At 42.1% G+C, this 72,089-nt stretch overlaps 1 protein-coding gene across 1 annotated transcript; it reads right to left on the bottom strand.

The window, feature by feature from the left end:
* Window positions 1–22,453: 22,453 nt before the first annotated feature.
* Window positions 22,454–50,594, bottom strand: Rad21 (RAD21 cohesin complex component). The gene is made up of 14 exons (XM_013351278.2): window positions 50,397–50,594; window positions 40,797–40,971; window positions 36,922–37,051; window positions 35,270–35,369; window positions 33,151–33,257; window positions 32,152–32,358; window positions 31,594–31,719; window positions 31,142–31,264; window positions 29,506–29,729; window positions 28,141–28,315; window positions 27,477–27,625; window positions 26,556–26,705; window positions 24,799–24,882; window positions 22,454–24,094 (listed from the first exon to the last, which is right to left on the bottom strand). The coding sequence occupies exons 2-14, from the start codon at window positions 40,938–40,940 to the stop codon at window positions 23,903–23,905; spliced, it is 1,911 nt and encodes a 636-aa protein (XP_013206732.1). The 5' UTR covers window positions 40,941–40,971; window positions 50,397–50,594; the 3' UTR covers window positions 22,454–23,902.
* Window positions 50,595–72,089: the final 21,495 nt, after the last annotated feature.

Below are 72,089 nucleotides of genomic sequence, written 5' to 3'. Positions count from 1 at the left end.
ATCTGTGAAACTTTTTTCCCCCTGTACATAAATCACCTGTGCGGTCATGCATCTGGGCTGGGCTGGTGCTCGTTTTATTAAGAAGCAAATGGCTTTCATATTGTTGCTAGCCAAGGTAATGTCCAACCGTGAGTAAGCCCTAGGCAGAAAACAAAAATAATAAGCAAAGGAAAAGAATGACTTTAAAGATGATGTTCAGGAATACAGATGGGTAGGCAACAGAGCTTTGAGCATCAGGCACACTTACACCAAAACAGGCTTGAAAAAGAAGCTGATTTCTCTATGCTTGGGTCCAATTTTTTTTTTTTTTTTTTGCGAGACAGGTTTTCTCTGTAGCTTTGGAGCCTGTCCCGGAGCTAGCTCTTGTAGACCAGGCTGGCCTCGAACTCACAGAGATCTGCCTGCCTCTGCCTCCTGAGTGCTGGGATTAAAGGTATGTGCCACCACCTCCCAACTACTTTCTAATTCTTCAGGGCATCTTTCTGACCACAGGTATGATGGGACGGGGGATAGAGAGGAGGAGCTGGAGGAATTCATAAAATACCTTTGTAGGCTTGTGTATTTATGTGGTATTGGAATATAGTTTTATAAAGAAGAAGAAAGTTAGCTGGACAGTGGTCACACACGCCTTTAATCCCAACACTCAGAAGGCAGAGTCATATCTCTGAGTTTGAGGCCAGCCTGCTTTACAGGGCGAGGTCCAGGACAGCCAGGGGTACAAAGAGAAACCCTGTCTCGAAAACTCAAAATAAATTAAAAAAAAAAACACGAAATGAATAAGAAGAAACAGAGCAAAAGGTAGCTAACTCATTATTTCTTATAATTCCAAATAAATCTAGAATTATTCATTTCAATATAAATTTAAGTAAAATATTACACTGATGTAATATTTTTCTTCATAACTGTTTTTCACACTCCATTAGTTTTTTCTTTCCCATGACAAACCTCTACTGCCTGTTCTCATTTCCACACTGAGGTTGAGTATTTCTTTTTTTACTAAATTATCTTTAATAAATAAGGTATCATTCCTGTGTTCAGTTTCTTCATCTGCAAAATGAGAATGACAGCACACACACACACACAGAGAGAGAGAGAGAGAGAGAGAGAGAGAGAGAGAGAGAGAGAGAGAGAGATATTTGTCATCATTCTCAGGACTAAATATAAATGCACACAAAGATAATTTGTCTAGAGCTGGATAGGTAACCAATTCTAGTTAAATGTTCTTTATATAAAACCCTATCAGAACCAAATAATGAGAGTACACACATAGTCACAGAAGGCTGTGTAAGAAGAGGGTTCATTTTGATAACAGATGTTTCTGAGCAGCAGAGCCAGTGTTCCCCTCCTTCCAAGTTGGGCTTCCTAACTGTGTGGTTTGAGCAGTCTCACAGACCCTTATGCTTGGTTTGGTGTGTTGCTATTACTACCTTGACATTTGATTAAGTTTTCCACAGAGGGCCTTATGTAAAAATGTGTGTGTATCCATATATGTGTACACACACATACACACACACACACACACACAACATTATACTCGTGTCTGTATATACACATCTATTTTTGCACTGGCATGTAAAGGCCTACACACCTTTATAAACAGAGGTTTCTCTGTCCTGCTCTGTCCAACCGCTGCTTCTAAATAGTCACGCAGAGGCTTAATATTAGGCTTAATATTAATTACAAACTGTTTGGCCTACAGTTCAGGCTTATTGCTATCTAGCTCTTACATTTAAGTTAACCCATTTCTTTTAATCTATGTATTGCCACGTGGCCCTGGTGTTATCTGTCTGCTGGCATCTTGTTTCTTTTGCTGCTGGTGACTCTTCTCTCTCTCTCTCTCTCTCTCTCTCTCTCTCTCTCTCTCTCTCTCTCTCTTTCTCTCTCTCTCTTCACTTTGGCTTTCCCACTTAGTGATATTCTGCCTTGCTATAGGCCAAGGTAGCTTTTATTATCAACCAATGAGAGCAACATATATTCACAGTGTACGGAAGGGTAATCCCACAGTAGCTCTGAACCAAACCATCCAAGTCAGTCCCTTCCCAGAGTGAGTAAGACTAACCCTGCCATTGTTCCTATCCCATGGTGGAGACTGGAGTGTTGAACACCAGCTTTACCATTTACCAGGGTAGGGGCATGGGGATTAGGAAAGTTGGTAAAGAGCACAAAGACGCAAGTGAAAATAATAAAACAGAAACCTCGGATAGTATTGGGAGTTCCTGTGAATACAGAAAACTCTCCTGTGTTTAATTGTCCATACACTCTTTTTTTTTTTTTTTTCGAGACAGGGTTTCTCTGTGGTTTTGGAGCCTGTCCTGGAACTAGCTCTTGTAGACCAGGCTGGTCTCGAACTCACAGAGATCCTCCTGCCTCTGCCTCCCGAGTGCTGGGATTAAAGGCGTGCGCCACCACCGCCCGGCTGTCCGTACACTCTTATACCCCCAATACAGCAGGGAGAAGAAGACAGAAGACTGCTGTTAACATGATACAAAAGACAGCTAGAACAGTTACCTGCTTCAGTACTTGAGTCGTCAAATCATTAATTCCTGAGAAAAGCATTCTGTTGTTTAGGCAGTGAACACACCCTAGACCAAGCGTTCTGAAGGCAGCCACTCCCTAGGTCAAACCTCTTAATTCAAAAGAAGGAGCAGGTGTATGCTTGAATTCTCTGATTTCTGATCAAGGTAGAATAGATCTACCAGTCTGAGCCATCTTAAGGTCCCAAACACCAAGTAACCACACCCTAGGTGAGGGTGTGTAGCCCCTATTTTCAACAACTTTGAACAAGCTAAAATTCTCTGACTTTCAGGCGAGGTAGAAATAGGCTCCCATTTCTGGGCCTCCATGTTGGAGTCCCTCGTTCCTCTGCTCACCAGCTGTTCTCCCCGAACTCTCAAGACACTCCCCAGACCCACCAAGAGAACATTTACCCTTAGGTGGGTGTCTCAATGACTTTGTGAGTTCAAGGCTATGGTGGCTCCAAGTTCGTGGCTTTAGTTCCTTTTGCTTAGCCATTGTTCACTAGGTAGAAAGGTTTTATGGACAAGATCAGGGCTCTTTGCAGCCACAGGAAAAACAATAATCTGTGGGTCTTGAAGAAACACAGGATACACAAGCAGAAAAAAAACACAGAAAAATCACTAAACCATTGCTTTGGTTGTATTTCCAAACTGCCCAAACCACTACGAAGGCTCAAGTGTCAGGAGAGGCATTCCTGGGGTTTTACAGACAGCATGGGGAAGGCATTTCTCTGTGGGATGGCCGAGGATGCAGACAGGAAAATGATCCAAAAAAGAAATATTGTCCTTGGAGCCACGAAGTGTGAGGCCTGTTTGTCCAGGTGCAGTGCTTATGAGCGAATGGGTGCAGTCGGCCGCGGTGCCAAGACAGCCAGGTGTGCCCCAGGTCACGGGCTTAGCCTCTGGGAAGCTGGGCCACTCATGAAGCTGAGAGGACCCAGGGAAGCACTCTATGGCGTGCTTGGAATGACAATGGATGTAAATCAAAACCAAAGGAACCCACAGCCCAGGAATTCCAGCCAGGCTTAGCAATGATGAAAATAAAAAGAAAACTTACCTGGGGTTCAGACTGGGGCTAGGGTTGTGACAGCTTATAAATCTGGAAAATGCTGTCGAACGCGTAAAACTAGGAAGCTGCCATGCTGCTAAATAAAGATTATTTTAAGACACTAATTATTAACCCTCCTGGTTCTTCTCTGCAGAAATCTTTTTAAAAAAAATATTTATTATTTATTATGAATACAATATTCTGTTTGTACGTCTGCTGGCCAGAAGAGGGCACCAGACCTCATTACAGATGGTTGTGAGCCATCATGTGGTTGCTGGGAATTGAACTCATGACCTTTACGAAGAGCAGGCAATGCTCTTAAGTACTGAGCCATCTCTCCAGCCCAGACATCTTTTCTTTACTTATACCAAGGTTTGTGTCCTCCAGGAGAGGAAATATGTATACATACATACGTACACAACATTATACTGCATGCCATTATATTGGCACAAAAATGGGTCCTGCCACTCCTGGTTATGTATACATAGGTGTACCATTTAAGATCTCGGCACCTCAGCACATTCCTGTATAAATGGATTGGATAGTAACTGTTTTTGTAGATGCGTTCTTCAAATCCTTTTCAGCAATCTGGAGTGAGAAAGACAATTTAGTAACATTATGCAATAAAACTATGCCCATATACCGGAGTGTCACTGAAACGAAGATTTTTATGAATTAGCATTTCTGATGACAGAATTGGATACACTCATACATTTCATTTTTTTTCCCTCTGATCACTTTTAAATAAGAAATAGTGGTTATGAACAACCAAAGTGATTGCTTAGCTGAATGTTGCAAAAACATTGGAAAATTGTAATAGTGTTCAGTGACTACAGATTCCTATGTTTCTTTCCTCTAGGGTAGTTAAAGTGACATTTACTACAGTTTTTGCTTTGGAATTCTGTGACATGGACATGGAATGTTCATGTAATCTTCACAATACAATAAACTGAAAACATTAGACTTCTTACTGGCACTGCTCAGTTGGTATGAGCAGCAAGTGGCTAAACCATCACTAGGAGCCCATATGAATCCAGATCATATCTAGTTTATGACAAATCAATAATCCAAGTTTTTTTGTTTTTTGTTTTGTTTTGAGAAAGGGTCTCCTTAAATAGCCCTGGCTATCCTGGAAATCACTAAATAGACAAGGGTCAATTTAAACTCACAGAGAGCCACCTACCTCTGCCTTAAGAGTGCTGGAATTAAGAGCTCGCCAGCCAGTGGTGGTGGCTCACACCTTTAATCCCACTATGTGGGAAACAGAGGCAGGAGGATCTCTGTGAGTTCAAGGCCAGCCTGGTCTACAAAGTGAGTCCCAGGACAGCCAGGACTGTTATATAGAGTAAACCCTGTCTCAAAGAACAAAACAGCAACAACAAAAGGTGTTTCCATCACGGCTGGTTTGTTTTTTAAGGGCTCTTTTTAAAATTACGATTATTTTTATAATCATGATTTTATATTAATTCTCTGGTAATTTCATGTCCTGAGTTCCATTCCCACTCATTTCCCAGTCCCCCCATATCCGCTCTTCACCCTTGCAGTGACCCCCCACAAAAGAAAATTTTAAAAATTAATTAAAAGAAAACCACTTTGCTCCTCTATCTTTCCGGCCTCTCCATCATCTGTTTATTCATCTTTGTGGCCTTGGGAACTGTGGGGTGTCAAGCAGTAGACCCTCTTATCCAAACAGCTTTTCTTGCAATTGTTCGCTGTAATGAGTTGTTGGTCTGGCTCAAGGCCTCTGGCTTTTGGTACACCATTAATACTGGACCTTTACCAAAACTCCTCTTGGGTATCCTGGTATGCCCTGAGATGGAGATTCTGCAGTTCTGGTCTCACAGGACCTATCCCTTTATGCTCTCCAGCAGGACATAGATGGGGTAGAGGTTAGGGTAGGCCAACTTAAAGCACTGGAAATGGGCCTGGGTGGTAGCTGACTTGGTCAGTCCGGGCCTCTGCTAGGAGTGCCCCTTCAGGTGCTGGGATTAAGTGTTCACCAGCCGGTGGTGGTGGCTCACACCTTTAATCCCACTATGTGGGAAACAGAGGCAGCAGGATCTCTGTGAGTTCGAGGCCAGCCTGGTCTACAAAGTGAGTCCCAGGACAGCCAGGACTGTTACATAGAGTAAACCCTGTCTCAAAGAACAAAACAGCAACAACAAAAGGTTAAAGTCATCGCCACTGGTTGGTTTTTTTTAAGGGCCAGCAGCTCTCTTACACCTGTGGTGAGGGGCCAGGCCAGATTTCCCAAGGCCAATGCTAAATGATTCCCATCTCCCTCAGGAGGGTAGAGACTGTCTTGCTCTTTCACTCCCGCTAAGGACAGCAACCCCCTCCTTCCTGTGCCCAACACTCTGGGCTCACTCTGTTCTCACACCCTGCAGACTCGATGGAAGTTCATCTCTTTCAAACTTGTTTCACTTTAGAGCAGGCACCATAGTTTTGATGACTTCCAGTTTCCCCCACTAGCACAGGGCCCGAGGTGTAGAAACAACCAATTTTGTTGAATGAGTAAAAGAGCCCTCTGTGACCGTCTGGGAAGGATGAGTCAGAGCTACGCATTAGTGTAGTTTCTGAGTCCTTCTACGACTGCAGGCCTTTGCTCAGAAGATGACTTGCTTTGTTTCAACAGCAAAGAGAAATGGTGCGGTGCACCATACGGTTCATGAACTGGGCAACAGGCTGGAGATTGAAACACACAAAGACTCATGGACAGACAGAGACACGGGTCATCCTTGAAGCCAGAATGCCCAAGAATGCCCCCTTTATTGTGTCCAGGGGCAGCTTATCTAGGGATAGCCACACCCCAGCCAAACCCACCAGAAACTACTCTCCTGCCATCAGGAACTCCTAAAGGTCTCGTGCTCAGAGCAGCTGTAGGCACTCAGATCAGGCAAAAACAAGTTGTTTACAAGAAATTCAGGATCTGAGGGTTCACAAAACCCTCAAAAAGGAGACAAAATCTAAACATCTCTGAGATGCAGTCTCAAATTCTGCGATGCATTTCTCGAGTTTGGCATCTGTCCTATAAAATGCAATGTGTAAGGGTGATGTAATGACAGGCACGTGTAGTCCCAGCATCTGAGAAGTAGAGCAGGGTTACCAGGAGTTCACGGGTATCCTCTGCTACCCAAGTTCAAGCCCAGCCTGGACTGTAGGAGACGACGTCGCAAGCAAACAAAAATGATAGCCACCAAACAGCTTCTTACAACTTCTAATCTAATCATAAACGCAAAACATTAAAAGTCTTTAGAAGGCAGTCGGGCGGTTGTGGCGCAAGCCTTTAATCCCAGCACTTAGGAGGCAGAGGCAGGTGGATCGCTATGAGTTCCAGGCCAGCCTGGTCTATGGAGCAAGTTCCAGGACAGGTTCCAAAGCAACAGAGAATCCCTGTCTCGAAAAACAAAAAACAAAACAAAAAAACCCAAACAATATCAGTGGAAGGCAGAAAAATCAATCATAGCCAGACTCCATAGGGAAACATTGAAGATATTTTTGTGTGTACATTTGCAATATTCTAATTATGTATATAAAAATATTACACACAGCTTTTTTATTTTTATTGAGCTATGTGTTTTTCTCCTCTTTTCTCTCTTCTCCCCCCTCCCCTTTTACCTTCTCCCAGGACCCCCATGCTCCCAATGTACTCAGGAGATCCTGTCCTTTTCTTCTTCCTATGTATTACACACAGTTTTACAGTCAAAAGTTCACTTAAAATATACAGTAGGGTCCTGAGAATTTCTGCTCAGTTAATGGTTGATGGGGGAGCAGGAGAGAAACTATTTCCCCAGTGGTGTAGCCAAGACAAGGTGCCCATGCTCTAACCCATTCTCCTGTAACAATCCCAGTGAAGCTAACTGGGTTTTTCTCACACACATGCGCTCACACACAGACACACACACATGTGTACGTGTGCGAGAGAGAAGAGAGAGAGAGAGAGAGAGAGAGAGAGAGAGAGAGAGAGAGAGAGAACTAGAAGGAGGGCTAAGGAAGCAAGGGAGGAGAAGGGGGTAAATATGGTCAAAATACATATGCACGTTTGTAGAAACCTCATAATGAAAACAAAAACTGTTGATACAATATTCAGTAAGCTGGGGAAGCCATTCAGTGATAGACCACTTGACTGGCATACATTGGCTTTTATTTGCAGCACAGGGGGAAAAGCCACAAAAATCTGTTAAGTAGCTCAAGATAAAACTGCTCTTATTGAGGTTGGAGAGACAGGTAGCAATCATTGGCTGCTTTTCCAGTTCAATTCCTAGCACCTACATTGTAGCTCACAAGCATCTGTAACTCTAGTCCCAGGGGAATTGATGCCCTCTCCTGACCTATGCAGGCATTGCATGAATGACATGCACAGCCTGCAGGCTAACTCCAACCATACACATAAACTAAGAAAATAAAGGGGGGTGGTGTGTGTGCTCTTGCCCTTAAAGAGCCCTCAAAATCATTACCTTTATCTCTCCCAGGAATCTGCTACCAGGAAGTATTCATGAAAGCCATCTGCCTTTTTCCAGGCTAATCATGCCCTTAACTAATTCAGAAGCACAGTTCCTGCTGGGTGCATAAGGTTCTGAGCCACACTCCAGGTGCTCCATGGTGCTTATGGGGCTGAAGGAATCCGCTGTCTCCACAGCCAGTTCCTGTGTGTTCAGAGTTTGTGCAAACACTGTTCCAGGACATGAAGTTCATTGGCAGACACAACTCCCAAAAGACAGCCTTTCGGTCCGGAGTTCAGGTGATACCACTGGACACACGTAGTCCACAGCATCCGCCCACTGCAGGAAGGACTAGTAGGTCTGCTGCAAAATCTGCAGCTCAACATACCTTCCTTTCCTCAGCAAAGGAGATCCTGATGCCCACATCCCAACCAGACCTGTGGTGATGGCTCTGTATTTGCTCTCTTCATCCATTTTTACAACAGAGTTACAGGGCCTGCAGTACAGTGACCCCGACATTAAAGAGAATCACACAGCGAGCCGGCAGAGGAAAGGTCCTGAAGAAGACTACTTGACCTGCCCCCCGTGGTTACACGAGCTGTTGTGAGGGCAGTCAGGGGGTAGAGGAGCCAGATGTTTCTAGTGGGGCATGCCTGGGAAGGGTCTCATTATCACAGCATCGTGGGCCACCTTGGTCTTCTGGGAATTAGAGCCTAGCCCACCACCAGACACGCTGGTGAAATGTAACCTAGGAGATGGAGTGCGTCGTTTAATGGGTAGACTTTAGTGTGGTAGTTTGAAGAGGTGTGGCCCCATAGACTGATGTGTTTCAATGGTTGGCCCATAGGGAGGGGCGCTATTAGGAGGTGTGGCCTTGTTGAAGTGGGTATTCTCTGATTGGAGGAAGGGTGTCACTGTAGAAGCAGGCTTTGAGGTCTCGTATGTTCAAGCTACTCCCAGGGTGGGTTACAGTCTCCTGCTGCCTGCAGATCCAGATGCAGAACTCTCAACTCCTTCTCCAGCACCATGTCTGCCTGCATGCTGCAGTGTTTCCGCCATGATGCTAATAGACTAAACCTCTGAGACTGTAAGCCAGCCCCAATTAAATGCTTTCCTTTATAAGACTTGTCATGTCATGGTATCTCTCCACAGCAATGGCGTCACTAAGACACTAAGCTTCTCCCTTTCCTTCTCTCCCAGGTAGATAGCCCACCACTCCCTTGTCTTTCAGGGCTTTAGAACTGCTTCTAGAAACTTGGACAGGAAAGACCTAACTTCCTGTCACTCATTGTCCCCCACGAGATGGCAAAGGTCACTTTAACTTGCAAACACCTCAGTTGCGTCGAACTGAATCCTAAAAACCTCTTGGAAGAGAGCAGACTTTGAATACTCCTCTGCTCCGTGCTCGCTCTCTGAGTTTCCCCATCAGGGCCGTCACGACTTGCTGGTTCTCAGTAGACATCAAGCCTTGGCTTCCATTCTGCTTCTCATCCAGGCTCCTGCACACCATGGATGCACCGTGAGCTGCTGGTTTTCAAAAGGATTTATCTGGTGCATGACAATCACAGGCTGTTTGATGCAGGGTGAAATGTTTCTGCACCCCACTGTCTTTTCCAATTGCAGGGTGAGACACTGAGAACTCAGGAGTCGGCTAGTGACCCAGATTTCTTCCAAGATGCTGAAGCCCACTCCAAGTCCTTCGGATCCTCCCTTTCAGCCAAAAGTCTTGCACAGACAGTTTTTCCTAAGGTTGTGGAAACAGAATTTCTTAAGTATTCAATTTGCTGCTGGAAACAGGTGTATTCTCTCTCTGCTGAGACACCATCCCCTCCCTGCCAGTCTCGCATTTCTCCTGGAGAAAGACCTCTGCTTCCCTTGGTCGGCTGTGCTACCCTAGCACAGCTGGGTATTTGAAACTCTATCTTAACACAGACAAAATAGGTTATGGACCAATCTACCAATCCTCCATCACCCCTGGGAGTCTTTACATCTAGAACATCCCTTATCCCGTGGAGGTGATCAGCAAAACTCTCTCTACTTGAAACTTTCCAAGAGTTGATTTTTACACTAAGGAGCTATTCGGAGTTTCAAAGTTTCCTTGGGTGACCTGGATCCTGTTGAGATGTCAAAAAGTGAAAAGGGGAATTTTGTGTGTGTGTGTGTGTGTATTTTTAAAATATGGTCTGCATTCTATAATCGACGGTGACTGTAAAGTCAGTGGAATGTTCACTGTTTATAGGCTTGGGAAGGAAAGCATTCTCCTGGAGCAGATGTGCTCTCTATAGCTTGCTTCTGGGCACACAAGCAAGCAAGGCGTTGTCTCGTGAGTCTGTCAGTGATTTGGAGGTGTCATGCAAAATACTGAATTGCAGTTCAATTGAAGTAGGACAGAGAAAGGAATGTTGCTTCATCTTGCCTTGCTTTGTTTTGATACATAAAATCTAATTACATTTCTACATTAGCTACAACAATTGGAAAGTATTTTCTTTTCCTTAAAAATTAACTTAGTTTGCTCTTTGACCATTTTCTACACGTGGATGATATATTCTGACTACTCTCTATCCTCTCTACGTTGCTTCCATCTCAATGATCTACCATCCCTCCACTTACCTCCCCCGCTTCCAGTCCCTTCCTCAGAGCCTTGAGTTTCAGTTCTGTTTTGTGGCCCATTTAGTTTAACCAGGTCCATCTGTATCTCAGTTGGGCTGGAACTACCCAGTGGAGACTGGGGGCTCAACAATGGGTTCACAAATGATTCCCTTCTCTCCCCGAATCTATCAGTAGCAAAGAGTTTAGTGGGGAGAGACAAAGTCCCTGGGGTCCCTCCTCCATTCATGCCTGACAGTTGAAGGGCCTCTTCGTGCACAGGCCCAGTGTGGTCCTCCATAGCACTCACTGCAGTTGAGGTTACCTGCACAGGATCTACATACACCAGGGCTCCTCACTTTCCATTATGACTGGGGTGCGGCTCGTAAGGGCCCATCTCTCCCCTTGGAGAAAATAGGAATTAATGGCTACTGGGGGAGAAGGTATCATTTTCTTCAGTGATGCAGCCATTGGTAAATCCCTCATGCTTCAGTAAATAACCCTTTCCTCACGTCCATGTAAGGAAACTGATCATCTCCAGGAGCCACACAACGAGCAAAAGACATGAAAGTAAGACAGGAGGAGGGGTTTGGCCGAGAAGGGGTTCAGCAGAAGTAGGAGAGGGATGAGAGAGGGTAGAGGGGGATTGAAATGACAAAAATGTATTCTGTAAGTATGAAATTGTCAAAGAATAGTGAAGAAGCAAATGCATAAAACACTGGACTAGATGTGCATAAACTTCATTGAGAATCTTTGCGTCTGTGGTTAAAGGCATTTTGGGAAGGTGGAGTCCAGTTTTGTTAAGATTTTCCTCTGTGACTTTTAATTCTCTCTTTTGTCTTCACTCCTTGCTTTCTGATGCTTATCATATTTCATAAGTTCTGGTTCTTGTGTGCTAGATAAAAGCTGAGGACATTGGTTGACCTTTATTCCTCAGTGTGATGAGCTTCTACATGCTTGTTGAGCTGAATTCCATGTGGTTTTGGATTCCGAATTTTTTATTATGCATATGAATAATATGTGATATAGGACTTCATTGTAATATTTTCATCCTTGTATATAATGTAGTTTGATCATTTTCATCCTCTAAAATAATCTTGTCCCTTTCTGTTCCCATTGATCCCTTCTTCTTTCCAACTGCCTACTCTTCCACTTTCATGTCTGTGTCTCTGTGTGTATGTTATTTATTTATTTATTTATTATTATTATTATATATATTTTTTTTTTGGTTTTTCGAGACAGGGTTTCACTGTGGCTTTGGAGCCTGTCCTGGAACTAGCTTTGTAGACCAGGCTGGTCTCGAACTCACAGAGATCCGCCTGCCTCTGCCTCCTGAGTGCTGGGATTAAAGGCGTGCGCCACCGTCGCCCGGCGTGTATGTTATTTAGAAATATTGGTAGAGAATTACTTACAGGAGCATGGCTAACTTAACCAATGACTACAACACTAATGAAAATGCCCCCTTCAGCAACCATTAACAATTTATTGATCCTCAGGGAAGGGTAGGGCCTTCTAAGGCCCCTCCATTGCTGCTATAAACTGACATAGACCCTCAGGCAGGGTTAGGACTTTGTGAGGCCTTTCCCTCTCAATTTCATACATTTTAATGGTTTATATTTCCATTTCTACCAATTTCAATTTATTCATGTCCTCCCTTTTGACTTATTTGTTGAGTCACGGTTTATTTAAATTCAGTTATTGAGAGCTGAAGTTTTCAAGTTGATTTCTGGCTTAGTGCCATTGTGACCACAGATCATGTGGTTGATTCGCTTCTAATCCTTACATTATTTTTGAAGCTTGCATTGTGGTCCAGGATGTGAGAACTTTTGATAATTGTTCTGTACATGTTTACAGAGAATGTGTATTCTGCTTCTGTTTTGGATAGAGTTCTATGAATGTCATATAGGTCATGTTGATTGACAGTCTTGTTTAAGTTGGTCATATCCTTAGTGATTTTCTGTCTACTTCTTCATCACAGATTTTATGAAAGAGATGAGGAAAATACCCAACTCTAATTATGGATTTGCCAGTTTTGCTCTGTGATCCAAGTGCACGTCATGAATAATGAAATTCTAGTATTAGGTGTTTAAACATTTTGGATCCCATATTGTCATAATAAATTGGCACATTTGTGATTATGTGAGATAATATCCCTGGTAATAGAAAACCTCTGTGAGATATTAATATAGTCACTCCAGTTTTCTTGAGATTATTGTTTGCATGGTCTACCTCTTTTTTTCCTTTATGGTCAGTCATTTGCATTCTTATAGTAAACGTGACTCTTCTGGCTTTCAACACTTGCTGTGTTTCTGATGAAAATAAAACGATTGTTTTCATCTTGGCTCTCTTTTGTATAACGAATCTTTGGTTTTTGGTTCTTTCTTAACTGGTGGTTTTAAGCCATTAATTGAACTGTAGAATTCATCTTGTTTATTGTATTGGGGCCTTTTTGTTTTTCTTTATAGTTTTTAGCACATTTAAGAAAGCTTTTTCCCTTGCTTTCATAAAATTTTCTGTACCTCTTTTTGTTCAGGGACTCTGTTTAATTTATAAAGCTGCCCATATTTTCCCAAGAGCTCACTGACTGTCCAACTTCTGTCAGTTGTTTTTTTCCTATGATTCATTTGGGAAAGTTCTAGTGGCACATCTTCAGGCTCCCTTTTCCTTTAACTGTAGTGGCTCATAGTCTACTAATATTATGGGGTAATTTTTTTTATTTCAATCATTATATTTTTCACTTCCAAGAGTTTGATTTTGATCTTTAAAGATTTTAGTGTCACTTTCCCTGTTCGATCATTGACTTCTTCAACATATGGAAAGTAGTCACCATGGATCCTTTACTCTGTCACCTTCTCTGCTGTCAGTACCATTTTGACTCACTTTGTCTTCATTTTCCTTCTTTCAGGAAAAGTGTGGAAGCTTTGGATTTGCTTCTCTGAACTGTACTATGTTGGATGTTGAATAGTTTCATTTTTCTGTGTTCTCCCAATTGCCTGCCTGCTTGCCGTCCTTTCCTCCATACCTCCCTCCTTTCCTCCTTTCCTTCTCTTCCCCTCTCCCCTCTCTCTGCTACCTGAGTCTTGGAATTATAGGCCTACAGCACTGCCACCAACGGCTTGAGCTTTTATCACATGATATATCTATGTTCCTTGGGAAACCTTGGCTCCTTGCAAGTCTTTCACTTGTTATTAGGTGCAGAACAAATTGAGTCATTTTCTTGTTCCCACCTTCTGAGGTCATTATTAGAGTTGACACTCTGAGTGATGGAACACAAACTCTTCCTATCTCTGTGTAGTCTTCTGGGGCTGAGCCCCAGCTTCCTCTGTGTGGTTCTTTCCCAGACTCTTACCAGCTCACATGTATGTACCAATTAACATTCAGATGGTATTAATGTAGACCATTATGAATGTAGAAAGGTAGACCAGCTGCCTTTCAAATGCTGAAGGTATTTCTTCGCAGTGTCCTCTTCTTAAAGGTGACAATGAATTTTAGTCACTGTGACTTTGTGGAAGTCCCAGTTCCACCTAACCCAATCAGTGGGACAGTCGGGAGTTACTAAGGTTTCCCTAGGCATCACTGAAACCTGGAGACATTCTCCAGTTGGCAAGCTGAGCTTGGATCACGATTGCTTCTGCAGGGACTCTTGCCTCGGCAGCTTAGGGATCAGCATTTGGAAAACATTTTATCATGCATTTCTTCTTCTCTTAGTTTTATGTAGAAGGGGAAATTGATGCTATGCCCTGCCTGGACTTTGCTTTTTTGTTTATTTGTTTTTCAAGACAGGCTTTCTCTGTGTAGCCTTGGCTGTCCTAGAACTCTGTCTTGGTTAGGGTTTTATTGCTGTGAAGAGACCCCATGACCATGGCAACACTTATAAAGGAAGACATTTCATTGGGTCTGGCTTACAGTTTCAAGGGTTTAGTCCATTGTCATCATGGCGAGAGGCATGGCAGCATGCAGGCAGACATGGTGCCGGAGAAGATGAGAGTTCTACAGCTCGTGCTGCAGGCAGTAAAAGGAGCCGGCCACACTAGGTCAAAGTTGAGCATTTAGGACCTCAAAGCCTGCCTCCCCATGGCCACACCTACTCCAACAAGGTCACATCTCCTAATAGTGCTACTCCTTAGAAGTTCAAGCAGTAGGGGGTAGGCATTTCTGTTCAAACTACCACACACTCATTCTGTAGACCAGGATGGCCTCAAACTCACTGAGATCCACCTGCCTCTTCCTCCCGAGCGCTGGGATTAAAGATGTGTGCCACCACTGACCAGTTTAGGGATTTTTAAATTTCTATTTAGACTGTCTGTGAGTAACCTGTAATACATTTAAATTGCATTTTCATCGGTTTGACTTTCCTCTATGTTTTTCTCCTGTTTCTACATCGGGACCATTTCTGTTCCGTGGCTAAGTATAGTCTGTATGTTATGGAGATTGGCATTCTCCTTTCCTTTCTCTTATTCATGTCTTCACTGTACTTAGAATTGTTCCTAATCCCAGAGCCGCTGGGGGGAAAACAGGAGGAATGGCCAGCACGGAGTTCTCAGCAGCTTGTTGAACGAAGTCATAGATTTGAAATTAAAGAATTTTTCAGAAAACAGAAACACCTTTTATCTTTAGACAAGACCCATTTTATTTACAACTGTTTTGACTAATGATTAGCGCATTTTAAACTTCCCAAATGGAGAGCTGTGAAGAGTCATATCATTTGGACCTTTGTTGATGGATTATTTGGGGGCGAGGTGGGAGATGAACCAGATGAATTCATTTCTATCCACCTTTAGAACAGCGTGGAATTTAAAATGGGACTTTGAAGGGATCTCCACCCTCAAAGACAAAAGGATGGTATTGTTGTTAACTCATTGATTGCCATTGGTTGTTAATGCCTTGCCATTATAAAGAGAAACAATACACCAAAGAGTTCCAGTGGCCACACGCACCAGAAGAAAGCGCACAGAGTGTCAGCGAGAGCGCCAGCAGCCTCGCTGACCAGAAGAAAGCCATAGGTCTCATCCCACCTTCCAGGCACTGTAAGGAGGCAAGTGGCTAATTTCTGTTTGGTATTCATGATTATGGCCGAGACTGATCTGGTGCCAGGTCTTGTTATTTAAACACATCAAGAAGGGGCATTATTCTTCATGACAAATGTGTTTAAAACGTTCTGTTAATTGTATTTCACCAGAATTCATTTTCTCTGTCCCCTACCTTTAACCTTGCACACATCTCAACATTGTTTTGACGACCAGTCGTCTCCATGGCTGGAGAGCTAAAATAGACGAGGGCTGGAGTCACCTTAAGGAGAGAATTGGTAGCTTTAAAGCAGGACCTAGGTTTTCACATCTCGCTCCGCCCCAGCACAAAGATTGAGGGTGTAACCTGACTCTCAGACATCCCGACCTCTGCACATATTTCCGGCCCAGTGAACTGCAGGCAACTAGCATTTTGACATGATGGCTTCCGTCAGGAGCAGTGCTCAGTAGATTTGGGGGCAGACACTTCTCTGCAAGGCTCTGCTAGCTCTCCTTTCCTGATGAGACCACGCCAAGATGACTTTCCACACGAAGGAAACTGTTTCAAATCTGACATTCCAGCTTGGGGCTACACCTTGATTTAATCAGCACCATCCATCCCGTGTTGGAATCCAATACCTTCAGGACACAAGAGCTGTATCATCTCATTGGCCTCTGCCTCTGCCTCCCAACCTCCCTCTGGGGCAGGTGATGAAGCCAGAAGGCAGCTAGGCTCCAGCATCTTGCCCTTGTTAACTCCTGCAGAGACCAGCTATCAGTTTTCACTCCTGACAAAGCAGAATGACAGGAAATCGAGTCCAAAGCAAAGGTCACTTGGAGTTGAAGTCTCTGATCTTGTCATTCTTTGACACCAATACTCTCTGACCCAGAACTCTTTTTCTAAGATAAACCCAATGAGAAAACGTTTCCGTTTGTTAGCTGAGAAAATTTTACTGTGCACTCTGCTATTTTCTGGTTTAACTGTAGAAAGAAAACCCAACATTTTACAGTTTCCATGCCTTCTTAGTAATCGCTTAATTCTGAAAGTGACAGTGGGCAGCCCGCATTCTTGTTCCTTGTTGACATATAAGAATATCGGATGGCCAGTGAGAGCTCAGTAGGGAGAGGTGTACAGCAATGGTTACCTTTCATTCTCAACTTGACATGGCCTAGAACTGTCTGGGAAGAAAGACTTACTGAGAAATTGACTATATTGGATTAGCCTGGGGGCGTGCTCTGGGGACTGCCTTAATTAAGTTAATTGGTGTGGGAAGACCCAGTCCACTGTGGGTGGCACAGTCCCGAGTTGTATAAAAGTCCAGCTGAGCAGCAAGCACACATGCATTTATTTCTCTCTGCTCTTGGCTGTGGATGTCAATGTGACTAGCTGTTTGAAGTTCCTATCTTGACTTTCCCCTGGTGACTGACTGAAATCTGGAATTGTAAGCGAAATAAACCATTCTTCTCCTAGGTTTTACACACACACACACACACACACACACACACACACACGCACGCACGCACTCACGCGCGAGTAAACAGTTATTTAGAAGGGAGTTAGTACCAAACTCAGTTAGTACAAACTCAGTTTAGTGTAATAATTGTCTCTTTCCTTTGGACCTATGACCTCCCTAGGCATAGGCTTTTGACAAGGTTCACAGTATCCACATGGTATTTCTCTTCGGTGGAGCAGGTCCCAAATCCACTTAGAGGATGGCTGGTTACCCTCATAACCACTGCGCTGTCATTATGTCAATGACCTCTTTGCTTGGGAGACATTGACGAGGAAGACGTTGAAGGTGATGTTAGAACGTAAGACAAGCAGCTAAAAAGAGATTCGGTTTACATGACTCCAGGACCAGGATGCTAAAGCATAATTTCTCTAGGTCACGCTTTACAAGATGATCCTCAGAGCAAACTTCAGGCAGGGCGGTTTCTGTGTGTGAGGATAAGCCTGTGTTATCTTAAAGGAGTTCTGATGGAATACCAAAATTTGGAAGCAACGGGGCTGTGCTTTAATCAAGAAGCGAGTCTCTCCACATCCCATTTTTCATCTTAATGTGCAGTGCGGTAGCTTTGCTCATCACATTTTCCCTTCGTTTCCAGGATCATCTTAAGTGTGTTTTCCCAAGGAGCAACCACTGACAACCCCCAGAGCCCCTCTGCTGAGCTCCTATTCCTGCGAGCATTTCAGGTGGTACTGTTCTCGGTCCTCTGTCATCTTTCTCAGGCTTTCATTTGCCTTCTCAGCTGCCAAGAGCCTCCCATTCATCTGTGGGCTTTCTCTGGTGCCGGGCCGTTCTGAGAGGTAATTTTTCTTCCTGTCACTTTCCTTATCCCAATGGCCCGCTCGTCTTCTGCAGCCCTTTCCCCTTCTTCCTCTCTTCCCCCTCATGACAGCCTTGCTGAAGAGAAGTTTTGAAAGTGTTCAGGGGTTGACAGCAGAAGACGGTGATCGGACTAGAATGCAAAGCTGAGTTGATTTAGTAGTGATGGCAGGGTTTCCAATCAATCACTGCTCTTGGCTGCCAATAGAAGAAACTCAGGTTCCCTTAATGGAATGGGATCTACGGAAAGGCTCACTGGAAAATGATTGTAGGGTGGCTTAGAGTTTCTGCTGCCGTGGTGAAACACCACGACCAAAAGCTCCTTGGGAAGGAAAGGGTTTTTTTGGCTTACACTTAAATGTTACAGCTTGTCAGTGAAGGCAGACAGGGCAGGAACCTGGAGGCAGGAGCCAATGCAGAGGGCAGGGAAGAGTGCTGCTTACAGGCTTGCTCAGTCTGCTTTCTTACAAGACCTAGGACCACCAGCCTAGGGACGGCACCACTCACAATGGGCTTCCCGCATCAAGCACTAATTAAGAGGATTCCATAAGGGGGTATTTTCTCGGCTGAGATTTCCTCTGAGATGACTCTAATTTGTCGATGTGAAAACCAGCTAGCCCCTGGGGTAAAACAGAATGGAAGAAACTGATGGAGGACGGCCATAGCTAGCACCAGAATTCAGTGCTGCTAGGGCTTGGGATATTGATTACTTCTCTTGTCGCTGCAACAAAACACCGGAATAAAGCAGCTCAAGAAGGGTTTACTTGGTTCACAGTTTGAAATGGTCCAGTCCGTCAGAGTGGGCAGGCCAAGGAAGCAGGAGGGGAAGGCAGCCGGTCATACTGCATCCACAGCCAGGGAGCATAAAGCGATGGATGCTGGTGCTCTTTATACTTTCTCACTTTCTCTCCCTTCCTCCCTGTCTCTCTCTCTTGTTTGTTTTTCGAGACAGGGTTTCTCTGTGTAGCCCTAGCTGCCCTGGAACTAGCTCCTGTAGACCAGGCTGGCCTCGAACTCACAGAGATCTGCCTGCCTCTGCCTCCTGAGTGCTGGGATTAAAGGCGTGCGCCACCACTGCCCAGCACTTTTTCATTCTTATTCAGTCTAAAACACCAGCATTTGGAACATTTCCTTCTGCTATTACGATAGAGCATCCCACTTGAATGGACCTAACCTAAAAACACTTTCTCATGTATGTGCCCAGAGGCTTTTTTCTTTTCTTTTTTTTTTTTTTTTGCTTTTTGAAAAAAAGTCTATTTTGTTGTTGTTGTTTTGTTTTCGAGACAGGGTTTCTCTGTGGTTTTGGAGCCTGTCCTGGACCTAGCTGGTCTCGAACTCAGAGATCCGCCTGCCTCTGCCTCCCAAGTGCTGGGATTAAAGGCGTGCCCACCACCGCCTGGCCTAGAGGCTTTTCTTCTAGGTGATTGTGTACCCTGCCAAGTTGGTAATCAGTATTAATCATACGCAAGGAAATGACTAAGGTAATGCCATTCTGTCCTAAATTTGTGCCTGCCCGGTCACTTCTCAAGTCTCCCACCCCACTCCCACTCCTAACAGCTGCATTCTCCTTAGCAATGCTTCTGGGACTGTCTATGACCTTGATGGTCCTAACATATTACGTGGTGTCTGGATAAATTCCAGATTTGCATCTTCCAGAAGACAGCCTCTCTGCCCCTTGCTCTACAGACTACTGTCAGGGAAGACAACTGGTTTTGCACCGTTCACTGGTCCTGACTGAATATCAAGCAGATCTGAGTCACATGGTGAGGTAAAAAGGGCAAAGATGTGGCACCGCACCTCACAGCCGTGCTGTAACTGTGTCCTGGAGAATAGTGTCTCCACAGGAAAGAATGACAGGGGGACAACAGTGACACGTGGGTATCATGGAATGTAAACTGTCTTCTTGCAACACCATGCAGGGAGCCGTCTCTTCCTGTGGTGGTATATTCAGTTATGATGGAAAGGCTATGTTGGGAATTATAGTACAGAAACTTGCCAATCAGTTTTTGTTGAAAACTGCCTCATTATTTTAAAAATGTCTATAGTAACCCCTTCCCTGAATCCTCACTATAAAAGTGGCTTCCTGTTGTACTGACTATGGACTTTAAGATTATTATTTTCAGGTCTGGAGAGATGGATCAGAGGTTAAGAACACTGAGTTCTCTCTTCCAGAGGACCCACGTTCAATTCCCAGCACCAACATGGCAGCTCACAACAGTCTGTATCCAGTTCCAGGGGATTCAAGACCAATGCACATAAAAAAAAAAAAAAAAAAAAAAGAGTTGCCTTCTAACCTCCCTATTCATGCTGTGGCATGCCCTAAATAAACACACATGTATGCACATACACACAAGAATGTATACACACATAATTGAAACTGTGGGCTACTGTGTGCTCAAGGCCAAGTTCCACAGTAACACCCACCGCTTCATGTACTCATGACAGCAGGAAAGGACAGCAAAAATAAAAGAGGGGGGGGGAGGGGGCAGAAATAATGTTTCAATTCACAATAGCAAGGATTAGCAATCAATCTAATGGTCCACCAACGGAGGAAGGGACAGAGAAACACTGTCCTAAGGGGACGAAATGCTCCCATCTGTGACAGCACAGATGCCCCTGGAAGAGACTACGTGACATACAGCAGGCATGAGTCAACTGTAGGGTATTGTGTGGAACCAAGTGGATCTCACGGAAGCAGCAGTGGGGCTGTCCCTACTAAAGCCCCTGGGGGCCACCACGTCCAGGGACTGTTTCATAAACTAAACGAGCATGGACTCCAGCTTTTAGAGAAGACCAATTTTAATAAATTATTCACACAGGACTTTACCACCATTTACTTTGGACATCGTAAACTGAAAGAACAAGAGAAAGATGAGCAGCACGTAACTATTACTTCCTAGTGTGTGGTAGTAGTTACACCTATGGGCGTCAAAACCCAAGTATGTCTTGCTCTAGAAATTTATTGAAGAAAAAGACTTGGAGAGACAATGTTCACCCAGGGCCCAATCAGTGATTGACAAGAGATAGGCTTAAAACCTAGGTCAAGTCTGATATTTCTATCAAGAGCTTTAATATAACCCCCCCCCCCCAAACAAAATAAACTCATTTCAAGAGCCACATTTCGAGAAGACACCACCAGCCGATCCCTTTATGTAATTTCTACAGTGTGGATAGTCAACTTGCCTTTGCTGGAATGCTAGTATTTTACCACAGATATCTACTAAAGGACCAACCCTGACAATTCTGAGAGCTTGGAATACCTCACATACATTTTGCATTACTAGTCAAACTGGTAGGAAGACTTTGATCTTAAAAATAAATGCTTTAAGTATAGCCAATTATTTATGTCACTTGTTTTCTGGGGGCTTAACGAGCACTCAGCCAGAAAGTCTGACCGAGGGTGACACAGGGCGTGCATCCGCACAATTTCCCTTGAGGAATACCCTCAGCTGAAATCTAAAAGGTAAGTAGCTACATTACTGCTCACACAAGCAACTCACACTGCAGACAATAGACTTGGAGGGATTCCTAGTCGATACCTTTAGTCTCTCCTAACTCCTAACACCCCACCATTATCAGCATCCTGAAAATAGTGCATTTCAAAAATGAGTCCCTTGTTTTAAACATTTTTGCAAAAGCTATAATTTATTGAATACCTAGTTTTAGAAACTTCACTATTCTTTATATCATATAATTTTGAAGATTTCAAGACAAAATTTCGTAATTGAGAAAACCAAGACCCAAGACCACTCATGCTAAAAGGCACAGTGAGGTTTCAAATCCTGGTATATTTTACCTGCAAGTATCAAGTCTTTCTAGCAGACACATTCTTAAATTCAGTTACGGTGGCATGATAGCAGAGATTGCTCTCACTTACACAGTAAGAACACCTTTCTGCGGCATTCAGTGTCCCCCACGATGGTGGCAGCAGACCCACAAGCTTTACAGCTCCTCCATTCATTCAGTTATTACTCAGGAAGAAGCAGGAGGCACAAGGACACTCTGCAGAGCCCAGGCCAGTCTGCTTTAACGTTCACCGGATGTGTGACTGCAGTGAGCAGCCATGTCAAGTACACCACACAGTCTGAATCTTACCAGCTGCTCCGTCTGTTACCTGGGCAGCTCCAGCTGTGCTGTCTTTCCCCTTCTCCACACCTGGACGCCCACCTTCTAAGAGGCCCGCCTGACTCCTCCTGGACGCCCACCTTCTAAGACGCCCGCCTGACTCCTCCTGGACACCCACCTGACTCCTCACTCTAACACTGCAGCCTGCCCACACCCTGGACCTGCGACTCAGGCGCCCGTTGGAACGACAGCTCTAAGAAGGCAGAGGAATTTGCTGTGTATATGGACTCCAAGTACCTTGCCTAGGTTTAGAACTACCTTAAGACAGTGCAGTCTTCCAACACAAGTTGTCGCTTGTAACGAACAGATTATTCTAGATAAGTCAAATTAAATATTTGGCCATTTTGCTTTTTCAGCTGACATTTCTCCTGGGACAGACCACCAACTGAGCATATTCCAAATGTACGGCTCGAAACACAACTTTTATTAGAAAAGTCATACATAACATAGCGTCAACTATTTTCAAGAACAATATTAAACCCAGTAAGCAACAAAAACCAGACTAACAAAATGTGTAACAAGAAACTAATGACCTTTCTATGATCAAGCATTCAATTATCTACAGTGTCTTTTTACAAAGGGGATATCCATGGTTTACAGGCACGTCGTATTGAAAATAAAACTGCAAGAGCAATTTTATACAATTACCATTCTCAAGAAACTGAATCATTAAAATAGTAATTACGAGTTCACAAATTTAAAATATTTCACATAATTTAAAATTACTGGGTATACATGGAAATCTTAACTTTTAAAACTGATTTCCCCCCCTTAAAAGTGCCAACACTTAAGCTAGAACTTTCAACATAATTTTGCCCTACAAGTGAAGACATATTTTGATATTCATATAGTCACATAATTTCTGGTGCTATCTGGTCTGTTAATAATAAAGCCTTAATCTGGATGTTTTTTCTCCATTTAAATTATAGGAAACTGATACAGGATTACAGTTGCAAAGCTAATAAAGTGAGTTCCAAATACAGGAGTGTGCAGCATTGGAAAGAGATCAGCACTAACATTTATAATAAATATCAGAGAAGCCATTAGTTTTTACAGCACTGTTTGCTTAAAGCAAAGTCAATCTGGTATAGTTTCTCATCTGTCTGCCCTTCAGCAGGCAGGGGGAATTTCTATTTTCATGATCTCATTACTCCAGCAAACATACCCAAGCATCTTTAAAAAAGTGACCGGCAGCCCCTGGAGTTCCAGCACTGTAGAAGTCTCTCATCATTCTGAGCTGCGCTAATGTCGGAGTTCCTAAGACTCACACGGAATGGTTTCAGAACACAACAGTCCAAGAGGATCAGTCCTAACACAATTCACAAACTCTTGCTCATTATGGGATTACTTTAAAGCATGATCAAGAAGACAGTAACGTGTTCACGTGCTAGCACAATGGTTAACCAGACTGCTGGTTTCACTGATGGGAAGACATTTTCCCTTCCTGTCAAGGGACTCAAACCACTAGCTCTTAAAAGTGTCAGGTATTTCCTAGGCAGGTTTTCCTTTCAACACAGTAATGAAAAACTGACATAAAAATGGAGACTTTTGACTGTTACTCCATATTCTTATATGCACCAATATTGCACACATCTGTTCTGAACTGTTAAAAATCTTCTGGGTTCTTGTGGTACTGTTTTCTCCAGGAATACAAACCCAAGTCAAATAAGCAGTTTCCCTTAATAGATGGCAGCAAATTAGAAACACTGGGGGGGGGGGGGGGGAAAAAAAAAAAAAGGGGAAAGTTTTTTAAAAAAAATCTAAAAACTTTCTTAAAGGGTTTTGGTGCCCTACACATGGGGCAATTTGTATGTACTAGTGAGTGAACACTAGCTCAAATGCTTCTAGCGCCTCAGATAATATGGAACCTTGGTCCGGGTGTTGCAATGATGTCACTGTATGGCTCTTCCTGTGTGAGCTCGATGGCTTGCTGCTTTTTAAGAACTAAAAAGCTGTAGAACTTTGCTGCAGCCTGCTTCCTATTTGTGTTTCGACACAGCTCAAGCAAACTGATCGACTCAGCTCCTGTTTTGGCAAGAGCACGCTGAAATAAAACAAAGCAAAACAGATGAATTCAAGTAACATAACACACAATAAAGAAATAACTGGATAACACTAATTTTGTACAATCAGTTGGGGCTGAGACTGGACATTCGCATTGAGTTATGTGATTCTCATGTTATTCAATAAGGTAAAGGACTATAAAATATTACAGCACATCTAAAGGCAAAATAAAGTTCATGAAATAAGCAAAGTTGCTTCAATATAGACATGAGACAGTAAAAATAAGTTCTTAGTGGATTAAAGCAAGAACAACAGCAAACTCAAATCAATTCCACTTCAGCCCCCAAACCCCAAGTATTCATTCCTTCAATCTACTGTAGGAAACCTTGCACAACTTGCCAGGAATTTCATTTCGCTCAAACCTCATCTGTGTCTGGACTGCTAAGACAGAGGGTGACTGACACCTGGCACTCTATGACGCAGCACAGTAACTTGTTCAATGAACGTAAAACACAAATGCACACAGGAGTGGTCTCGATCACAGTGCCACGGATCTGCTTTTCAGGATAACCGTGGCTAAGCACCTAGATGCTTGCTAGGTTTACTCCTGGCTCTACAGGTCACCTATGTAGTTAAAAAACTTCAAAACAACGCAGCCCTGGAAACACTTCCACAAAGGTGTGACTTGAGATTCCAGTAGGACTTCTTTCTGGGCAACGACTCCCTGCAGACTATGCTGCATACCTGAAGACCATGAAGCATCTGCTGAGTCCTTTTGTTCCACCTCCTTTCCTCTTGGTCCTGATCACCCCCCGAGGCATCTTCATCCTGAATAAATGACCACCACAAGTTGAAAACTTGAAAACCTGCGCTCGGCTGACATGAGAGCAGCACCTCTCTCTATCTGGAAAGCTTTTGATTAATACAGTCTGAAGCATCTACAGGAATTATAATCTCGCTGCTTCAAAATCATTTGCCATCTATTATGAACTTTGAAATTTGTCTTCCTGATAGCAAAGGAAAGTACTTACAAACAAACATTTGAATATAATGCCTCTGTACTGGTCTATATGGATGTGGTCTACATAACATGGACCATGGTTAAGAACCTTAAGCCGGGGGCTAGAGAGATGGCTCAGAGGCTAAGAGTATTGGTTGATCTTTCAGAGAACCCGAGTTCAATTCTCAGCAACCACATGGTGGCTCACAACCATCTCTAATGAGATCTGGTGCGCAGACAGAACACTATATACATAATAAATAAATATTTTTAAAAAAAGAAGAAAAAAAAAAAAAGGAAGAAAAAAGGAAGAACCTTGAGCCAGGACTCAAATCACATTAGGTACAATGTTTCCTTCAATTTCATATAGCTGGAAGTAAAACCAAGCAAAACAGATCAATTAAGTAACCTACATCATAAAGTAGTATTTGGATGATGCCAATTCAGATGCTGGGAAAAATTAATGTTCAATGTTAATTCTGTAGTATGATTTTCTAGACTGTCATCACCAACCAGTAACAAAAAGCCTGCATAATGTCTGATGGACTCAGACTGCTACACATTGAGAGGCACACTATTAATTATTAACATATACTTTACACCAGCTGTCCAAATAGCCATTAAAATAATAAAATGACCATAGCTCCAGCACACGGGTATTAGACACCATGTTCTAAGGAGCTGGGATCAGCAGCTTCACTTGGAACAGGAATCGAGCTTTAATACCGATTCATTATAAAATCTGAGATGACATTCCAATCTAGTAGAGGTTTGGAAACTAAATTTTAGCTTTTAAAATAATGCAATGTTACACTAAAGCATCTGCCATGAAGATGAACTAGAAACATGATGGCTCCTTGCAAAACTATATTCAATATATACACAATGGTCTTGAAAAGAATTATAGCAACCTCATTTCGTTATCTGGAAAAGATTTTAAAGGCAAAAGTTTAAGTAGATACATATATGACAAAACACCAAATGAAGAGGGTTAATTAAGTTATACAACCTCAATTAGAAAACTTTAGAAAGGACTGTAACATACCCCAGGGAAAAGGAAAGCCATGTCTAAAGCATCTCTAGTCTGTAAAAAGTGACAGTTCTCCAAGTTCCCACTCACACGAGCCAGGTCTTAGTCTGGCCTAATTAAAACAAAGCCCAAACTGAGGCAAATGGAATATGTCTGGTTAGCTGGTTTCTGGGCCACAGGTAGAAGGTTTGAGCAGAGGCTGGCTTTAATAGCACTAAACTGAATACTGATCAATCTGTAAGGGCAGTCCCTTCTTTCTCCTGAGGGAAACAGAAAATTACTGCACAGCACAAAATGTGATGTACTCAGTGATTCACGGCACTAAGAATTCAGTTCAAGTTTGATTCTATCTGAACATTTTTCTTCGCTCTGATGCCCAACATTAAATGGCTTGGCTCAAACGTGTCAGGCCAATGAGCTTTTCTAAATTGGGAATCTCCTTTACTCACTGTAGAGCTCTAGTTTTCTTACCTCCTCCTCTTCTTCCTCTTCCTTTTCTTTCTCTTTCTCCTTCTCTTTCTCTGGCAGAAGCTCTAACTCTGGGATCAGCTGACAGATGTTTGGAGGCTCTTCTGGGGGAAGTTCTACTGGTGGTATCTCCATCTGCTCTACCTGCTGAGGCTTCAACAAAAACAGAAGGCAATTCAAGATCCAGGTTTTCATGGGAGCGTCATTAAATGTAGGAAGGGGGGTCAATGACTTTCAAGCCACTCCAGTCACTTACTATCTATCCATCCCACACTCTGTCAGCAAGAGCTTTGGACTCAGCATCAAGTAACATGGAAACGGGCACCGCTTGGAGTGCCTCTTTGCTACTTCATTTTGAGATTAGTATAAGAATCTGAGACCACTGCATGAAGTATTTAAGAAACTACCAGGAGAGTAGTCACTGGTTTCTGTGCTCAAGGAGAAAAGGGCAACAAAGTTGTCCTATCAACTGTTTATGCTGAAGGCTGAAATAGGAGCCCAATGTTACCAAAGGCTGCTTTCCTCTTCAGATTAATTTATCTCTCAGACTTAAAGTTGGCTGTCACTTATTCACTGTTTTACAATTATTTAAGAATATACCAACTATTAAAACTTGTCCGGTATTGGCGAGATGTAGGAATTTTCCAATAACCCAGTACAGGTTTAGAGCCCACTAACGTCACACTGACTAAGGTTACTCATTTTGGCCCACTGTGAAGCAAGACTATTCACGAAGAACCAAGAAGTCTCTGCTGAGTTTCATGTCCCTTTCCCACAGAAGATAAAAAGACGGTGCCAGTAAACTCCACTGCCGGTCTTCTGGACCCATTCTCTGCCTAAATTAAGACACTCCTAAACCAAAGCCTCCTTAAATGCCACTTGGAGCTAACTGCAGGACCCTGTCCCAATGTTTCCTTAACTTACAGGTATCACGGGCTCTGGGTCAATCTGTCCAGCTTTCCGCTTCACTCCCTGAGGGGGCGGTGGGGGCATGGCCGACTCATCTATGCTTGTTCTGCTGGCCTCCATCACTGACTCCTGGAGGCGGCTTGGCTCCTCCAAAATGGGCTCATCTGCAAACATCACAAGAATTTAGTTTTCAACAATATTTTGAAACAATTTGCTTTGAAAATTAGTTTACTAAGCCACAGATACAGTTACGTTCCCTAATGAGGAAAGCCAGTAAGCACAGCACCAGGATCACTGAGCTTATAACAATGCAAGTGTAACAGGTGGGGAGAAGTTTTATTTTTTTTTTTTAAATTTCATTTTTTGGTTTTTTGGGATGCATTTCTCTGTGTAGTTCTAGCTGTCCTTGCGCTCTGTCTCCCGAGTGCTGGGACGGAAGTGTCACCACTGCCTGGGAGAGCAGTCTTTACAAGCGTTCCCTCCCAGTCCTACACAGACACCCTTAATTATCACTCCAGTTAGCCCAAGCCCTGCAGCTTTGTCAAGGTGAGTTTCTGAAGGCAAGGAGATACATGCATCGCCATGCCCCCCCAAACAAGCTCACTCCTCATTCTACATCATGGCTGCTTTGAGGTGTTTGAAGCTTCATCCGGGAGGGAACCCTCACAGCAGTACTGACCGATGACTTCACGCTGCTGCTGCTGCTGCTGTTGCTGCTGCTGCTGCTGCTCCTCTCTGGGAACCTCTGGATTCTCAAACTCCTTGAGGAACTCATCCAAATTATCTGCCTCTCCCCCTTTCCTCCTTTTTCTAAGGTCTTCTGGTACAAGTGGTGTAAGACAGCGTGTGAAGAGCTATCAAAAATAAGCAAAACATCAACTATAAAACCACACCAATGGAAGACTAACACCTGTGTTTTGTATTTTCATTAAGGAATATTTTAACAGTTTACAGCCAGTAAACGCACACTTTAGCAATGTACTTAACATTCTCACACTTCATTTCCATCTGAAAATGATCTGAAATTCGTTTAAATTATAATTGCAATCCTTTTAGAAAGTTGAAAACAAATGTATCTATTAAGCTTCAAGGTCTGAAATGTGTTTACCTGCAGTTATTTTCACTGATAAATGCAACACTCCACCTGTCACAAGACTGAAGAGATTTCCCTCGTGTAGCATTACCACACAACATCACCACAAAAATATGTGATTATTTCATGAATGAATAGCACCTCACAGTTTAAGCTATAAACAGCAATGTAATGAACATATTGGCAGAAGCAGTTCTTCCCCAAATTTTAAATCCTTGTCTAGAAAAAAAAAAGAATCAACTGAATCAAAAATTAAAAATTTTTGAGATATCTATTAGCCTACATTCATTGTATGAAAATGGGTTTATTATGGCATTTTAATACATGTACATACGCTAATTCATTACCTCTACGTCTCTCTTTTTTTTTGTGAGCAAAGTGTAGTGTAGGGAGTTTAATTAGGGGTGCACACATGAGCACGGGTGTAGGGGTAGTTATATAAATATAGGTACATTACTAGTGGCTATGCCACCAAAGAAATGCCTATTTCCAAAGGGTAAACGTGGCCTTCTTCAAAACTGTCTGACAGTGTTTCCAATAAAGAGCAACCCATCAGAACCTTGCTGCTCTGGAGTAGTTGGAGTACACTTCAGCTAACAGCACCATTCAAGCAAGACGCCACAAAAACATATTGTGCAGTAGTTTGGAACCCAGGAGAGCTGAAAACTACTAATTAGTATGTGTTTGGGGTTCATGGAGACATAAAATAAAGTATGTCTATCCGAAACACAGTTTAATTAAGACAACACAGCTTAATAAAGGGAGCTGAGAATACAGTCATTAATAATGGCTTCCTACACCTGAAGAACCCTTCCCGCCTACACTCAGGGAGCGCTGACATGTTTAAGGGAGTGAAGGGTACCACACAACTGACAGAAGTATCTGCTCATGATAAAGCAAAGGTCCAGAAGAAGTCAGAGGCAAACAGGACGAACCCGCCCAGCATACTACCTTCAGTAGTCTGTTATTCCACAGAGGCTGTGCTGGCAAGGAGAAGAGCTTTTCCACACCTCCTGTCTCTTTCCACATCATCAGCTTCTTGGTGGGTGGGGCCAGGTCCAAAGTTGTAACAATATCGGAATAGTCACTAAGCTGGGCTCTAATTGTCTTACTATCCAATTCTTTGACACTGTCAACAATCAGCTTCCTCTTCCTTTTGGCTTTTGTTTCTTTGACTAGAACGAAAGAATATAAGGCCATTTTTCTGAGAGACCAGCCTGAAACATTCTCCCCCACCCCACCCCCATCCTGGTCTGGTCATTATCTTCTGCCTTTCTAGGCACAGACTTAGGAGCAAGTCCTCATGAAGATGGCATGACTAAACAGACGTCTCTCAAGCAGTATTTACAACAGGGATTTCAACAGAAATTCCCTGAATGCATAATTAAGTTCATAGATTTTTTACCATAGAACAGATAAAATAACCTGACTTAATCCTTAGAACCCACACAGCTTTATTCTGTGAACAGCACACACACCCCACCTGTCAAACGTGAACTCGTACTAAGCTCTGATATTCTTTTCTTTTGAAATTGTACACATTTACTGTTTATTTTAGTCTTTGCTTTCTGAGAATATAATTATACCATGTCCCCCTTCTCTTATACTCATGGGCTTTTTAATTGTTATTGAACATGTGTGTGCATGTGCACATAAATTTAACCTGTTTAGTCTATATAAAGTTACTTGCATGTTTGTATGTTTTCAGGGCTGACCATTTGGTAATGATTTTTATTTTATTTTGGAGACAAGGTCTCACTGGACAGCCTTGACTGGCACAGAAGTGATATGTAGTCCTATCTATCCAGTCTAATCTCAAATTCATAAGACATCTATCTGCCTCTGGGTACTGGGATTAAAGGCGAGTTTCAGTATACTTGGCTAGGCCTAACTCTCCCCACCCCCCATTCCAGACATGGTTTTCTGTTTAACTCTGGCTGTCCTTGAATTTGCTCTGTAGATCAAGCTGGCTTTGAACTCAGAGAGATCTGCCTGCCTGTGTCTCCCAAATGCTAGGCATGTGCCACCCCTGACTGCTGCTAGCGCTAACATTTTTAAGTGTGCTATGAAAAGGAACTAACTTCATGGTGCTTAATTTTTATTAAGGCCAACAACTTATAGGAGCTGTAAAATATTCAATATCTAGAGTAGTCTGAGGTATCTAGAAATGTTCTAGTATCTTTCTTTGGCTTTATTTACTTGGCTTTTATTGCAGAAATATATGTGATTGATGGTCAGATGACAATTTGGGGCCACTAGTTCTCTATTATCACCAGATGCGTCGTGGGGATTCAATGAACTCAGTCCTCAGGTCTGTTGGCAAGCACCTTTACCCGCTAAGCCATCTGACCAGCTCCAAGATTACTTATGTTAGTATGCAAGGACCACCGAAGACTAAAACACACAACAGCAGAAAACCTGTTCTGTAATTTTACACCGTGCAGCTCACTGTACAGTCTTTCACAAGACATCCAATTATACCAGACAAAGTGAAGACTGCGATAACTCTATGTACAAGAAGCAGCAGAGAAAGACAACACCTAGGATCTAAAATTCTACACACTGTGGAATCCAAGGATTCACTCACCAGTTATATCAATGGGCTCCAATGCAAAAGCTTCTTCCTCATTTGGGACAAGAGTTGTCTGGTCAGTCATGGTTGGCATCGGTTCAACAGGATCCACTGAATCAGGGCTATCAGGCCCACCCACTGTAAAAGCAACACGGTCACAACAGACTTGGGTATGATACACATACCTTACAAACGGAAAAAAGAAATCCTGCTCAGGAAGCGAGATAAACATCATGGGTTTTAAGAAAACTAAAATTTTCAGGCAGCCCCCGGAGTTCAATGTACAAAGAGGGGAATAGCACAGAGTAAACAATACTGACAACAGGAGAACTAACAATCGATCCTAACCGAGCCAGTCAAGGGTATTTACAGTTTACCAAGAGCTACAGCTATGTTATCATCTGTTTTGTAAGGTGTCTTTTGTCGCTGCGCATCACGCCAAGAATCCTGAAACATGAAATGCTCACTTGACACATTGTCGTCTTCATCCATATCATCGTGCGCGGGCTGCTCTGGCAACATGACCCCTGTCTCAGACAGGGCAGGGGGATCGTCAAAGATGCCACCATCATTATTACTTATAAGTTTGTCATCTGAAATAGTAAACGTAACAGTTAAGATCTGAAAAAGAGGTGCTAAAACCACAATAACTAATCCTGGGGGGAAAATATTAGGTTTAAGTGGATCAAATTTAAACCTGTATTTAATTTGTACTTGTTTCTCCTAAGGTAGTTTATAAAAGTATAAAACAGTATCTGAAAAAAATTTGTCCATCACTTTTATTTCTAGTTCATACATTCATAAAACATGTACTTATTCGGTATCAAACAACAGCCTGAACAACTAGCAAATTTCAGAACTTTGACAAAAGCATGCACACAAAGATGAACAATTTTGGCTTGTTTTCTAGAATGCTCTATGAGACAACTGATCCCAATTTTCACCCATTTATATCGAGATAGCTGCTTAGGACTCAGAGTTGACGGCTATCAGGAAACAGAACTGAAAGAGAGATGACAACCCACCTAGAATACCGCCATCATTTCCTTCCCCGAAGTTATCATCTTTGTACTGGTCTTCATACTCTAAATGGTTGATTTTCTCGTTCAGATTGCTGGTGCTCTGCTCGGGCTCCAGGAGGAGGTTGGACGCGCTAGTGCTCACTAACATGTCATCATCCTCAAAAGCACTGCCTTCCCTCATTATCTCACGGTCATCCATTCCAAAGTCACCTGCACACAAGGGACAAGGCATTAGCTGTGCAGTCAGAAATGCGACCGCTACAAAAACTGCCGAGTTATTACAACTGTGATGCTACACTGCTTTCTCAAGTCTTATTTAGTGACAATTATTGAAATATCCGGTTTAAACTTTGCACCTCTAACAAAATTCAGACCTGAATCTAGATTTAGGTTATCAGAACTTATTTATATAAGGGAAACGGAACATGCACAATTAACATTCACAGACTTCAACTTTGCTATAAAGTGCTGCTATCCAGGAAAAGAATGTGACTGAACTGCCAATTGGACCACTTAAATTTTTTTTTTTTGTTTTTCTGTTTTTTTTCGAGACAGGGTTTCTCTGTGGCTTTTTGGAGCCTGTCCTGGAACTAGCTCTGTAGACCAGGCTGGTCTTGAACTCACAGAGATCCGCCTGCCTCTGCCTCCCGAGTGCTGGGACCACTTAAGTTTTTGAATAATGTTCACAATAATGCAATTAACTATTCCAAAATGGCTAATTCGCAAGTGAGCATTACTGTATCAACTGGACTTTCCACACGTCAAGTGCAGGCTTTCTCACTGCACGGAGAGCAGGAACCACAAGAACACAACTCTGGTACAGTCACAGACATAACGCCTTACACCACTTGTTTGCTACAGATCGCGAGGCGAGTTGTTGGGCACAAGTTAGACAATTTTTCTGTCCACAGGGAAATAATTTTAAGCCTACTATTCTTTATAACTCCTGGCAATATAACAACATAATTAAAATCTAACCAATAATTAGCAATTTCCTTTTACCAAAATCATTTTCCTGTAGGATACTGATGTTTCCAACTTCTTCTCTCATGGTTATCTCTTCCACTCTGCTCTGGTTCAGGCTGAACTGCTGGGCAACATCAATGTCACTGTAAAAAAAGTTCAAATATACATTATTAAGTTTCATAAAGCACCCCAATTTTCTCTTTATACCCTATCAACTTTCAGAAGTCTAATGCTTTGGCCAGCAAATCTCAATATAATCCAAATATGATTTGAAAGTCAATTTCTTTTTAAATTTTTGAAGTCATTAATGATAGATAAGCAAAATATATTAAATCATCACCTAAGGCAACATGGTATTTACTCAGAAATGATGAATTATGTGAGTATCAGTTCTGAAACAGGATCCAGATGAACTCTAAATTTTCTGATTTTTTTTGAAACTTGTTTATTTACTAACAACCACCTCTTGTATAATTTAAAAGCACATAATGTTATTCATTGATGAGAACACTACTGGCAAATGCAGAAAGAAGTGATCAATAAATGGCAAAGAAAAAAAGAGACACAGAGCTAGAATCCTGAAGACTGATGTTTATTAGATACATCAACCAAATGCAGTCTGCAGACATCACGGAGCACCAAACCCAAAAGAAAAACATACTCTAACCCTAGAGGGAAAGTGCCAAGACAACTGGGGTCATGTAAATGATGACTGGATATATAAAAACCACCACCTCAGGTGGTGGTGCATGCCTTTAATCCTCTGGTGCTGGGAAGCAGAGGCAGGTGGATGGATCTCTGTGAGTCACTTCCAGGATAGCCTAGTGAGATCCTACCTTGAAAAACAAAAACAAAAACCAACCAACCAAACTGGAATCACTGGAATTTTTAAAGTGTATTATTACAGATGCTTTGAGACTTCTTGTTTCTGAAGACATAAGCTTTACAGATAAAAGACCACCTGCTATTAACAGAAAATGGGAAGTGAGTTGAAGCTGACATCAGCTTAGTAAAAAGGCTAAAGTAACCGAGGTTCACAGCGCTAATCTTTAGGGGGAAGGGAGGAAAGCTGGCAGTTAGTGCCCAGCCATAATTGACACAGCATGAAAATTCATAGAAAAAATTAATTAGGAATCAGAGTTTTTTTTTTTTTTTAAAAGAAAACTTGTTGTGAAATAAATGGAGAATTTAGTGTAGAATGATGGAACACCGTTCAAGGAGTCATGTGAAATTTTGAGACCCCAGTTTCTTCAGAACAGATTTGCTCAGAATATGTTTTTGTGCTCCTGCACGTATAGTGGATAGGAGTTTACTCCAGCTGTTGTTTGATGTGGGCTGCCCCTCTGTATGCTGTGAATGTTTTACTACCATCGGCTAATAAAGAAGCTGCTGAGGCCTATGGGAGCGCAGATATAGCAAGGCAGGACATCCAAGCAGAGATAGAGGAAAACACATGTATAGTCACACTTGTCATCCCATGACAGCCAGATCTGACTGCTGAGAAAGAAGTAGCGTACAACAGCACACCTCCACGTAACCTTTTCCTCGGAAACATCCTAAACGATGAGACTTTCGTACTCCTTCACAAGATAAAAGTCTTCATACACTTTTTTTTTTTTTTTTATTTTGAGACAGGGTTTCTCTGTAGCTTTGGAGCCTGTCCTGGAACTCACAAAGATCCGCCTGCCTCTGTCTTCCTAGCGCTGGGATTAAAGGTGTGAGACACCACCACCCAGTTATACATACATATTTTAAAAATTAGAGCTTTCAGCACTTGCTTGCTAAGACAACCAGTATGAAACTGTAATAGATTCTCTGAAAAATATAATCTTGAAACAAGCTGCAAGATTGCTGATGGCATGTGAAGAATATACCCAGACCAGGCTTCAGGACACATAAGCTTTGCCTAAATCCACCAGGATTCTCAAATTGTAGCTGTATTAGATTTTATAGGCACATGATTTTCCCAGAGAAGAACATTTTTTAAATGGTACGTCTTATAATTAAGATCAACACTCTTAAATAAGGACATGTACTTTACGCAGCTAGAAGTAACTCAGTATCAAACACAAAGGCAATGAATAAGGGGAAGCCAGCAACATGCTAACCATCTACAAGATGAGGGAGCTAGGGAGGAGGAGATAGAGAGACATACTCTAAGTCTGGCAGTGGCTGATCAAAATCATGAAATTCTTCAGGTAGAGTAATGGCATTGTAAGCTGCTTCCCGATTTTCCTCCGGCAGATCGACAACACCTGGAAGACAGAGATGAAGGCTCAGGTAAGTACAGGTACCACGTAGGCCAGAGGTAACAGGACAGTTTCCTGAGGTCGCACTGGAGAATGCTGGTAGCACATGCACCTGGAAGCTAGAAGTCTTGCTTTCTGCTGTTCCATTACCACAAGCCACACCACTTGTTCTACAGAAACAGTCCAGGTACTGACTGCTCTAAGCTAAGGGCACGTCAACAAACGAACACTGTTAAGTTTTTTACCTTTTACCACGAAATTTATCAGGGGCAGTATGAGTGCCTGCAGAGGAGTATAATAAATACACTATCTTAATCTGGTCATGTTTTCCTTGCAGTGTGGAAGCCAGAGGTCTAGGTTAGAGGACTAGTGCTCACTCCCTTTCTTGAGCTGGTCTCTCACAAACTGTGAAGCTCAACAATTAGGCTGAACAGGAAGTCCCAGGATCCTGTTCTTCCCCAGCACTGGAATCAGGTGCCACAGAACCCTGGTTTTTGTTTTATTATACCGTGGGTACTGAACTCATGCCCTTCATGTTTAAAGAACAAGGAAACTAATAACTAAGTCACCTCCCTAGCTCAGTAGTTGGTTATTTTAGGAAAAGAAGTAACACTCAAAAGTTTCCAGGATAAAAACATTTAAAAATAAGATGGCAAGACGAACAATGGTGGCGCACACCTTTAATCCCAGCACTTGGAAAGCAGAGGCAGGTGGATCTCTGTGAGTTCGAGGCAAGCCTGTTCTACAGAGAAACCCTGTCTCAAAAAAAACCAAAAATAAAGCGATAAGTATTGAGAAAAACAACAAAAGACTATCTATGTAACATGCTATCTACAATACACTTTATTAGACAAAAATTAAACAGTATGTAGCTTATTGTTATAATAGAAGTATCAGAATACAGTCTTGATACAAACTATTACATAAAGCACCCCCTTATACATTCAAATCATCATCACCATCATCATTATTATTGAGACAGGGTCTCATCCTCAACACATAGCCCACAGATTCTGCAAGGCTGATTGGTCAGAGAGCCCCGGGGATGATCTCATCTTCTCCTCTCCAGTATAAGGTGCCATCATCCCCAGCTTTTCCCATGGGCACTGGACACTGATCTCAGGTCTTCCATGTTTGGTTGCCAAGTACCCTGCCAACTCACCTATCCCCAGCCCATATTCAGATTATTTAATATTTCATCAGTGTTAAAATTACAGACTATGAATTCTCCAGGTACCATTTACTTAGATTTACTTTGATTGGTAGAATCCAATTCTAGAACCAAATCTTAGCCCAAACAAGGCAACAGCAACAACAACATGACAAAGAGTGCTAAATGAGATGTCCCAGGATTAAAGGTACATTGACATTGTTCTGGAAAATTAACCCAAACTCCAGCTGTGTTTCTCAGTCATCACATCAGCTCTGGTGACTCAGCTGTTGTACAAAAGTTGCTTTAGCTATGAAAATAAAACACACCCCAAGAACATGTGCTTAGTAGTTCCCATCCAAGGTATGGGAAACCCCACAGGTTAAAAAAGAAAGAAAAGCACAATACCTGGCCGGAAAGCCATCTTGATCTTAATGAATGCTTCATTACAGTCTGCAAGGAGGTATTTGGCTTTCCTGTGATAGATTCGGACTACTCCCAGGAGGAGGTGTCCCGATGTCCGCAGAGCCATCTTCACCTGAGTAAGATATTAAATTCATTGTCCTTAAACATTAGAGCCAAGCGAACTTTAAATTATAGGGACTTTTCATTTTTTCTTATATCCTGTATGATTTAAAGTTAGTTAATAAACATCTGCACTGTACCATTTACTGCCCTAATCTAACCCAACCCTCAACACAGACTAAACAGTAGTATTTCGTGAATTCACTTAGACATAAAGGTAGCCGTGAAGCAGGAAACAAATCTTCCCAGACTTTACCAAGGACAATGTGAATTGTGATTCTGTTTCAGAATCAAAGATTCCTAGCCCTAAAGTGATTTTATTTCATCCCTGTCTGTTAAAGCTTGTTACTGACCAGGCATGCTTATACACTTAGGCCAAGGCCAACTGAGAAGTAAGGGTGACGTTTGCTGGGGAATTTCCAAGACAGACTTGGAAAATAACAGAATGTCTTTGTCCTTCTGATCCTGCTCTGTGAAGAGAGGGAAAGGACAGGAGTCAATGAGCAGAAGGCCTTGGCTCTGGGATGTCCCTCGGTTGCTGAGCCAGTCAGATCTGTCCCTTTAACACTGTTTCTTTTGTTAAGCCACCGTTTATTACTTTCTGTTACTAGATTAGAAGACACAATAATGACCCAAACAGACACACTATTAATGACCTAAACAGAAGTCTTCAAAGTCCTCCTGACTACAAGAAAAAATAACTTAAAGAATAAAAAATATAAACTCAAGAGTTCCCCGGATGGTTTTTCCAACTCATACCATAAACTTAAGCTTCCAAAGTTCTATGGTAAAACATGGTTTTTGTTAAAACATATGTCTAAAATTAAATTATATGCATTGTTACTCAAAGTGTGCCTGTAAGTTATATGTGCACACCACATTTTTCTAGGACCCTATTTGTAATCTAGTCTCTGTATTTATAGTTATCTTATGTGATTTGAAGCGAAAACAACAAATTTGCTAGTGTAAATTTTAAGACACCTCTAATTATAATAAAGATCATCAAGGGATACAAGAAACATTTAAACATAATAAAGGCAATAAACAACAATCCAACAGCCAACATCAGACTAAATGGAGAGAAACTCAAAGCGATCCCACTGTATTCAGGAACAAGACAAGGCTGTCCACTCTCTCCATATCTATCCAATATAGTTCTTGAGGCTCCAGTTAGAGAAATAAGACAACAAAAGGAGATCAAGGGGATACAAATCAAAAAAGAAGTCAAACTCCCTATTTGCTGACGATGTGATAGTTTACATAAGCAACCCCAAAAATTCTTCCAAGGAACTTCTATAACTCATATACACTTTCAGTAATGTAGCAGTATACAAGATTAACTCAAAGAAATCAGTATCCCTCCTGTACACAGATGAGAAATAGGCTGAGAAAGAAATCAGAGAAACATCACCCTCCACAATAGCCACAAATACCTCTGGGTAACTCTAACCAAACAAGTGGAAGACCTGTATCACAAGAACTTTAAATCTTTGAAGAAAGAATGAGAAGACACCACAAAATGGAAAGATCTCCCATGCTCTCGGGTAGGTAGAATTAACATAGTAAATATGGCAATCTTAACAAAAGCAATCTACAGAGTCAATGCAATGCCCATCAAAAATCCCAGCACAACTCTTCACAGACCTAGAAAGAATACTCAACTTCACATGGAAAAGTAACTATCAACACCACCCAACTCATTGGTCCATTTATACGAAGACCCAAAGTTCACTTATGGTTTTAAAATGCCTCGAAGTTTAGATGAATGGACAAGGCCATACAGTCGCCATTATAGCAAAGCAGCAGTTTTACTGCACCAAAATCAAGCCTGTGTCTGCCTGTTGTAGCTTCTGTCTTTCCTCAACCTTCCGTTTTTTTCACTACATCTTAGCTGTACCCTTCCAAGAGCGTTCCACAGCCAGAGTCATGCAGCAGGCAGCTCTCAGAGTAGTGCAGACCATACAGCAGCGTATCAGCTCATCTACTGAGGAGAAAGCTGCTACAAACACCTTTAAAAAAATTAAATACAGACATTAAGTCTTCAACTACTTACTGCTGAGTAAATACCAAGGGAGAAGACCCGTGGCTTACAATGCAGAGCGACTGGGCTATCCACATTTCCACCAACAATAAAGCTTGTTCCCATTGCTCCACATTCTCACTACCACTTAGTTGTCTCGAGGTTTTGGATTTTGGTCATTCTAATAAACATGTGATGACATTTGGTTGTTTTAATTTTTACTTCTTTGACCACATGATGCAGCAACATCTTTTAAATATATTTACTTGCTTTCTGCATATACTTTCTTTGATCAAATTTTGATTAAAGTTTTTGGCCTATTATATAATTTTTTCTTTTGTTAGTCTGAAGAGTTCTTTGAACATTGTGAACAACTTTCCTCCAACAGTATCAGTCTGACTGTCCTTTTGTTCTCTCAACAGTATCTTTTAAAAAGTAAGAATTTGCCTCAGTGTTGGAGATACAGTCCCAACTCCAGAAAAATTTAACTGAACTCAATTGTAAATTCTTTGATGGGCTATACCTTTGGTGCTATCTCTCAGAAGAGATGACCAAACCAAGGGCAACTATTAATAAGCTATTTTCTCAGAGTTTTATACTTCACATTTTAGGTTTATGACCTGGAATTAACTTATTTTTTTGCAAAAAAATAAGGTGTTTCCATAGCGCTGATAGCATTTGTCCTAGTACTGCTTACCGAAAAGACCACCCTTGTTTCCTCCTGCTTCAACTCCGCTCTACCATGCTGATCATACACAGCTGCCACCTCCTTCTGCTTTTCTCTGAGATCCAGGGACCTGAACATTATCACTTCTCTGGCCTGAAAAATCTACTCTTCTTCACGTATTCTGCTGTCAGTCTCGAAATGGTTGTATTCCACAGGACCAGAGAATTAGGAGCTCAAAATTTAGAAATAATGTACACTTTTCCAACAGAGAAAGCTTAATTAAATCACACTCAACCCAAACAGTGACTTTTCTAGACTGGAAACCCTATAACGATCTTAGGAATTATTTCATCTTGGCAGGGGTCTGTTTCCAATCCTGTAAATTCTGTAGATAAGAACTCCGATGCCATGCAACAATTGGACGGGCTATAAACACGCTGTTTCTGAGTGTGGTTAATCACAAGGCAATATAGGTTACTTTTATGTAAACAGCAAAGCTAATCTGTATGTAATATATACACCTATAATATTCTATCAGGCAAACAAAATACTATGAAAGGATTCTCTAGAAGACAGGACTACTGATAACTTTTATTGTCTGTCAAGTCTTCATATTGCTAAAACTTCAAATTAGAACTGTCCTCGGAAGACTATTAAAGAAATACCCACAATCTCAGTCAGTTCCCTGAGTTACTAATTTTAAAACCAGCCAAACTTATACAGAATGAAAACTTTAATCCCAAGCCCTCCACCTAAAAATAGACTTTTAAGAACAAGTCTCTGTTCATATTCAGCATTATTCCCCAGAGATAATTCCCCCCACAATAAAGATCAACTCTGCATACATTAATACCAACGTGGGTCAGGCTACAGATGCTAAAGAGTGTTTCTCAAGGCCAGCCCACACATTCTGATCATGATCACCCTGAAATGATAAACAGGAAGATATGAAGGACACTTGGAGACTCTACCTGCAGGCTCCCCCTGCTTCCACACACAGTGACAGTTGTTCTACAAGTTCTGTTTCACACAGGAATACAGAGTAGAGAAACATGCCCAGCCCACACCTACCTTTGGTGAGATGATGCTCTCCACACTGCTCTCTAGGTTACACTCAAACACATGGGCTTTGGTTAGCTTCTTGTCCCAATGGGCCGCTAGCCAAATTTTGGCCAGCGGCCCTCTTTTACTGAGGACAAAATGTGCGTAGAACATTTTTCTTGTTTGCTATGAACTAACAAGAAACCTGAGGAGAGAAGAAAAAAGTTATAAAGTTTTATGTGACAATGGAAATATTTATTAAAGTATGTAAAAAATATGAAAACTCTAGTTTCCTACATTGAGTATAGGCATAAGAACAGCTGGAAAGTAAACATTGTACAAAATAATCCTATTATTTTAATTTGAGGGCACGGACCATCCCCAAGTATTAAGATGTACAGGTAAAAGGGTCAAACTGCTTGTATGACTTGCTATTTTAAGACTGTCATCAAAACTCTTATTCTAAATCTAACCAAGTATTAATTCTATTTCTAACCTAATTATTGACATTAGACATAATTCTGCTTACTAACTGGTATCTAGATGTAAAGAAAGAAGACTGTCTAAGCCTAGCATGTATGAGGACATGGACTCAATCAATCCCCAGTACCACAAAGGAAAACAAACCAATCAAAACCAAAACTGCAGAGTAAAGAAAGGCACCTGTACAGGCAGCTGCACGTACGCTCTGAGCTGCACCTCAGTCCACTCAAGCAGAGCTGAGGAGATGGCCTGTCCCGCTGGACAGATGGAACCCACCACACCTAACTTTTTAATTTTTCTTTTGACTACAAAATTTGTCCTTTATGTTAACTTCCCCCTTCACAGGAGATAGTAAGCACACCACCCCCTTTTGTCAAATGAATTCTGCCCTTTTCTGAAATGCCGGAGGCACATACATATATTTCAAGACAGGGTTTGGAGCATGTCATGGAACTCACTCTGTAGACCAGCCTGGCCTCAAACTCAGAGATCTGCTTGACTCAACATCCTGAGTGCTGGGATTAAAGGCGTGCGCCACCACGGCCTGACCAGAGGCCTTTTTTTTTTTTTTATTTAAAGAAATAAAAAGTGTATCTTTAACAAAATGACTAGTTTTGGCTTCAGAATAAAATCTCTGTTCAAGATCAACTCTCTCACTTTTTTTAAGATCGACTTTTTAAAGTGATTTTGTGAGTGTTTTGCCTGGATGAATCCACACCACATGTATGTTTGGTGCCCATGGAAGTCAAAAAGGGAGGATACTTATTAGACTACCTCAAACTGGGGTGGGGGATGTGAGCCACCACGTGGGAGCCGGGAACTGAACTTGGGTCATCTCATCTACAAGAATAACAAGTGCTCTTAGCTACTTAAGCCATCCCTCCAGGCCCTAGCTTTGGTTTTTTATTTTGAAGTGACTACAGATGCATAAACAGCTGTTTCAATAGTGGTATCTTCCAAATGCTTAACCGTGTATCTCGACGGCATCATGCTGCATGTGTAGATATGTGCTTCCCACCACAAACAAGACATACAACAGTCTCATCTACCCCTGCCCCGTACAAGCCCTGTCAGATAACAGCCTACGTATCTCATTTCGGTATTTTTATACGAACACAAATGATCTCAGTCACAAAGAGTGGGCTTTCTTTCAGAGTTAGCACAACGTTACACTCACCAACAGTGCATTCCCTTTACGGCTGAGGGACATTCTGTGAGAGGAAACGAACTAGTCTACTTAGCCACGCCCTCACCCTCTCACCCGCTGATAAAGCTCATGTACACACTGCACACTTACTGTCAACCAAACTTGTCTCTACAACAACCATTCTATAGTGTAGTTGCTAGGCAATACAATAAGAGTACATATGGTTTCAAGGATATTTTAATACAATGATCATAACTACATGTTTTACATCTAGGCAAGATTATTCTAAAATTAATATGGAGCAGCAAAGCAGCTAGAAAAGCTAAAACAACTTCAAAAATGAACAGGAAAACAGAAAGACTAAGTACAACAGTTTTAACCCTTAAACAGCTCTCAGTCAACAGCGTGGTACCGGCAGAAAGACACACAGGGAAAACTATAACCAAATAGAGCCCAGAACAGACATGATGCATCTCAAACTGATTTTTCATAAAGATGCAGAAGTAAGTCAAAGATGGAAAGACATCTGCAACTGGACTGGAGTGATTTAGTGAACACACACAGACCCAAACAGAATAGAAACAAAATGCAAATCCCACACAGCTAAATTTGAACCTCAAGCTACACACAAATAATTATTCAAAACATTAGATTATACCTCTCGGAATACTGGGATAGAGCCACCGAGCACTCAATGGGCTGCCTGCTCTCTGGATAAAAACACTGTATATGTAGCACATGCAACAAAACCTAGAGTCGAAGGCTCAAAGTTTAGTTTTAAATAATTCCATCTGGCCATCTTAACACCAACTTACTGTATAAGAAACAAACGGAATCTGAATTAAAAATTAGACCACAGCCTTAAATGAATACTAGAGCACTGCAAGAAGGGAACAAAACAGTACACCATCAGTAATGCACTCTGTAGACCGGCCTTCAGTACACTAAAATCCTTTGCTCTATTTAAGACTACTGAGAACTTTAACTGAAAAGAAGTTATAAACCCCAGTATCTGGCTACATCCTGAATCCAGAACATGTAAGGAGCTGTCATGACTAGACAGAGAGAGAAAATACTATTAGAAATGGAACTCTCCCAGCGAAGGACATCCCATGAGAAACCGGAACATCACAAGATTTCTAGCAATTCTAAGCCACCAGGAAATACAAAGCAAAGCCCCACGAGTTAACCAATGCACCCTTACAGAGTTGTAGTGAGAACAAAGGCAACATCAAATGCTGGAGGATATGTAAGCATTTTTACAGTAGCTGAAAAACCAAGAAAGGACTAACTATAATTTCATATTCCACATGAAGGGAATGGTAAATTTTAAATGAAAAACTGCTTACAAGCCGGGCGTTGGTGGCGCACGCCTTTAATCCCAGCACTCGGGAGGCAGAGGCAGGCGGATCTCTGTGAGTTCGAGACCAGCCTGGTCTACAGAGCTAGTTCCAGGACAGGCTCCAAAAAACCACAGAGAAACCCTGTCTCGAAAAAAAAAAACAAAAAAAAAACAAAAAACAAACAAACAAACAAACAAACAAACTGCTTACACTGTAACTGTCAACATGCTTATTCTTCCTACTGATGAAACTGGCGTGAGGTATCACAGCCCGGAGATTCCATGTGTGCAAAAATATTGTCTGTGGTGAAAAAACCTGAAACCTGCAGGAAAATGGGTAGAACTAGAGAAGATCATACTGAATGAGGTGACCCAGACCAGAAGGACAAACACTGAAAAGTTCTCGCGAGGCTCCTAGCTCCAATCTTCAGATGTGAGTATGTAACCTGGAGCAACCACAGAAACCAGTAGAGCTAATGGGGCGGGGCGTCCAGTAGAGAGGAAAAGCAGGGTGTAAGCGATCTGAAGGGGGAAATGGGAAAATTGGGAGATAAATACTGAAGGGGAGTAAAATAACAGTAAGGGTGTCTGAAAGTCATAAGGAATCTAAAATTACACATATGTAAGTTGTCATAAAAATATACGTATATAATTTAAATGAAAATTTCACATCTGCGCTGACAATGCTTTCTCTAAAAGCCAGACTACCTAACCAAAACTCCAACACTGGCAGGAGAAGCCCCCACTCTTTGTAACTGTTGGTCAACACTGTCTAGGAGACTCCCCTAAACACATAGACTTAACATTCCTACTGCCCCTTTCCCTAGGTGAAAAGACCTCACTGCTAAGGACACCATACATGTTGACGGCCAGGCCAAAGCTTCCAAGCTGGATCTTACCTGAAAGCGCCCAAGAAGGTAAGTAACTAACAGCTGTACCCAGTTATGACATCTCCGAGCACAATACTGACCAGCTTGGCACCATAACTCTATGGGTGCAGGAGAGGCTCTCTAATTGGATATACAGGGAAATCATGCCCGGTACTAGAAACCTGGTCAGTCCCTGGGGCTGGTGAAGTGGTGGATCTTGAAGGAGAGCCTGCAATCGTCATTTTACTAAACAGTGCATTCCTCCTACAGTCTAAACAACTGTCCTTAGATCCAGATAAATGCAGTCCTCACTTCTCAGGGAAACTTCTCTTTGCAACAAAAACCATTACGAGAAAGAAAGTCTCAATCCATCAAAATACAAACTAGTGGAGCCCAGGCCCAAATGATACATACATCTACAACACAACTCCTGCACCTGAGCGCAGAGACCACCGAGGGAGGGAGACAGAAAGATTTTAAAAGCCAGAGGAACCAAAGTTTGCTGCGAGACACTGTTTACTAGAAATGTGAAGTCTCAACAAGATGGCTGGCAAAACATGACCTGAGTAAGGACAGCACCAACAGACATGCTGACATGGAAGGGGGGAAGCTTATGAGGCCCCAGTCCTAGACAAAGAACTAGAAGCAGCTATAAGGAATGCTGAGAGCAGGAGAAACAGTTTCCCCCGAGGAGAATAGCAAATGGTCAGCCCTGAAAACATACATCCAAATAACATACAGACTGGGCAGGTTTATTTATGTTTAGGAGCACAAATACGCACACATGCCTGCATACACACACCTGTACAAAACAATTAAGAAAAAGAGGCCATGAATTTGAAAGAGGAGGTGGGGTACATGGGAGGATTTTAAGAGGTGAGAAAGAAAGGGAAAATTATGTATTATTTATACGATGGTAGTAGTGTGGAAAAAAGACAGAAACAACCAGGTTTGCTCCAGTGCTCCCTTTGCCAAAAAGGATGTTGAAATTCATATTCTCACCTAATGCTTCAAGTGCATCACTAATTCACAGTAGAAAGGTTTTCTAAAAAAGAAATCAAAATACAAGCTTCATCAACTATTTAATATAAGACCGTAAACTTTCTAGCAAATATCAGGTTGAGAACTAAAGAATACTATAACAAAAATACCCAGTCAGATCAAATGCTATGTGGTGTATGTAACTCCCAGAGCTACATCAGCCACTTCATATTTTATGTAACAGTATGCCTACCACAATCAAAGGAGCCTTCCATTTGCAAGTCGGAGCTGTCAAGCATTATAAAGTTTGTTAGCAAAACCTCAACTATCCCTAAAGCCTGGCACTGGCGCACACCTTTAATCCTAGCACACGGGAAGAAGAGGCAGGAGGATATCTGTGAGTTTGAGGCCAGCCTGGTTTACAGGGTGAGTTATACGACAGTCAAGGCTACAGAGAAAAATCCTGCCTCAAAAACCAAATAAACCTAGAGAATTTATAGAAACTCAATATGGCAAATTTTTCTTAGAAATGCGGCCACTGATCTACACGAAAACCCCAAAACATTGTGCTCCAAATAAGAAGACACTTGTTACGATAAAGGAGTTACAAAATATGTGTTTAATAAGAAAACAGGATATACCAAATGATCTCTTAAGAAATCTCAAAATATAGAGATTCTAGAAATTAAAAGTCCTAGCAAGTTTCAGCAGGTGTCAGGAGTTTATGGCAATACTTCAGCTGCTGCTCAGGACTGTGCCCAAAGCATTCCAGCTATGCGAAGGCAGGCTCCTAAATAGATTCTGGCATGGGTGGGAGATGGGAAGTGAAGCAGAGGAGTACTAAAATTAATCTGGGAAACAATTAGTAACAGGAGAGCGTTCGACCAAGGGAAGTCAGAGTGGCAGGAGCCACATCTGAATCAAGAAAAACCCAAGCATCATCACTGCCCCCTTTCCCTAGTTATGCAAACTTTTAATTTTTAAAAGTGGTTGTCTAATCTGTAGATTTTGGAGATTCTAAATTGTGTCGATCCTTTACAAAGACCTTTGCATTTGAAGGAAGAGCAGAGCTTGTCAATACAATGATTTGAACCAACATTTTCTAAAGCAGCAATTTATTGTTGATGGTTATTTAGAACATACTCACTAATGTAAAAATAAACTATTCCCAAGAAGAAAGTCAAATTGGCTGGGCAGTGGTGGAGCACGCCTTTAATTCCAGCACTTGGGAGTCAGAGGCAGGTGGATCTCTGAGTTCGAGGCCAGCCCAGCCTGGTCTACAGAGCTAGTTCCAGGACAGGCTCCAAAGCTACAGAGAAACCCTGTCTCAAATACTAAAAATATAAATAAAATTCCTCCACTCACCTATAGGAAAGTGATGGATAAACTAATACAACTTCTCTGAAGAGCAATGTGGTAAGGTCTTCTGAAAAGGCCACACACACTCATGTTGTCTGGGCAGAAACTACATTTCCAGTAATCAATATTAAAGTTATACTTGGATGTGTGTGTGTGGAGAGAGAGAGAGAGAGAGAGAGAGAGAGAGAGAGAGAGAGAGAGAGAGAATGAGAATGAACTAAGCAGCACCAAATGTTTTGCCAAATTTCCTAATGATTAAATGCCAGCCCAATTTACATAGGAATAAAGAGCACACAGGACAAGCCTAGTTTCTAAGCGCTTGATGGAAGTGCAGCTATATTCTGTTGCCTTGACAGCATAACTTACTCATTATTATCAAATTTATCAAAACACTAGGAAGACTCTACCTGGCCATCAATAAGGGATTTGAAAACAAATACATCTATACAACAGAATGTAAGGCAGACTTAAAAAATGATGTCAGCTTGGTACTAACAGGGGAAGGTCCAGGCCAAACTTAGAGTACTTGTGGGTGGGGGGTGTCTTTGTGATATAATGGACGTGGTCTATGTATATATAGGTGCCTCAGTTGCCATCAGATCTAAAGGTTCCCCACATTCTTAGGTTCAGCCAACTGCAATGGGAAGTATTTTTAATACGTGTGTCTGTGTACACCTTTTATTCTTTTCATTATTCCCCAAACAATATGGTGTGCCAGAGAATTTAAGCATCCCCAGGCTTTTCCCCTTGGTATAGGAAGGAGCTGTAATCCCAGCAACACAGTGTGTCCTGGAGTCAATTTCCTACCGACCCTAAGGCACAGTGGCCCCCTCAAATTTACATGAACACATGTATATCTCAGAGAGATTGCAGGCATGGTTCTAGACCATTTCCACTGAGTCAAAGGAGGTTTTGGTTTGTCAGTACGCATAAAGTCAACTGTTTTAGGATATTAATTGTATAACCTTTTTATGTCTAAGAAAACAAGGTGTGTAGCTTTATAAAGTAGGCAATATTTTATTAACCTAAATGACCTAATCATGATCTGAATGTTGGAAAAAAGTATTTACAAGTTGGATGCATAAAGGGTTCTTACAAACTTTCCTTCCACTAGTTTAATTAACAAACAAAAATCGCCACAGGAAATACTAAAGGCAACAAAAGATGTACAACATTTTAAATCCATGGTTGGTTAATCCATCTATGGGAGCCAATGAACATGTAAGGTCACCTGTATATACTTAGGAGCATTTTGCATAAGCACAAAGTATGAAACCGGACACAGGAGTTACCTCCGGAGAGAGGGTCTGCACTTTTGTACTGTTTTGGGTGTATTCATGAATGTGATTTTTTTAAAAAAAAAACCTTGGGCATACCTATCCAAAATAGAAACTACCATATTAGGAGTCAACATCATCCTGATTTTCATCAGTTAGCAAGTGATGCTTTCTAACCTCATAGCTCACTTTCCCCATCATAAAAACACCTTCAGATGATAGCTGGGCAGTTTGCTAACTGGAGAACATCAATACCTAACTCGAATAAAAATGGAGCTATTGGCAAGTGCCATGGGAGGCTAAAAACAAACAAACCAAACCAAAAATAAAACAAAATAAAAGCAAAAAGGATATGTCTAGCCTGCATTTTACTGACTCTCCTTTGGATCCAATATTGATAGATTCAGTTCTAGTTTGAAAATCAACACCTTCCGTACTTAGTTATTTGCAATAGTTAAGAAATCATTTCATGCCTGAAATTTAGTGTGGGCCCGCGGTCTGTAATCCCAGGACTCCTGAGTCTGAGGCAGGAGGACCTTTAAGGCCAGCCTGGGCTACATAATAAGACTCCTCCAACTCTCCAAACATTAACAAAATAGAAAACCAACCCCCTCCCCGATTGACTTTTAGCTTTCTCAACCGCATAGTGGGTGCAATCTCATCACGTATAATGAAAATTAAGTGGGACAGTACATGTAGTGCCAAGCAGATGCAAACGGAGTCTCAAAAAACAACCTGCCCAGTTAGCACCTATAAGACAAAATGGAAAACTCAAAGTATTTCCCAAGAATTAAAGTTTCCCCAATTACCCAAGTTAGACTCTGCATGATTTACTACGTTAGAAAAGAAATTCCCAAAATTCCCAACTTGTGCACAAAAAGCAAACATTAGACTACTTCAACGTCTTTAACTTACAAACTGTGAAGTACTTCAAACACTGGACACGGCACACGCTCTCCCCAATGCCTTCTCAAAAAAATAAAGTTGCTCCCAACATCAAAGGTATTTACAACTTAAAAAAGCCGCCACAGTCTGTTTACAAAACCCTGCAGCCTCTCAGTCCTCTGGCATTTGATTTTTTAATAGGATTTTGCACCCTGGGGGGAGCGGACGGTGGACAACGCTTATCCCGTACAGTTTAACGGGAGTAAATATTAACTTTCTCTTGTAAAGAGAAGGTGACGAACAGAAGTCGCTTCCATAAACCCTTCAAACACCAACGCGTTTGGGGACGCTGAACACAGCTTAACAAATCAGAGAGCCTGAAGAAATCGTCTACAGCCTTTCCTTCTTAAATTTGAAGACAGTTTGGTTTAGCTGAACATCTCGACTGTGCCACCTTACACTATCCTGGCAGAACACTCTGAAAAGCCTTCCTATGCCACGAAATAAGCAGGCAGAATCAGAGCGTCCCCACAACCTTACTCGATCCTTAATCATTAATAATAATAAAAAAGTTTAGAAAGTTACGGGGAAATCCAGTTACACTCATGTCCTAGGAAGCAATGTTCCCCCGTCGTGTTTTAAAACAGCCTGTCCAACTTTGGGAATTCCGAACATTAATAAAAGGAAATATTGGAAAGATATCGGGTCGGGGAGCCAGCATCCTGGCTGGTGAGTCCCGGGGGCCCCGCGGTCACTACATGCCTGGCGCGCGACCCGGACCTCGGACCCCACACCCAGAGCACCGCGACGGCCCCGGGAGCCTCCCTGCCGGCTCTCGCCCTCGGCGAGTCCCGCGTCTTTGCGGCCAGCCATTTTCCCTCGAGGGGGCGGCCGGATCTAGGAGAGCGGGATCGTTCAAACCTCCCTCGCCTCCCCGCCAGCCCCGTGTTCCTGCCGTCCGACATCGGCACGGCAGAGCGCAGCGACTTTTGGGGGGTGGGGGGCGGAGCGGAACCATTAGTCACTCGGCCCGCGCGGAGCACGGCCAGGGGCGGCGAGGACCCCCCAGGCGAGGGCGGGCCCCGGAAGGGGGGAATCGGGGGACCCAGGCGCCCTGGAGCGGCTCGGGAGTTGGCAGCAGCACGCGGGGGTGGGGGCGCGGTGCCGGTCGCCTTCCTACCGCCACTCCCGGCCGCGGGGCCCGCGCCCCGACAGCAGCACGGCGGGGGAAGAGCAGGGGGGAGGGAGGGAGCCGGAGCCCAAGTAGGGGTCGGCCGGGCCGCTTACCTGTATCTCCGCGGGGAGCCGGGAGGGGTGGGTGGCCCGGGGAGGGGGGGAAAGGGTCGGGGGAGGGGGCGGGGAAAGGGGGAGCCCTTGTACGGTGTCGCCTCGGAGCCGCTCGCGCCACCGCCACGGCCGCCGCCTCCTTTCCGATTCACTCAAACAAACAAGATGGCTGCCGTTACGGCGCGGCTCTTCCGGCCGCCCAAATCCTCGGTTCAAATCGGCAGGATGTTTACGGTCAAAAACGCCCTCGTGCGCCTGCGCGGCCCGCTGGCGCCGCAGACGGGGCGGCGCAGGCGCGCTGACCACTTCCTCGTCTCGGGACCACCCGCCTGCTGGCCGCGGAGCAGGCGCACAGGTTCCTAGCGGAGCTGCGCTGCGCGGGCGAGTCCGCACAGAGCGCATGCGCCGTGCTGGCCCAGTGGCATAGCTGTTTGGGTTTAGTTTTTAACTTGAGTTCAGAATTAAGGCATAGTCGTTGCAGTTGGCCGTTTGTCTGTGGACCCGGCAAAATAAGTACTTTAATGACGTTTGTAGCGACGAAGGAAACAACAACAAAAAGCTAGTTACCAGAAAAGTAAAGGCTAATTGGTTCAGTCAATCTCTGTTTAGATTTGCGACAAACCGTTCTAGCAAGGCTGTGGGAGAATTTTTATGTATGTATGTATGTATTTGTTTGTTTCTGTACTTAGGTTTTTCGAGACAGGCTTTCTCTGTGTAGCCCTAGATGTCGCTCTCCTGGAACTCGCTCTGTAGATCAGGCTGGGCTGGAACTCACAGAGATCCTCCTGCCTCTGCTTCCCAGGTGCCAGGATTAAAGTCATGAGCCACCATGCCTGGATTCTGGGAGAAACTTTTGAGAGTATTTTACAAGACTCCTTTTGCATCTCAACCTAACCCTGGTTTTACTCTTCATGGATTCTCAGATATGTTCTTGGACGTTCCGAGTCTCTTCAACAGCTGCTTCTGGCCCCCTTCATCCTACCAGTTCCTTGTACTCTAATGCTAATTTCTCACTGCAGGAGTTAGCTGCTGGTGGAACCACTTCTCTTCGGAAACACAACCGATTTGTTAACTTTAGGGAATTTGTTTAACAAACCATTGTCAAGACAGATTTAACTGACAGATTTCACCTTTCATTTGAAAACAATCTCTTTTTCATTTCTGACTACTTAGTAATGACTTGCATGATTTGATACAATAACTGGATGAAAAACTGGGTGCTGCTGCTGTCTTAAGCCTTTTTATAAAGCAGTTGTGTTCTGCCTGCCCTTTTCACAATGACACCCAGCAGATTTGTGAGAGGAAAAACGTTAAGAGGATGATAAAACATACAGTAGCAGATTTTGATTTAGAATTGCACACGATTTTGCAGAGCTGTTCCTCTGAATTGACGCACTTTTGAAACTTGATTCTATGGTCAAAATAAGTAGTTAGTTAGATGAAAAGGATTATATAATTTAATGCCATTGTACTATGCTTACAAAGTTTTGTTAGTTTCTTAGTTTTTTTGAGACAGCTTTGGAGCACGTAGACCAGACTGGCCTTGAACTAACAGAGATCCACCAGCCTCTGCCCCCGAGTGCGCCACCACCACCCGACTTACTTACTAAATTTTGTTAACAGTCACAATTGTCTAGTTTCAGATTAATTTCATTATCTCCCAAGGGAACCCTGTGCCCCTTAGCAAATCCATGCTCATACCCCCAATGTGTAACCTCTAGAATAGAAATTAATTAGCCGAGGATTTGCCTCTTTTTTGTACTTCAGATGGCGTTATTTGGATTAATGTTTTTCATTAATGATCTTTGCACTGTGGTATCAAAAACACAGGACAGAAAGAGAGAAAGACCTGAGAGAAAAAGACTTCGTTTCCTTCTTATTTTCAGAGATTTCAGCTGACAGCTGCTTGGCCCCAGGCTCTTGGGCCAGACATTGGTGAGGGAGCGAGTGTCTGACCTGGGGCAGCTGTTTGTATCCAGAGAGAAAAGCAGCAGAGAATGCTGAGATAGCCAAAGGTCAGGTATCATTTTCAAAGCCCCTCCTCAGTGACACACTTGTATCAGCTAGACTCAGCCATCTGAAGGTTTCAGGGGTTCTCAGCGTGGTGGTGACCAGCTCCAGAGCAAGCATCTAAAACAGGAGCTTGCGGAATCATTCCAGACTCTGACGTCAACAGCGTCTCAACAGCCTGTGTGTTAAAGGTTGGTCCCCTGAACAGTGCTAGTCACTGAGGCCTTTGAAAGATGATTGGGTCATGAGCGCTGACCTTCTTAATGAATAATACATTAGTGTATTCATAACTAGGGAATGTATTCAGAGACTAGGGAAGAAGGCCATTGCTATTAAAGCAAGTTTCTCTCTCTCCATCCATCTCTTTCCCTCTCCCTCTTTCCTTCCTAGTCACTGTGAGGCAGCTTTCCTTGTCTACATGCTCCTTCCATGATGCTATAGGTCTAGAACCAGCCAACCTAGGTGCTCTTGGACTAAACTCTTTGAAAGAATGAGCACCCCCTGCTCCCCCACAAAAACCCCAACGTTCCTGCTTTAAGTTGATTTCTCAGGTGTTTTTGTCATAGAAACTAACACGTCGTATAAAAATAACCACACACTATGTTACTTTCTGTACCCTGGGTCTTCCAATTAGCATCGTGTTTTCCAGTTTTACCCACAGTAAAGAATGCGTCTACACTTAGGTTTTGTTTTGTTTTGTTTTGTTTTTGTTTTTGTTTTTCAGGGCCAAACAGTACTTCACTGTCTAGTTCGACCACAATTTGTTTATCTGTCTGTTAGGTGGTCATTGGGTGTTTTCACTTTCTGGGGTGCTATGAACACTTGCACAAGTTTTCGTTTGAATACTTGTCTTCAGTGTTTTGGGATGTATGCCCAGGAGCACAATTGTTGAGCCCTATGATAATTCTCTGCCTCACTCTGAATCATCCAAACTCTCTTCCATAGCAGCCGAGCATTTGACACCTCACCAGCAGTGTGTCAGCATTCTATTTTTTTATATCCCCATCAACATTTGTTATTTTTTCATTTTTATTCTATTCATATGAGTAGATAAGAAATTACCTTATTGTGATTTTAATATTTATTTTCATAGTTACTAAATGACATTGGATTTCTCCTGTTTATGCTGTTCATTGTGCATCTTTTAGGGAAACACTGTCTCTTCAAGTCCTTTATCCACTTTAAAGATATTGCTTGTTTGCTTTTTGAAAGACCCTACAGACCCCCTGAAAGACCCTACAGACCCCCTCCTCAAAACCCGCAGCTAGCATGCTCCCGGGGGAAAGTCCTGTTTGCTTTAAAAAAATTCACCAGATCAAGCCTGCTCTCGTAAGAACATCCCATGTGCTTGAGAGAGCAGGATGTCTTGAGATAGGGAGACTGCAAGGCAGGATGTCAATAAGATAGCACATCACCAAAGCGACCGATAACCATGCTTTTGTTTTGCTTCTGTAAACTTGTTTGCTCTTCCCTATAAAAAGCCCGCCCTCCAGTTAGCAGGCACGCAAAGTCCTCCGAAAGACTTTGCTGCCCACAGGTACCTGTGTTTACTCAATAAACCTCTTGCTAATTGCATCCTGTGGCCTGGTCTCGGAGTGTCCTGGTTCTGGGGTCTTCATCAGAGAAAAAGGTCCTCTCTGAGGGTCTTTCACCTTTTATTTTATGTGTATGTGTCTGTGTATATACACTGCATGTGTGTGGATGCCGTAAGAGGCTGGAAGAGGGCATTGGATTCTCTGGAGTTCTGGGAATGGAACCTGTATCTCCTGGGAGAGCAGCAAGTACTCTTAACATTATTCTAGGCTCCTGTGCTCATTTGAAATTGAGATTTTTAAGATTGCTGAGTTGTATTCTTTTTTAACATATTCTGGAACCTAACCTCTTATCAGATATATTTTTGGATATCCTTGAGAAACAATAACACAAAGCTTAACAATCCAAAATATTCTGATACTCAGTTGTGTAAGTTGAAAGTATGCTGAAATGTGGTTTGCCTACATTTGGGTTCGCTGCTCATAGAACTAAGAAAACAATTATTCAAACTTTTAAATTTCAGGAAATCATTTAGTGTATTATTCGAGCATTTTCTAAGTCTTAAACATTGAAGTTTCGGCATTCTTGTTTGTTTGTTTTTGGCAAGTTTTACTACGTAGCCAGACTGGCCTTGAACTTTCTGTATAGCTCAGACTGACCTTCAGTTCACAGCAATCCTTTTACCCCAGTCTCCCAAATTTAGGGATCACAGACATGAGCCACCATTCCTGACTAAAATGTTGTTTCACTTCTATTTTACTTTTGTTTGTTTCTGTGGTACTAGGAACTGAATTTGGGTGAACACTCTACCCTTGAGGGATAGCCCCAACAACATGTACAAACAAACGTAGTCCTGGCTGTCTTCCTTGAGATAACATTCAGAATCTTAGCATGGAATCCAATGTTATCAAGTCTTGTGATTCTTGGACTCTTTCAAAATAATATATTTGGGTTACATTAAATACAGTAGTTACCAGGCTTAGCAGTCTGACCTTTTGCGTCTGACCTTACAGTTGATAGGCTAATTCATTTCAGAACTTACTTAGCTCCTGACATGTATGCAAAATATAGATACCAACATTTCTGTGAACTACCTAGAGATGATGGGCCACTCTAGGTGTAGTTAGGAGGCAGGGATCCCCCACTAATCAGAATGGACTATTGTTTCAGGCAGGATCTTGCTGTGTAGCCTGGCTAGGCCTCTGGAGTGCTAAGATTACCGGTACACTGCCACACTGGCTTAAAGGAAAGCTCATCTGAGCTCAGGGAGACTGAAGCAGTAAGAGCAGGGCCTGCACGGGCCTGCAGAAGGGTCTTTGTGTTTATATTATGGTCTCCAGTTTAGTGTTTTGAGAAGATTCCTAAGCGTGTGAACAATAGGGTCTTTGATTCTTGTGCCGTCTCTGAGGCTCTTTTCCTTCTGTTGGTTTGTTTTTGTCTGACATCAGTGTGATGGTTTTTGTTCTATCGTATTATATTTGTTTGGTTATCTTTTAGAAGCCTGCTCCTTTCTAATGAGAGACAGAAAGGGCATCAGGATGGGAGGGGAGGCAGGGAGGAACTGGGAGAAGTAAAGGGAGGAGAAATTATAATCGGAATATATTGCATGAGAAAAGAATCCATTTTCAATGAAAGAGAATAAAAGAATTTCAATGAACGGATAATTAACTAAACAAAGATAACCGCTTGTCTTAGGAGGAAGCCGACCTTGATATTCAGAACCCAGCAACAGGGAGGTTAGGGTTTCAATTGCTGCAAGAAAATGACCAAAAAGCTAGTTGGGAAGGAAAGGGTTCCTTTGGCTTACACTTCCACATTTCAGTGAAGGAAGTCAGGCAGGAACTCAAACTGAGCAGGAATTGGACACAAGAACTGATGCAGCTGCCATAGAGGTGTTGCTTACTGGCTTGCTCACCATGGCTTGCTCAGCCTGCTCCCTTACAGAAGCCAGGACCACTTGACCAGGGATGGCACCACCCACAATGGGCTGGGCCCTCCTCAATCAATCACCAACTAAGAAAATGTTCTACAGGCTGGCCCACAGCCCACTCTTCCGAAATCTTTTTCTCAACTGAGGTTCCCTCCTCTCAGATGACTATAGTCTCACGACAAGATGACACAAATCTAGCCAGAATACTACTGAATAGTAAGTAATGATTTGATAATAAGAAGGGATTGCTTATTAAGTAAAGACAATGCCTCAGGGTACAAGCATGGTAGATGTGGTGAACACCCGTTTACAATAACTGAGCCTACTTAGCCATAGTAGAAGGAAAACTCAGGAGGAGGGCGCCTTTGAGGTCTGCTGCCCAGCAACAGTGTAGCATAGGGTTCATTTATTGTCAGAAAGGGGCTACAGATAAAACACCTGAGAGTGGTGCAAGGCGCCCGGCCCGGGACTAGTGCACTAGCTAGGAATCCCTGGGAGATGTGGGTAGAACTCCCGGGAAGGTTGCCCTCTACGGGTGTCCAGGAGCCTGTGTAGCGAGGCGAGCAAAATTACCAAGCACGTGAATACCCCTGAAGGCTCTGCTGGCTGTTCGTCAAGAGTCGCCTCAGAGAAACCACACAGAGAAATCAATCGTTCTCTTCCTCTTTGTCACATCCATCCCTCTCCCATCCCACCCACTGCCAAGAGAGGACATGTATTATTTCAGACTCCTGTCTACAAACAATGCACAAACCTGGTGCTATACAGGCAAGTATGAGTTGGCACTCCGTATGCAAGATGAGTGTTCTATTAAGTCAAGAATTGCAGCTGTCAGCAAGCCAGGGTCCCCCCCCCCCCCCCGCAGGGGAGTAATGTAGTGAAGAATCTTTGAAATCATGCTTGGCTATTTGGGAGGACCTTGAAAACTATAAACTCTAACAATTAGGTATCTATGAGTTAGGATTCTTTTTTTGGTTTCAAGGAATAAATGACACAAATAATTAGTTTCAGAAACAAGGAGCAAGATCTTTAATGATCTCATGCAACAAGCTATCTGGAGGAGGCTCATTAATAACTTCAAAGTCTCGCGTGCCCTCGTGTCTTTTAGATCTGTCATCCTTAGAGTATTGGCTTTCTGCTTCATGGCTGGAAGAAAGAACTTCTTAGTTCAGACAGCATTTTACCATTTAGACAGGAAAAAGAAAAAAAAATAACTACAGTCTATTTCTGCATTCAGTAGATATCAGGTGTCAAGCTATTTGACAAGTATTTTTTGAACCATCATATTGTCTGGCTATAGAATTTAATGATTAGTCTAAAAACATATAGTCCAAACTCTTCTGCAAGCCCTACAGATCCAAAAATAAGGCTCTTGAGACTTCATTTCTACCTCATGTCTGCCCGACTCTGCGCGTACAGGCAGGGTCTGTCTCCATCCCCACATTCCTGTTCCCCATCCTTCTTGGTACTTTCTGGGGATTATCCTATTTATTTATACGTACTATCTGATGTATTTGTGGGTAACATTTGATACAGTAGTGTTTCAAGATGTAAATTTTTTTTAAAATACAATTTCTATTACTATTAGTGAAGATTTTATCTTTCTGTTTCAACTTGTTTCCTCAGTACAAAAAAACCTTCAAATGATGGGAAGCTACCTTTCAAAGGGGCATCTTCTGTGTTGTTGGTCCACTTTCTGTTTGAGCAGAGAGCAATTTAATGTTGATTGAGTGCAAAGAAAGACACTCTTAGTAATGATTAGATAATTTCTCATCATCCAATTTATAACTTTACTGGGTCTGCTCATGCCTTCTGTGCTGTTTTGGATCAATTTTTGAGAATGGAAAAATTCTTTAGACTGAAAACTTCAGTGTGAGAAAAGTGAAATCGAACCAGTGCTATTTGATAATTTTGTACCGCCAGCTTTATAGTACTACTAGCAAATATGATTATTCTTCTAACTCCTTAGATATTTTTTAGGTTTATAAATTAGATTTTTTTTTACTTTCTTCAGAGAAACAAATTGTCTTTGAGTTCTCTCTCTCTCTGTATATATTCTGAAAAACTTAAATATTATTTTTTTGCTTTGATGATAGTAACAGTGATAAACCTAACAATGGCAAGGAGACCAGTGAACATATTTCAACTCTAGCAGATCCATGGTTCCTCTTGAATCTCGTATGCTAACACAGATAAGTCTGCACATTCTCAAATGGTTGTTGAACTCATCCCACCAAAATTCATTTCCTCCCCCAACCTTTCTCTAGCACTAACAACATGTTTGTAGGTCTTGGATAGAAGGTCAAGAATAATGGACTTTTATGAGAAATTCAACAAGAAGCCATTGAAGAAGATCAGGCTGGTTGCCGATGTGATCAGATCTGAGATGTGCTCACTCAGGCTTCTGGGAGAGAAATGTCTTGTAGGGGCCTAGTGGGCTCTCAGAGACGTGGGGAGGAAGCTGAGGTGCAGTAAAGGGAAAAGGTCGACTGACTCAACATGGGTGGGTGAGGCTTGCAAAGCTTTTCTTTAGCACAGTTAGGTAGATGGGACTTTTCTCAAATTTTTAATTCAGAGAGTTCCAGAAAAGCACCATGGCTTGTTCCATAAGATGGGAATAACCCAGTCCATTATGTAAAATTCTATTTCCCCGACTATCATTCTAAGAGATAACATTCATTACAGTTTTATCTGGAGAAAGGAAAGAGTGGACCCTTGATGTTTTTGCATTTATCTAACAGGAGGCCTTTCCTAGTTGTGGAAAGGGGAGGGAGACAGGAAGCTTGTTTGCAGGCTCTTGCCTTGGAGATGTTTGGTGAGAGAATGGATCAGGATGCCACAGAGCAGTAAGGTGAAACTGTCTCCACTCCTGGATGAAATCTGGACCCTGGAGGGGGAGGTTGAAGGAGGAGGCTGCTTGAAGCCTTGGGTTGTTCAGATGGAACTCTGACCATAAAGTTGGCTTGAGGCTCTGTTCCCCACATCGCCACATTGATCTCATATGCTGTACAATAAAAGGCCAGCCTTCATTACCACCAGGAGATACTTCCCAACTACAACCTCCCCAGCAATGAAAAACTGTGATCGTCTGTCTTGTCTGGCTCTCAGACATGCAGATGAATTTGTATTTGGTCTTGAATTTATCTAACTTGGTATTACTGCTCACCTCATTTACACAGTGCTTTCGGGGTGCCAGACACTTATCTAAGCATTCTTTATTTATCTGTTAGGACAACCATATGCGTTTGCTTTCTGGACTCAACCATGCAAATGCAGACGCTGATCATACATTCTGATGGAAATGCGGGGAATGACTGCTGGTGTCCGCTACATCCCGTTCAGAAACCAAAGGTTCCCCATGATGTCTCAGGAAGCAAACTCCGTGGCCTTTGGGAACCAAGGTGCCAGAAAAACAAATACAGACAAGGAAAGGGACAACACAGAAGAAAGTTACCCACGATCATCATCAGGGACACCCTGAGGGGCTGAGAATGTGGCTTAGAATGGGAAAAGCGCTCGGATTTAAACACCAGCACATACGTACACCACACACTTGGAACACTAGCTTTGATTTAGTGAACCGGTATGGGTAATGGTTACCAATCATAATTTAGATGATCTCTTGTTAGGCAGTAAGTGAAAATAAATGTTGACTTTGCTTCTAGAAAGAAGTAAAAGAAAGTATTGCATACAATATATGTTATATATAGCACATATTCATTCTGAAGTGGACACCATTTTATTTCAGTTCATAGAGGGGAAAACGTGAAGATTGGGAAGGCTTAGGTATGTGTCACTAACTCAGTCTCTAGGTCTGTCTGACACCACGACTTAGCTGTCAGCAAATTCTTCTCCAGGCCTTGGAGATTAGATTTTAGGAGTGGTCTTTTCTGCATCCTACAAGGCTTTCCAATTCTAGTAAGTTTTCTTGGGAATAAACACCTCTCTGCTTCGAGCACATAGCTCAGTAGTCACAACCCCTTTGGGGGTTGAAGAGGGGTCACATATCACATATGCCGCATATCAGATATTTACATTGCAATTCCTAATACTAGCAAAATTACAGTTATGAAATAATAATGAAAATAATTCTATGGTTGGGGGTCACCACAACATGGGGATGGTGCTAAAGTGTCGCAGCATTAGGAAGGTTGAGAACCACTGCCACAGATGGATTCAAAAGAAAGCAATTCTTCTCAATTGTGCAATCCCAGTCCTTTTAGACCGGTTTGATAACTCACCCAAGACTGCAGTTATGGCTATGATGACTTGCTCAAGTATAGGCTATCTAGACGAAGCAGTTTGCTTCCTGAAATGCAGGGCCGCGTGAGGAACCCTTGGTCCTTAATGTGGAGGTGAAGGATGTCAGCAATAACTCCCCACATTTCCATGGAGACAGATTATTAGGGTCTGCATTTTCATGTAGTTGGACCTATTATGCTGCCGGAAATTTTTCCCATTTTGACTTCCATCCCAGAAGTTAAAAGTTTCCAAGTGGGAAACTAAATTGACTTTCATGTAATTTTCTCAGCTCATCTGTGCCAAGGAAACTTGTACTACGTGAAATTTTCTGAGCGTCGCTCAGAGGCAAATGAGTCCTTGACTTTGAATAGCATGAAACATCCTGGGGTTTGCTCTTATCTGTTACTAGTTCACACAAATATGCTTTGTAGAGTGTTCTTAAAGTCAGGGCGAAGCGATAGCTCTTTTCTCCTACAGAGAAGGCCCTTTGCTGCTAGTCTGGGTTTTGACGAAGATTTCAGCTGGCTCCTTGGGCTAATTAGGTGATACTCATCCTGTTTTACGTTGCCTTTATAGAGTTCAGAAAATGCTTTTTAATAGGGAGATGACTCAGACAGGAATGGACTCCCATCACAGAAAAATGGGCAGGCTGACAGACCCCTGCTTCTTTTCAAGAGCACCCATCAGGTGGCAGAATCTACACAATGTACCATAGATCCATTTCCCTTTTAGAAACAACTTCACCTTCAAGGCCAATGGATAACATGACATTCTCTATTAACAACTTTCTATAATAAACACTTCTTTAAAAAAAAAATCTTCTGTGGGGAATGTATTCATTGAAGGCTGGCCAGCCCAAAGATGCATCCCCAACACACAGAACTGTTCTCGTTGATTTTAAATGGGGAGATATTTTCTAGATGGTGGTCTAACCTGTCCAGAATGAAATTCATCCCCCCTCCTTCCCCAATTCTAAATGGGTACTAGTGTCATGGGAGGAACAAACATAGCAAGAAATAAGCATTTGCTAAATACTCACTGCACTTAAAGATGGTGCTGAGTTCATATTTTGTCTGTAGTAACTTACTTTGGGTTATTCTAAGCTTACTATTAAAACCCCTCTTACTCAAAGAAAATACTCTGTGCTAGTAAACCATGTCTTCCTGTATTTGTTTAGCAATGTCTCCCATTTATTTTTAGTTAATATATTATTTGTAGATATTTGGTCTTGCTTAGTCATGTCTTCTGTATATTTTGGCTATATCCAAATCATTAGCAATATATAAGGAAGGAGATGAATAATAACAAGTATCAAGGACAGAAACAAAGGTTATTAAATTGATGCTGCCTATCCTGGGTGTGCACTTGCAACCCCACACACAGACACACAGACACACAGAGACACACACACACAGACACACACACACACACACACACACTTGACTCTAGCATTAGCATAGCTTTCTAAGTTAAAGAGGTTAGAGCAATGGTGGTGGATTGGCAACTGAAAATCTGACTGCTGGGACTAACACCAGTGTTATGTTTTGCTTCCAAAATACCTACTTGGTCCTCCAATTAAGCAACCAGAAACTGGCTTTCTGAGAACTATATTGTAGAACAAGGCCAAGATGAATATACCTGAAGATGCTTTAATTTTTCTTTTCATATTATCCTATACAGATTCCCAGGAAATCTCAATTTATCAATGGAATGTGACTCAAATGTAGATCAGCAATATTTCATTTATAACATAATATTTTTATGTAAGAATGATGTTAGCATGGTAATTACATTCCCAGGGAATTCCCACAAAAGCTTGTTGGAGCTGCAATTTGGATAAACCAAACTACTTTTAAGAAAACAAAGTAGAGGCCGGGCAATGGTGGCTCATGCCTTTAATACCAGTACTTGGGAGGCAGAGGCACATGGATCTCTGTGAGTTCGAGGCCAGCCTAGTCTACAAGAGCTAGTTCCAGGACAGGCTCTAAAACTACAGAGAAACCCTGTCTCGAAAACTCAACAAAACAAAACAAAAACCAAAGAACAAATAAGACAAAACAAAAAATAAGGTAAAAATTGGTGGCTGTATCAAAACTAATAATTGAATTAAACATGACCATTGAATAAAAAAGTAGTCTAAAAAATAATTACGAATCTCCCGTGAGCTTGTTTCTCTTGCGATAAGCTGACCCTTGTCTGCTTCCACCCTAATGTGGCCTTCCTCACACAGTGCTGTCACTATTGACTTATGTCTGCTGTCTTCCCTAGGAGATTTCTTAGGAGATATGACGTACTAAACCTAACAGAGGGTTTGTGATGGTGAAAAAGAAAAACATTCAGAGTATAGAATCATGAACAGGATGCTAGAGAAAGATTTCTGTAGTTGTAGGAGGCTGCTTGTTTGTTCCCAGCCATACAGACTTCAAAATATTCACTCAGAAACTATATTATTTGCAATACTGCTTAGCTAATCATTTAAGCATATTTCTGGCTAACACATATCTTAAATTAACCCATTTCTATTAATCTGTGTATCACCACATGGCTGTGGCTTACCAGGTAAAGTTCTGTCTGGTGTCTGTCTCTATTTGGGCTACATGGTTTCTCCTGACTCCACCTTCTTTCTCCCAGCATTCAGTTTAGTTTTCCCCCACTTAGCTCTGTTCTGCCCTGCCTATAGGCCCAAAGCAATTTCTTTATTCATCAATGGTAATCACAGCATACAGAAGGGAATCCCACAACAGACTTCTAGAATACCTATTCAAATATTCATCACCGCTGAGGGTACTTCATTGAACAAAAGGAAAAGACTTACCAGCTCATTTTTTTGTCAATATATAGAAAGTAATGTTTCTCAACCAAAAATTTTGTTGCATTTCTTTACATGTGTGTGCTTATACTCTGCACGCTATGTTGTGGAGATCAGGGGCTGTCTTGGAGGAGTTAGTTCTTCCTTTTACGATGTAGGTCTCAGAGTCCAGCTCAGGTGAGCAGGATTGATGGCAAATTCCTTTACTTATAGAGGTATCTTACCAGTCCACATATAATTTTTATTAACAGATAGTGAGAGTCAGTTGAGATTGTGGATCCCTGGAACACATCCTAAACTCATTAAGCCTCAGCAGAAAGTGCTTATGCGTTTTATCAAGAAGCATGAACTCTCACCAGAGGGAGAGCTTGAGTAACATTAGAAAATAGGCATCAGGGCCACACTGGCTTTTGGAAAACTTTTCTTGCAGAGGTAATGAAGTCTTAGAGCTTTAAGTAACCCAGATTTAAAAAATGTATTCTGGTTCAGTCCTGTTAAAGAACTTAAGCATAGCTCCCTGCTCTTGATCATCATGTTTGTGCGAGCATGTGCCCGTGTGTGGGGTGCCTGTGTGTGTGGACAAGCACTCCACCCTGTTAATCTGTGCATACAGGACGTGAATAACTGCACCCTCCAGCAAAGCCATGTGATTGTTCATGATAAGGCAGTGTTGCAAAAGCGTGTTGAGACAAAACAAGGCACAGCGCAAGTGTTAACAAGGTTCTATTTCAGGCCAGTAAGAGCAAGTCCAAACCCCTGATGATATGACAGACATGCTGAAATCAGGTTTGCATTAACCAAATGATACCGCAGAAAGGTGCCCCGAACAAAAGAGATTAATGAGGGGGCAGTTACATAATACAGTCATGTTTTGGTTATGCGCATCTGGTTTGCTTTGGAAACAGATTCCTTCTTTACTTTTTGGAATTTTTATTCCGTTGAAATACATTTAATGTAATTTAAATAATTTCAATACCTTATTTTACGGGAGGCCTTGATTTGTGGCCAAGACTTTTCAGGAGTGCTGTCGAGAAGTTAAAATCTAAACCCATAAGAATTTGTTGACGGTATTTGTTGTTAGTATAACACTCAAGAGTAGAAGAGAGGGGTGCTCCCGAACAGGTTTCTGGACGCCCTCCCACAATGTCTGCTGCGGATCAGATGTTGATAGAGTCGTTTGGTTTCCTATCTCGATTATTTTCTTCTTAGATGACATGTTAGCTGATAAGAACATTCTGATTGGCTTGATAGTTGTGTCTTTCTGCTACGATTACTATGTGGCTTTTTTAGTTTATCCAAACAGGAAACGAGAGCCGTGGCTTATTACACTGCAGCACTAGCTAGTGGCTGAGAGCACACTTTTGACAGAAAAGCTGATTAATGAAACATGGTCTTTCTTCGGATCCCAGGACAATGGGCAGGCTTTACCTCAGAGCTTTAAAGTTATCTCCCAGATTTGAAACATCTCTACTTGAAGAGAAAAGCTGTAGCCAAGAATATTTTCACACCTTATTTTAGTTATTAAGGCCATCTTAACAGATATTTATGATTCTTCAAATATAAAATGAGACTTTTTTATTATATTAAAATGCCTAAAATTGTAAATCTAGGAGCAATAATTTTTTTAAATTAAGAGACATTGCGGTGCCAAGCTTAATAGTAACAAGGTTCTAGCAGTATTATTAAGGATCAAGCTAATATATAAAATAATGCTGTCCATGATTAAAATTTATCTTGATTCATTTTCTAAAAATTACTCTTGGTATATTTCATTTCTCTGCTAGTTTTATTATAATATCCCATGAATATCATTTAGCTAGGCAGGCTATTTCATTAATTAAGAATAAGTTCTACTAACTCAGGGCAGGAAATAATAAAGCTACGTGTAAATTTTAACATACCTGGGAATAAATGGTAAAAATCAATCTAAAAAGATGCCAGTCATAAAATTAAATTACACGGGCTGAAGAAAAATGTGACTATCACATTAAAAAGAATCCCATCCTAAATCTGAGACAATGTGGATAAGCAGAACTGAGTTTCATATGAGGAGAGCGTTTAGGTCAAAACCATAACTAAAGTTTAGTGGGGAGCCAACAAATCTTCATTTAGATTCGTCCTGCCTCTAAGCTGCAGCTAGTCTGCCTGTATTTTATGATGAATACTTTCCCCCCTAGGAGGTCTGGAGAACCCGTATAAAGCAGTGGAATGGGTCTTATGTGAACGAAAGGAGACAAGTTAGGTGGACAAGATGGTGACGGGTTGCTTTTAAGCTGTTACGGTAACTTATTAATAAAGGCCTGCTGATGAAATATGAGGACCTAAGAAAGGGGGACAGAGTACGGGAGAGCAGCGATGAAGAGGCAAATCATAGAAGCAGGGACTTTGAGGGAAAAGATTCAGGATGAATGCCAAAGAAATGACGTATAAGTAAGCAAGGGTTAAGACCTTCGCAGCTATGCTCCTAGTTCATGCCCCAGCTTCAGCCTTAGCCAGTTCCCTAACCATTATAAAGTTCATTTTTTCCTCTTTGCATTGGAATGAACATAATAGCTCTTCTTAGAGTGTTGAAGGCAAACGACATGTAATGCTTTTGGAGAACTTAGCACAAGGCTTGGCGTATAACAGAAGTTCAGAACATGATAGTAATCTTGTCGACGAGTGGTTTGAGAAAGGGTGGCAAGGTGTGGGTGGACTCTTGAATCAAGGCGATTTGGACCATGGTGGCACCTCTAGGATTCAGAAGGAGGACTTGGTTGATTTAGGCTGATAACATAGCGGATCATGGCATTCTGGTGCCAGAAATGGTAAAAATAAGTTTTTAAAAGTTACTTGTTGAATGTTGTACCCTGCCCTGCTAGCCTGGGCAGAAATGCAAAGTGCTGTGTTTCTTCGGACAGCAGGGGGCTCCCAGGTGCTGGAAAGCAGCAAGCAAGGGTCAATTGTTCTCCGTCTTGTGCCCTGTTAACTGTTACTGCTTGTGATCATGAGCTAGCGCTCACAGGGTGCCATGGTTAAAGAGAAGCTGTGTATTTCTGTCATCTTAATTGTGTGATTTTTTTTTTTTTTTTTTTGCCATTAGAGATGAGGTCCGTTGTGTTTTGTAGAGTGTTTCCCAGTTCTTAACTGTCCATCTACTCATTCCGTGACAGAGCACAGAAGCATTCCAGAAGCGTATACAGAATGCTGGATTAGCCCCCATGGAAGAAGGAAGAAGCTTGCGTCAGAATGGCAGAGATGAAAGAGAATAGACTAGCATCAAAAGGGGGCTGGGCTGGAGTTGAGGACCGAAAGGAAGGAGCCTGTAAGGGAGGATGATGCCCTGTCTGTGGACTTCCTGTACTCATCAGAAGTGGGCAAGGCACGAGGGTGCTTCCAACTTATAGGGTCACCGTAAACTATGAGTGGAGAAGCAAAATGCCCAAGAAATGCTCCAGGTGAGGCAGATGCCATTTGTAGAAAAGGGACAGTGGAGGGCGAGTGTCTTTCATAGACTCAAAGTCCAGGTGAGGAAGAAGGCTGCTTTCTCCTACTCCTTGCTGCTTGCCTCCCTGCAGGGCCCCAGGAGCCGCAAGTCACTGAGTTATTGATTCTTCAGTTGATACACCTGGTGTTTCTACCATCATATTTTAATGTTATTATCCCTTTCAAAGAATCACTTCTCAGAAATCGCATTTTGTAGCCCCCCCCCCGCCCCAATTTTAGTTTGCTGTTGTCTGGGTTGTTTCTGTAGTTGTAAAGTAGAATTCTTTGGCAGCAGATGGTTTTGTTGTCTTCCCGGTAAGTAGAATGCACACTGAGATCTTATTTTCATCATCTCTCTTCACATCTGCTACTTACCTACTTACTTGCCCTAAGGAATGTGACCAGACCTGTAGCCAAAGAAAGTTAATCAGCAACCATGAAGCCAAACTTTAAGCAAAACTTGAGAGCAGTGGCTCTCAGCCTTTCTAATGCTGGGACCCTTTAATGCAGTTGTGGGGACCCTAACCATAAAATTATGTCATTGCTTCTTCAGAAATAATATTGCTACTGTTATGAATTGTAATATAAATATCTGTTTTCTGCTGGTCTTGGTCTACACGTGTGAAAAGGTCGCTAGGCCCTCCACGGGGCTATAAGCCACATGTAGAGAATGACTTGCCTTAATCCTCAGACTCATTAGATTGACTGAAAGTTGTCTTATTAATGACCTAGTTTCATATACGTGTGCTAATTTCCGGGATTGATATCTTTTAGGACTGAGAAATTCATTGTTTTTCAATGAATATGGGTTTTGAAAAGTTGATGGAAATGAAGACTAGTGGGGGAAAATCATCTGAATGCAAAAACAAACAACTTTCCATATTTACCAAGAACCACAAGGGATAACTGAGGTGTCTTTTCTACCAAGCTCACAGCATTTTGGTGAGTTTTCCAAACCAGGTGAACTCTTCTCTTGTTTATTTGTCCTTGCAGGAGGGAGGCGGGAGTGAATGGGAAGCAGCTGTGCAGCACACTCCCCTTTGCTGGCTCACACCTGATTAAAAGATGCAACTTTGGGGTCCAGTCAAGAGCAAGAAAAGAAGTGCAGGTTAATGAGTTGAGTAAACATTTATAGTTTATATATTTGCATACACTATTTATTCATGTATAATATCGAGCTAAGCTACCAAAAAATTGAGAGAAAGTTGAAATAAAATGACCAGAGTTTGTGCTTGTGGATTATGCTTTAACTGGGAGTACTGATGTGTTTAGGTCACTGCATACCATTCTTGGCAAATTGTCCCGTGTGCCACTGAAGCAGAACACTGTTCAGAGAAGTGTCCCGAGTAGTTTAAGTAAATGGGTTCTGGTTGGTTTCACTGCTATCTATCTATCTATCTATCTATCTATCTATCTATCTATCTATCTATCTATCTATCTATCTATTTATTATTTTTGTTGTCCTTGGGCTCAAATCCAGTACTCTGGTTTTTTTTTTGTTTTTGTTTTTAAAGATTTATTTATTATGTATACAGTGTTCTCTATGTATGTATGCTTGCTGGCCAGAAGAGGGCACCAGATCTCATTCTAGATGGCTGTGAGCCACCATATGGTTGCTGGGAATTGAACTCAGGACTTCTGGAAGAGCAGTAAGTGCTCTTAACTTCTGAGCCATCCAACCCACTCCAGTACTCTGTTTATGCAAGATAGGAATTTTACCCTAGAGCTATGTGACACTAGTTCCTACTTCTTTTTTTTAAATTAATTTTTAAAAAAGATTTATTTATTATGTATACAGTATTCTGTCTTCATGTATGCCTGCAGGTCAGAAAAGGGCACCAGATCTCATTACAAATGGTTGTGAGCCATCATGTGGTTGCTGGGAATTGAACTCAGGATCTCTGGAAGAGCAGCCAGTGCTCTTAACCACTGAGCCATCTCTCCAGCCCCCTAATTTTTTTTTAAATGAAAAAGTTAAATCACATTGTATTTATTTGTGTGTTGGCATGTACTTATGTGGAAATGCACATGCCACAGCATATGTTGAGGTCAGAGGACAACTTTGGAGAGTCAGCTCTCTCCTGCCACCACACTGGTCCTGGAGAGTCAACTAAAGTTGGGAGGCTTGGCAGCAATTTTATATAATCAGTGAGCCCTCTTGCTGGCCCTATTTTCTTTATTTGAGTAACACAATGAACACAGTACACATTTGGTGTTGCACACTGATATAATAAAGAGATATGCAGATAAAAGATTCCAGCCAGCTGGTGCAGTAGTGGCTGACAGTTGTGGCTGTAACCAACCACTTTCTGATTGGCGGCTAGTGCTGCTCCCCAGGAGGGATTTCAGGTTTAATCCTGCAAAGCTGGTCAAAAAGCTCATGGCTTAGGGGATCATAGGCACTAGGGGTTGGGAAGTCTACTGTTTCTGTTCTGCTAAATTGCCCTTTTGTCAGATGGCCTTTTCAAATAGTTATGTTTATACCCATGTATTTGTGCAGCTCTAAACCCTGGTCAGAGACGCTTCCCTTGGCAGTGAGTATTACTGGAGAGCTACGTAACTCTTCAAAAGTCAGAGAATAAGTGACGCTGAGCGCTTACAGATGGGGAATCTATATCATTCTTCTCCCATCTAAGCCTCAGGAAACAAGGGTCCAGAAAGAATACAAGAACTGAGGGTGAGGAGCAGAGATGCCATCTTCTGAACATGACATACTGATGTACACATCAACTCACGGCAGCTGTGCTTGCCCTGAGTAAGACCTACAAAAGATCGTAATCAGTCCGCATTCCAGCACTGGTGTTGGAAGGTCTCCCGAGGCCCCGCCTACCAGAAGAACTATTGATCACTGATGACTCTCCATTGTTCAAGGAATAAATTGGATGTTACTATCAGACACTAAGGGAAAAGTTTCTCCTACACTATTAGAAGTTTTATTTTTCTCATATGTTAAGAATTGAGCAATTCTAGAAAGATATAATAATTCATTAATTCATATCACAGAATAGAGCGATTATAGTGTTCTGATGCTGTGTGTGGTGCCCGTTCTCAGGGTGTCATCATGGTTCCCAGCAATTAATCTTCAATCCATGCAGGGAGAAGTGGACAGCATAGAATAAGAGTCATTGGTGAGTGAAGTCAACTCCTTTAAAAAGACTTTTTTAAACATTAAGACTTTTACATGACAAGATTTCTATTTATACCTCATTAATTGTATATTAATATATAGGTATTCCTGTCTGTGAGTAATTAAGGGGAATGTGTTATCTTAGCAAATCATATGAACACCACACATAATAAGATTAGTCAATGGGAGAGGAGCAAGTTTTATCAAATTAATGGCTATATATTGTAATTGTTTATAATTTCACTCTACTAAATAGTTTTGTAAGAATACACAGAATCATTTTTTTTTAACTCCTGCAATCCCTGTTTTTTTTTTTAACTCCTGCAATCCCTGTTTTTTGGATTTTGCTTTGTACTTTGGTTGGTTTTATTTGACTTCTACTACACTGTATTCTTTTGTGACAACTTCATCTATTTTCTTCTGCTCTTGACTCAAAGCCAAGATAATAAACATATTACTCATTTTGCTGTACCTCACTCCTTTGAACCTGGTGACAAAAACATAATAGCAGGTTATTATAACACTGAATTTTATACATAAAAGAAAGATGAACTGAGGCTAATCAGGTAGGCTAAACCAGATTATTGTATGAAGAGGCCAGATTAGTCCGGTAATGTGAAGAGGGATGCAGTGGAACTCCTGACTCCATGACTTTCAGAAGCTACATAACTACACAGTGGCTCAGCTGTCTCTTAGAAAAATGTTAATTTTGCTCTTTATCTATGAGACTTGTGTGTGACTTTAAAGGAAAGCACTGGGGACAAAAGTCTGTGTGTAGCTGAGCCTCACAGAAGAAAAGTGGGGGATACACGTGAACGCATTGGCATAGGAGACCGCTTCCTTAATATAACCCCAGCAGCACAGACACTGAGAGAAACAGTTAATAAATGGAGCATCCTGAAACCAAGAAGCTTCTGTAAAGCCAAAGGAAATGGTCAACAAGACAAAACAACAGCCTACAGAATGGGAAAAGATCTTCACCACCCCCAAATGGGACAGAGGGCCGATCTCCAAAATATACAAAGAATTCAAGAAACTGGTCATCAAAAGAAGAAATAACCCAATAAAAAATGGGGTACAGACCTAAACAGAGAACTCTCAAAAGAGGAATCTAAGCTGGCTGAAAGATACTCAAGGAAATGCTCAACATCCTTAGCCATCAGAGAAATGCAAATCAAGACAACTCTGAGATTCCACCTTAAACTTGTCAGAATGGCCAAGATCAAAACATTGATGACAACTTATGCTGGAGAGGATGTGGGGTAAAAGGGAACACTCTTCCATTTCTGATGGGAGTGCAAACTGGTACAGCCGCTTTGGAAATCTGTATGGCAATTTCTCAGAAAATTAGGAAACAACTTACTTCAAGACCCAGCAGTACCTCTTTTTGGTAATACACACAAAGGATACTTAATCATACCATAAGGACATGTGCTCAAATATGTTCATAGCAGCGTTATTTACAAATAGTCAGAATCTGGAAACAACCTACATGCCCCGTGACTGAAGAATAGATAAAGAAAATGTGGTACATTTAAACAATGGAGTACTACACAGCAGAAAAAAATAATGGTGTCTTGAAATTTGCAGGCAAATGAATGGATCTAGAAAACATCATAACGAGTGAGGTAACCCAGACCCAGAAAGACAAATACAATATGTACTCACTCATACGTGACTTTTAGACTTAAAGCAAAGGAAACCAGCCTACGATTCACAACCCTAGAGAACTTAGGCAACAAAGATGATCCTAAGAGAGACATACATGAATCTAGTCTTCATGGGAAGTAGAAAATGACAAGACCTTTTGAGTAAATTAGCAGCATGGGGACCATGGGAGAGGGCTGAAGGGCAGGGGAGAGGAAGGGAGGGGAGCAGAGGAAAATATATAGCTAAAAAAAAAACCCAATAAAAATGTTTGTGTGTAGTAAGTGCAGAATATGTGTTGACAGTTGTTAGTTATTGTGTCAGGGATTTTAAAAAGAAAAGATCCTGTGGAGTGAGAACGGGCGTATGAAGTGAGAGGAAAGGTTCCGTTTCGAGTTTTGTCAAGATCAGCTTATTTGTGAGATCAGACGAGTCCCATGAATAATGAGTCTAAGGCTCATCGAGCAAGATTAGAGGAAGGTGAGGATTAAGAGTAGTACATGCTTCTGAGAAACATGGACCCAGGGCAGTGCCAAGACAGCTTAATAACGGGGCTGAAGACAATGGGTGCAGAAGCTTTGTGTCACCATGACCACAATCCCTGACATAAACAACCTAAGGGAGGAAGGACTGATTGGTCTCTGAAGGTTCAGCCCACAGACACTTGGCCCCATGCAGTTGGGCAGAATGCTATGCTGACAGGCTTGTGTGCCTGGGAAGTTTCATTATCTCCTGGCAAACAGGAAGAAAAGAGCAAAACGGGAGGGGTGGGAGGGGACGGAGAACGAGATAATCTCAAGGACTCACTGGTAGGGACCTGTTTTCCTCAGTGAGGCCCCACCTCCCCAAGTTTCTACAAGCTTCTTAAATAACACCACCATTTGACACAGGAGGCCTTTGGGGGACATTTTCTATTCAAACAATAACAAC

This window comes from Microtus ochrogaster, linkage group LG3 (genome assembly GCF_000317375.1).
Source record: "Microtus ochrogaster isolate Prairie Vole_2 linkage group LG3, MicOch1.0, whole genome shotgun sequence".
NCBI classification, from domain to species: domain Eukaryota; kingdom Metazoa; phylum Chordata; class Mammalia; order Rodentia; family Cricetidae; genus Microtus; species Microtus ochrogaster.
This window is presented reverse-complemented; position numbering and strand designations above follow the sequence as displayed.

What these genes read in the sequence shown, in the direction of transcription:
- Rad21 (XM_013351278.2), bottom strand. Translation starts at nt 40,940, where the DNA reads ATGTTCTACGCACATTTTGTCCTCAGTAAAAGAGGGCCGCTGGCCAAA. An exon ending in GCAGCAGCGTGAAGTCATCG is followed by an intron (nt 27,626 to 28,140) that starts GTCAGTACTGCT and finishes TGATGTTTGCAG; the next exon opens with ATGAGCCCATTTTGGAGGAG. An exon ending in ACCCAGAGCCCGTGATACCT is followed by an intron (nt 26,706 to 27,476) that starts GTAAGTTAAGGA and finishes TTTTTGTTGAAG; the next exon opens with CCTCAGCAGGTAGAGCAGAT.